Raw genomic sequence first — 71,695 nt, 5'->3', positions numbered from 1 at the left:
CATATGAATCTCAATCATGTAAGGCAGCTCATGAGATTATTGTATTGAAGTACATAGGAGAGAGATTAACCACATAGCTACCGGTACAGCCCCGAGCCTCGATGGAGAACTACTCCCTCCTCATGGGAGCAGCAGCGGTGATGAAGATGGCGGTGGAGATGGCAGCGGTGTTGATGGAGAAGCCTTCCGGGGGCACTTCCCCGCTCCGGCAGGTGCCGGAACAGAGACTCCTGTCCCCCAGATCTTGGCTTCGCGATGGCGGCGGCTCTGGAAGGTTTTCCGTATCGTGGTTTTTCGCATCAGGGTTTTCGCGACGGAGGCTTTAAATAGGCGGAAGGGCAGCCTCGGAGGGGGCCTGGGTCTTGATTTCGTCCGATTCCGAGAATATTTCTTTACTAGGATTTCTGGAACCAAAAACAGCGAGAACAAAGAATCGGCACTTCGGCATCTTGTTAATAGGTTAGTTCCAGAAAATGCACGAATATGACATAAAGTGTGCATAAAACATGTAGGTATCATCAATAATATGGCATGGAACATAAGAAATTATCGATACGTCGGAGACGTATCAAGGGGCCATAGGGCGGAGTGCACACGGGACGGTGGTACGCGATTTACCCAGCTTCGGAACACCTGCACGATGACAGGGCCTACTGCTGCTTGTCTGGAATTATCTAGGCGCTTTCGCGTTGTTACAATGAGTTGTAGTTGTGCCTCTAGGGCTCCCAGGATCCGGCTTATAAAGGCGCACGGATCTAGGGTTTACATGGAGAGTCCTAGCCGGATTACAGGTTTGCCTAATTACGATACTATGTCTTGCCGTGCACGTCAAGGATCCGCCTTCCTCTATACGTCGTCCCGGATCCGGGTTCCTACTGGGCTTTCATGGATCCGGGTTCCTCCTAAGGTCGGTCGGATCCGGCTCCCCTGCTCCTGGGCCGGACATCTTCCGTCAGGATCAACAGCAACTGGGCCGCCCGATGGGCCACATGCCTCATCACCATCTGTGGGCCACCCGGGCTTGCCGGATCTAGGCACTGTCGATGGCACACCCATGAAGTATACCCACAACACACCCCCTATACTTGTGGGTCATCAAGGCCGCGTTCTCTTTTGCGGTCCTAGGCCGCCGCGCACCCCGGCATGGACCCCCAATACATGGGGATCTCCGCAACATTGTGCTCGTGGATGATCAACACAGCCTCCGTGAGAAAGTTGTCATCGGACTCCTCGTCTGATGATGTGTCGATGAAGTTCTTGAAGAAGAACTCGGCGTTGTTGTCCACCATGATCTACAAATGAAATGGGAATTTTTTTAGTTCGCCCATTTCATCGAACACCTCCCAGGCGGAGGTAATCCAATGCGTCCGTAGGGACCTGCAGGCAATGGCCGTCCCGGCCGACTTGCGGCCTAGAAGCACGGTGCACGAGAGCTCACCTCTGGAGGCAACGATGAAGCTGCTGATGGCGGGAGGTCCACGACGGCGAGAGGACAACATTAGCGACGGCGTTCTCCGACTCTGCTACGAGGCCGCGAAAGCACATCGCGAAAGCGCGGGGCCGCGTCATGTGCTTCCGCACCGCTTGTCGTCGTCTCGACGTCGGTGGCTGGCGTCGACAGCGCTCCCAAATCGCCGGTCCTGGGGTGGCGACGGAGCGGGGGGAGATGTGTCCAAGGGGGCTATGTTTTGGGAGGTAGATAGGCGGGCCAGGGAAGGACAAGGGGAGGACGGAGCAGCCAGCCCCCGGTGTCTGCGGCTACGCAAACGAGGCCCAGATTTGGGCCAGCTTTACGTCGTCCCGGATGCTGTGGCCATACGTTTTAGAGGTGGGTCCACACGCCGAGCCGGGTATTTGTCCGTTTTGACCCATCCCCACGGCCCAGCGTTGGAGATGCCCTTAGAGAAGACTTTGGCTCGTGGAAGAACAAGATATCTCACATGCTGCCAAGTATCCCAGGAAAACCCCTGGAAGCGTTGATTGACAACAGGCAGGCTGTGTCATCTCCATTAGGTTGCCGCAGATAATGTTCTCTGAACACACCGATCACTGCTCCGCAGAACCTGTACATCGCTTCCAAGCAGCTCGACTCGCTAATGCGCATGTACTCATCTACGAAATCATCGACAACACCATATGCGAGCATCCTAATCGTTGTCGTGCATTTTTTATACGAAGAGAGGCCTACCTTGCCAATTGCATCCACTTTGGCGCAGAAATAGTTGTCGTAGACCTTGACGCCATCCATTATCCGGGTGAACAACGGTCTGGACATCCGAAAACGACGGAGAACATGACCGGCGTGAATAATGCCTTGCGGTAGAAGTAGTCGTTGAAGAGCAGGTCATGGCCGCGTTCTCTTTTGCGGTCCAAGGCCACCGCGCGCCTCGGCATGGACCCCCGGTACATGGGGATCTGCGCGATATTGTGCTCGTTGATGATCAACGCAGCCTCCGTGAGAAAGTCGTCGTCGGACTCTGCGTCCGACGATGTGTCGATGAGGTTCTTGAAGAAGAACTCGTCGTCGCTATCCACCATGATCTACAGATGAAATGGGACAAATTTTAGTTCGCCCATTTCATCGAACACCTCGTAGGTGGAGGCAATCCAATGCGTCTATAAGGACCTGCAGGCAATGACCGCCCCAAATGACTTGCGGCCTAGAAGCACGGTGCACGAGAGCTCATCTCTGGCGACAACGGTGAAGCTACTGACGGCGGGAGGTCTCACGACGGCGAGAGGACAACAGCGTCGGCGACGGTGTCCTCTGACTCTGCTACGAGGCCGCGAAAGCACAGCGCGAAAGCACGGAGCCGCGTCCTATGCTTCCGCACCGCTTGTCGGCGTCTCGACGTCGGTGGCCAGCGTCGACAGCGCTCCCAAATCGCCGGTCCTGGGCTGGCGGCGGAGCGAGGGGAGATGTGTGCGAGGGGGCTGTGTTTTGGGAGGCAGACAGGCGGGCCAGGGAGGGCAAGGGGAGGACGCGAGCAACCAGCCCCCGGTGTCCGCGGCCACGCAAACGAGGCCTAGATTTGGACCGGCTTTGGATCGTTCCGAACGCCGTGGCTATTCGTTTTAGAGATAGATCGGCGCGCTAGGCTGGGTTTTTGTCCGTTTTGACCTATCCCCGCAGCCCAGCGTTGGAGATGCCCTTAGAGTAGACTTTTTTTTTGAAACTCCCTTAGAGTAGACTTTGGTTCGGGGAAGGATAAGATATCTGACATGTGTCCATATGCGAATTCCCTCCCTGGCGTTTGACCGCTCGAACAGTCAGTCTGGCGTGACAGCGCTCGCGCGGCAGCGCGAATCTATTCCCTTTCCTTGTTGTTGCTATTTTGTCTTTTTCTGATTAATGGCATAGGTGTGGGCACATGCAAGCTGTCCCACCTACTAATCACGCGCATGCAGCCCATGCCCACCTAATCACGCGCATGCAGACTCACTTTCATAGTTGGCTCACGACCATCTGCCCTGGCCCACACGCATGCATGTGCGCAGTTGACCGAGAAGGGCATGCAAGTGTTGCACAGTAGTTTCTGTTTAGTTTTATCAATTCCCTTTTCTCATTTCCCTTTTGACAATTCTCTTTTAGCAATTTACTTTTGGTTGTTATTTATTATGCTAATTCATGTTTTTTAGTAACTTTTATAATTCCCTTTTTCGGGCTAGTGGTTTTTAGAGGGGAAATAACGGGTGGGAGATTCACTTGCAACTCAAATGAACTACCACTTGCTAGTCAAATTAAGTACCATTTTAAGTTGTAAACTAAAAAGAATTGCTAAAATATTTTGAATGAACTTAAATTTTTAGAGTTGATAGTTATTTATATTACCATTGATAAATAATAGGTTACCGGGTTGATAGCTTGTAAACTAAAAAAGAGTCACTAAAATATTTTAAATGAAATACTTTTTAGGGTTGGTAGTTATTTATTATTACCGTTGATAAATAACGGGGCACCGGGTTGATAGCTTTTGTAAACTAAATAAATGGTTGCTAAAATATTCTAAGTGAAATTAACATTTTTTGGGTTGATAGTTATTTATAATTACCGTTAATTAATAATGGGGTACTGGGTTGATAGCTTGTAAACAAAAAAAAAGTCGCTAAAATATTCTAAATGAAATACTTTTTTGGGTTGGTAGTTATTTATTTTTGATAAATAATATGGTACCGGGTTGATAGCTTGTAAATTAAAAAAAAAGTCTCTAAAGCTTTTTAGGGTTGATAGTTATTTATATTTACCGTTGATAAATAACTGGACACCGGGTTGATAGTTATTTAGTTTTATTGTTGATAAATAACGGGGCACCGGCTTGACAACTTGTAAACAAAAAAAGAGTCGCTAAAATATTCTAAATTAAATTAACTTTATTAGGGTTGATAGTTATTTATATTTACCATCGATAAATTACGGGTCACCGAGTTGATAGCTTGTAGTGTAAAAAAGATTCGCTAAAATATTCTAAATTAAATTAGAATATTTAACCGTTGATAAATAAGCTTTTAAGGGTTGCTAGTTATTTATATTTACCGTTGATAAATAACGAGGCACCGAGTTAATAGCTTGTAAACTAAAAAAATGGTCGCTCAAATATTCTAAGTGAAATTAGCTTTTTCGCGTTGGTAAGTTTTGAAATTTACGATTGATAAGTGACGTATTTTAGGGTTGATAATTTTTAACCCGAAAAAAAAGTTATCGAAACATATTAACATGGGTGCTAGTTTTGAAGATCTCGTCGGGACGAGTTCATTATGAAAACGTATCTTAAATTGGAGTTATCATTTGGGAGATAAAACATTTTGAATTTTAGAATTAAGAAAGATTCTCAGTGATATCATTATTTTTGTCTCGTAGCGAATGCATGCAACATTTTCCATAAATAGAAAATTTCGATAAACAATTGTTAGAAAAGGAAATATCGGCTAATAAAATGTGAGCTAAAAAAGTCCATCAAAATGTTTCAAATTAAATTAAATTTTGGGGTTGATAATTTTATACATTTATCGTTGATCACTCGAGTACGGAGGGTTGATTATTTAAATAGAGAGGGTTGATAACTTTTAGGCAAAAAAAAGTTTTGTCGACACATATTAACATGGGTGCTTGTTTTGAAGATCTCGTCGAGACGAATTTATTGGTGAAAGCGAATCTTAATTTAGAGTTGTTGTTTAAAAGTTAAAACGTTTTGAATTTTAGAATTAAGAAAGATTCTCGCTGACATCATTCTTTTTGTCGTGTAGCAAATGGATGCAATATTTTCCATAAATAGCAAATTTTGTCAAACAACTACTAGAAAAGGAAATTCCGGCTAATAACATGTGAGCTAAAAAATCCGTCAATAAAATTAACTTTGGGGTTGATAATATTATACATTTACCGTTGATCACTCATGTACGGAAGGTTGATTATTCAAATATAGAGGGTTGATAACTTTTAGCCAAAAAAAAAGTTTGTCGAAACATATTAACATGGGTGCTAGTTTTGAACATCTCGTCGAGACGGATTTATTGCTGAAAGCGAATCTTAAATCAAAGCGTTCATTTGAAAGATAAATCATTATAAACAATGGTTTCTGCTACATATATTCGATGGGTGACCCTAAATTTGCATGCGGTGTTTAGCCACGCTAATTAGGAATGCACGTGACGCGAGGAGAGAGAAGAAAAGGTGGTCCATCCCATGCATGTCTTCTATTTATTGCCATGGTAATTTGCATGGATTGATTATTAACATTAATTACACGAAAGGGGAGACATGCACTGTCTGAAAGCTACCTGTCGGAAAGTGACCGCTCAGATATTCGACCGCCAGCTAGGGTCGCCCGTCCATATGTGCTCTAGTTGGTCCGCCATCAAAGAATCGGGAAATTGATCACGTCGCTAGCGAGGAAAAATAGGGACGTAGATTCTATTCGTGTTATGGCACGTCCCTCACGATGAAAAATCAGCGCACAATCACCCCCGAACAAAAAGAAATCGGCATGCCTAGCGGGGGTTCTCAACAAGTACCTACTAACCTACCGCTGATCTTGTCTGGCGGTACGTCTCTCAACATCGGAGCCATCTACGGTCCGATCTGATCCAATCTAACACAGGATCCACCACACAAAAAATGGCAAGTTACAAAAACAAATCACCACACGAACCAATAATTCGGGGATTGGATGCTTAATTTGATGGGATAATCAATTATTGTTCTTTTATAGTAACTAATTCTACCGTGTACCAAGGGTGTACTACCAAAAACCAAGGTGTACTAACAAAAATCGGGGAGTACATATGTGAAATTAACCGGCCATACAATCAGCCAACGAACCCCTATATATATGCGCCTACCTGCACAACCCAGTGCCTCCCATCCCTTGAGTCCATCCCAGCGCCAGCACGTGAGTTTCTCCGTCCCTGCATGCGCCTCACCTCGACCTTAGCCTTGTTCGCGACCTTCTGCTCCGTGGTGAATAGTGCCATCCCTTGAGTAGCAGGTATTTTTTATGTGACACAGAAATCCATCTCTAGTTTCATTACGATCTGTTCAAATTTTAGTCAGCAATATAAGTTCTTAGTATAATATCTGTGAATTAGAAATTTCATTAGGATCCTTAGGATCCTAAAGGGCAATAGAACATATTATTGTGTACCATTGTTCAATATATGTTGGATGCATCAGTCTTCACAATGCTTCAGATGGCGACCACTTCTATATTTATTTCCTAGAAATTCTTGTGATGACACCTCATTATGTATTCTTTCGATATATATTTCCCCTTTGAGATCACTTGTTAGTATTATATGGTAATGATATCTAATGGATGTACATCTATAGTTCCTTCTTAGAAATTGAGAGATATTAGTATGTTATTCCATATCGCTTGATCCTACATATTTTTCCTGTGACACTTGCTTGAGACCACCTCTTCGTAACTGGTCATTATATCTTTGGTATACACTTTTGTGTTTCTTCCTCTAGAAGTTTAGTAATGGAACGCCACTCCATATCTTTTGAATTAATATATTGTATTAATGGGCAACGCTAGGACCACACCATTGTCGGTTATTATATCTTTTCAGATGCACCGTTCTGTGCCTTCACTACAAGATTATACATGCCACGTCATTCCATATCACTTTTGCATTATAAATTGCACCATTGGCTCATGTTAGGATGTGGAATTCAGGAATGGATGCGCGGTCTGCCTGTGCCTGTATTCTGGTGATGCTTGTGTTGTTTGGAAGCACTACTTCTGCAGGTGTGTTCTCTCTTTTGTTTTTTAGGAGTAGATTTCCAATGGCATGACATATTTCAAAGAATGATCCAATAAATATCTACATAATATTTCAAATCGATATTATTATCTTCAGATTTCCCAAATATGATGATGATGCACATTTTTTGTACTCTGTCATTGAGATATTTGACTGTTTGAAACTTGTATGAAATTGTGTAACAAGTCGATTCATCACAATCAATTTCTCACTATATATTATGGTTTGACTTTTATGATGTTTGTTGTATGCAGAGGATTGTCACATGGAGCGCTTTAAGCTCATTTACTGCACTGATCTTACATGCAAGAATAATTGCTCGTTGAATTGGGGTGACAAGGTCCGCGAATCAAGCTGTGAAGGGATATTCAACGGCCATTGCAGCTGCAAGATTTGTTCCGTTCAGTAGAACTTCAATTGATATTTAAAATGCTAAGTGCACTTGAAGTTATCAATAAATAATTCATCATAGTATGACCTGGAATGACTTAGTTAAGCACGTGATTGTATTTTTGGCAGAGCGATGTAGGAGGCATAATCCATTTTGTCTCATGGACTAACTGCTTAATGGCGAGTAACATACAATCATGAAAAAAAAATTGAACTTGAAATATTGTGGTAGTTGTTATCAGTTATGGCACCATTTCGCAGGGGCAAGACGTGGAGTAAGGGCATGTACAATGGTGATATCTTAGCAATGACACGTAGGATAAATGCTGATGTGGAGGAAAGAGAGTAAAAAAAAAGACTTTGTCTTCTCTTAGCTAAGAGATGATCTCTTAGCACAATCTATCTCACCACACATTTAGAATGTCTAGTTACTAAAGATAAAACTAAAAAATAACTCATTGCATCATGTTTTACTGTCATATCTAGATTACATGGCATAATTAAGATAAGACAGTCTTATCGACCATTGTACATTAGTGCGTGAAAAGTTAAAGCTTGAGAAGTGGAGTACTCCAACGTGAATATAGGGAGTACTATACATCATAGTCCGATGGGAATCAAATCGGACTAATTGGTTGCCATCATTTTATATTCCATGGCACGGTTGAGCAGATTGCTTTTTTTCATGTTCAAAGAGAAAAAAAACTCATTAACCACGCACGGTACCCACCTGCACCCGGAATTATAGCTCCCAATTAGGGTACATACAATGGTTGATAAGACTGTCTTATCTTAATCCTGCCATATAATCTAGATATGACAATAAAACATGATGTATAATGGGTTATTTTTTAGTCTTATCTTTTGTAACGAGATATTCTAAATTTATGGCGAGAGAGATTGTGCTAAGAGTTCTTAGCTAAGAGAATGCAAAGTCTTTTTTATCTTTCTCTTTCCTCCACCTCAGCATTTATCCTACGTGGCACTATTAAGATATCACCATTGTACATGCCCTTATGTTTTCTTTTCTCTCTCCGGATCATCTGTCCCAAAACGCATCGGCAGCGCTTCCCAAATCGTCGTCGTTGTCTTGCCCCTGCCGCTAACCCGACGGAGCAGTGCATCCACGGTTCACTGACGTTCAGGTCCAGGCCATCGATCTGAATCCGAGGAGACTATGACGCACCTACTCATTGGATGCTTATTCTCCAGAACGGTCTGGTTCGAGGTCCTCTCGTGGATCCAATCCACCTCTGGGCCTCCTTCGAAGGGGAACTTCGCGGATTGGTGGTCGCAGGTGGTGCGGACCGCTCCTCGCCAGTTGCGTAAAGGTACATCGTCGATAATCATGCTCACGGCGTGGTGGATCTGGAAGCACCGGAATGCTGCGATTTTTGACAACGCACAGCCTTCGGTGTCTTCCCTGCTCAGCGACATCAAGACCGAAGTGCAACAGTGGGCGAACACGGGAGCCAGAGGTGTCCGCCGGATCCTCCCCTAGAATAGGTCTCCTTTGTTGGATCGAGTTGTAGTGCGGGGTGTTCGTCCTTTCGTGGACATGTACATCTTTACTATTATATTGGAGTTGGGGATGGTGTGTCACTTTGACATCAAACATTGGAGCAATCGCAGCCGTCAATCATTCATCAAATCACCCTCAAAAACTCCCACCAAACCGATACGAAGGAAAAATCTTTACTATTATATTGGAGTTGGGGATGGTGTGTCACTTTGACATCAAACATTGGAGCAGTCGCAGCCGTCAATCATTCATCAAATCACCCTCAAAAACTCCCACCAAACCGATACGAAGGAAAAAAGTTCATAATTTATTGCCGACCAATTAGATCGCTTTAAAACAAGGAAACAATCACACATCCCATTGGCATTGTAAAGATCAAATCCGTATAAAACATTCATGTCCAACATTCGCCACAAATCAAGGAAATAAATCACGTCTTACTTTTGGAAAGATTAGGTATCATACACCAATGACGTTCAATACAAACCACCAATCAAGGAAACCATTAATCAAGGTGATCTAAAGAATCATGGCCATCCGATCTTAATTCAAAAACTTCGCTAAAAATCAATCCATGTGACGCACCGATCCACTTTACCATCGTCATTGTATCAATCATCCCCTCCTTTCCTTTGTTATCCCTATCAATCACTATCACCGTTAATTTTTTCCTTAAAAAATCACGGTATCAAGCGAACAAAACATTCCATCTTTCATTTTCCACGAAAAAATCAATCACGATCAATTTTCCTTGCCTTAAATTGGTGCTCCTCTTCCCAGAACATATCGAGCCCGGCGTGGTCTGAGGTCGCCTCCAATGACCTTTTCTAGCCCATCGAGGAGATCCATCGCAGTGCGACCCGTGCAAATTAGCTCAAGAGGGGAGATCTCTCCTTCTACCAGGCACATCCGTCACGCACCACCACTTCCCATCCTCACCATGTGTCCATGTCCGGCGATGCTACAACGATGACGCTAAGCGATGCGGCGATGCTAGCTGAAGTCTCCGGGTTCGTGGTCTGGCTGTTCCTATAGCGGCGGCTCGCGCGCATCGGCGCATGTACCTAGGAGACGCACCGTCCGACTCCACGATGAGCTTCGCCAGCGGCTGTTGCCGTGTGATCCATCTACACCCGCCGCTACAAGGTAGGGCATCATCACGACATTACCCACTTGTGTAACTGTTGCACCCCTCCGCTCCCCAACTTCAGTTTGATCAAACACCACTGCCATTACAGGTAAGTTCTTCATCACCAACCATCCCCCGATTTCACAATGGACTACAGCGATGTCACCACCACCGGCCACCGGGAGTGAGGTCCCTCTTCCTCTTTCTTTCAATCGTGGATCCTGCACTTGGAGTCGCTCCTTGGCATGTCTTCAAAAGGAACGGTGATGGTAAACAGCTCGCTGGTTAAAACTGTTGGCTATAGCACTAAAATTATATCCAATCATATGTTAGAGGTTCAACAATCTTTCATATTTTAAAGTACTTGTTCAGATCAAAGTTATCCATACGTATGAAAATAGATAGCAGCAAATTCAATTAATTGCCAGATTTCCGAATTATGGTGTGCTATAGTCGCGACATAAACAAATATTATCAGATTTGCCTATTTTTTAAGATACAACAATGGTGCGCACAGGGTATTCTAGATTCATTATTGGCTATAGATTTAATTGGAAGAAAGAGTGCATGAAGAAATTAAGGAATAATTGAGATTCACTTTTCATATTTGTAAGTATAGTGAGCCATTTTATGTTGAGTTCGCTATATATCTCTAGGCAATATGCTTGTTCAGACTTACATTACAAGTCATATAGTTATGGATACACTTCCTATAATGAGAAAGATAATAAGCTTTCTTCTCTGGAATTAGTCGACGGCACAATATAGAGAAAGATAATAAGCTTGCATAAATATTACATCGGATGTGCATTGAAGTTATTTTCGAGGATTTTAGAGGATAAGTACTTGTGAGGAATTGTGAAGTACTTAGCAATAGTCGTGAATTAAGCTTTAGGTCTTGAGTTTAATATCCATGAGCGGTTATACGACCAACAGAAATGCAGATTTTGTTCTTCCATTCAAAAATAATTTTTCAGGTGATAACTGTATAATTATTCTTCCATGTTAATATGTTGCATTTTATCTATAAATATCTTCTTTTGGTTCATCGACATGCGCATCATTTCCTGATTTATGCTTCATTCTCTATTGGTTTAGATTAATTAAGAATGGGAACACAACCTTAGCCTTTGCCATGCAAATCCCGGGAAGAATAGTCCGCAAGAGCAGAGTTGAAAGGACGTGCTATTGGCAAAATTACAATACAGTAACAAGTAAACTTGTAGGTTATTTTATCATGAGTTCTGAACTTTTGAGTTGCGGTGTGTAGATGTTGTTTCATCTGGTGCTCTTACCATTGAAAAATAGCAATTGTCTTACTCATGGAGTCATGGTGCGGCAATTTTTTGACACAGCTTGTGTATCATATAGCATGCACTCAATCCCACATCATATATTGTGTCTTCTTTGTCATTAGCAAAGTTTTGCTCCCTCCATTATCATCAATCTATCTCATGTGCTGCCTCGCTTGTTCCCTTAATCCCTTCGGTATTTGCAAAGTATTGTGCTCTGTTGTTGCTACTCAATTTTTTCTTATAATGTGGTGTATAGTCGAGGAAAATAGTATCTTGTAGAAATAAAAATCTTCAGTGGCTTCATTAACTACAATTATATTATAGAACTTTACATTATGATTAACGTATTTTTATTCCAACTACATAGAAAGTGGGATTATCTTGATTAATAAATTTTAGTGGTGTCCAAATGTAAGCTATTTCAGTTCTACCTCTTCCTTGACTTTCCAACCCTATTTTATTAAGATAATAGGTAGCCTTAAGTATTTTTCAGGTTATTTACTACGGAAATGAGTTCAAGATCATTTTTCACATATCCTTGAAAGAGGGCTAATAACCTTGATGATTGTGTGGCTTTACATGTTATATTATACCAGATTTCATTCTAGAAAGGGTAAGTGGAACTGCAACTAATCTATATATTTTTTGATGCAATAAAAAAATGGTACCTCCTAACTAACACGCTGAGTTTTTACTATGCTCATTACATGCAACTTTGAGTAAATATCTTTTTACAATGTGTACTGTTATTTTCCAACTCTTCAAATAAAATTAACCTTTTGTTTTTTTGACTTCTCACAATGTTATCTGCACGTTTTAAAAATTATATCAAGTCATAAATTTACCATATTCTTAATTTATACATGTACACTGAAAATATCAGCAAGTCTTTGATTTTGATACTATGGTATCCAGGATTTATGAGCAGAACCGGGAAATATTTTTCTTATGAGTTAATGAACATTTAGTTAAAATAGAACTCAATTTTTTTATTAGACCTGGTATACCATCTATATATCCATAAGTTCTAGAGTTTCATTTAGTACTTAATTTGATAGTTGCAAGACAATCTTTGCAAATACCAGATTTCACTCTGGAAAGGGTAAGTGGAACTGCAGCAAATCAATATTTTTTTTCCTGTAATGAAAATTTGATGCTTCCAAACTAGACACACAAAGTATTTATTATGGTCATTTATGTAACTTTAAGTGAACTAGATGATACCCCGCGCGTTGCTGCGGCATTTTGCTCAAAATCTTTTGAGTAGGAAATCATGAAAAATAAGTGCATAATTCTCAAGTGCATAAATCCCCCACGATTGCTCACAATATCACTCTTTGTGTTACCCAACATTGTAATAGATGTTGGTAGATAGAAAATGGATCATCATTTAAAAGTTTTGAATCAGATGTGAAGACCGACTCACTCGTATGAATATTCAATTTGATAGAATTACCACCCTATTATTGTCATATTTTTCTAACCAAATGTGTAAAAAAAATCACATGGATTGGTAAACTAACTGGTGAAAATGTAGGCACAAACATACAACGGGGTGTTGAGAACCCAGAACCAACTGAAAACTTGGTGACAAATTTTTGAAAAAGATATTATAGTTTAATATATTCTGTCATGTGTATATATTGAATGTTTGTACAAAGCACTTTATTGCTGAGTGAGTAATACAATCTTCGATAGTAAACGAATGCATCGCAAGCACATTCATCTTGTCATATTGAAATATGCAGCGTTTGGACAAAGCTCCGCACATTCATCTCGAGCGACATATTTTTTTAGAGTTTTAATCGCATAATGATACCTTGGTGTTCTGTTTGTTGCCTGTAAAACAGAAAATTATAAAAGAGGTAAGATTAGTAGAAGCATCAGCTAATACAGAAATAACATTTGCTATGTAGAGATAAGAGACACAGCAAGTGTATATTTGACAAAAATGAACTGAAACCCATCTTCAATGGAGATAATGAGGTGAACAATTGTTAGCGGTAGTGCTTGTGAAAGCATATAGCGGCCTGTTTTCTTTACTATTATATTGGAGTTGGGGATGGTGTGTCACTTTGACATCAAACATTGGAGCAGTCGCAGCCGTCAATCATTCATCAAATCACCCTCAAAAACTCCCACCAAACCGATACGAAGGAAAAAAGTTCATAATTTATTGCCGACCAATTAGATCGCTTTAAAACAAGGAAACAATCACACATCCCATTGGCATTGTAAAGATCAAATCCGTATAAAACATTCATGTCCAACATTCGCCACAAATCAAGGAAATAAATCACGTCTTACTTTTGGAAAGATTAGGTATCATACACCAATGACGTTCAATACAAACCACCAATCAAGGAAACCATTAATCAAGGTGATCTAAAGAATCATGGCCATCCGATCTTAATTCAAAAACTTCGCTAAAAATCAATCCATGTGACGCACCGATCCACTTTACCATCGTCATTGTATCAATCATCCCCTCCTTTCCTTTGTTATCCCTATCAATCACTATCACCGTTAATTTTTTCCTTAAAAAATCACGGTATCAAGCGAACAAAACATTCCATCTTTCATTTTCCACGAAAAAATCAATCACGATCAATTTTCCTTGCCTTAAATTGGTGCTCCTCTTCCCAGAACATATCGAGCCCGGCGTGGTCTGAGGTCGCCTCCAATGACCTTTTCTAGCCCATCGAGGAGATCCATCGCAGTGCGACCCGTGCAAATTAGCTCAAGAGGGGAGATCTCTCCTTCTACCAGGCACATCCGTCACGCACCACCACTTCCCATCCTCACCATGTGTCCATGTCCGGCGATGCTACAACGATGACGCTAAGCGATGCGGCGATGCTAGCTGAAGTCTCCGGGTTCGTGGTCTGGCTGTTCCTATAGCGGCGGCTCGCGCGCATCGGCGCATGTACCTAGGAGACGCACCGTCCGACTCCACGATGAGCTTCGCCAGCGGCTGTTGCCGTGTGATCCATCTACACCCGCCGCTACAAGGTAGGGCATCATCACGACATTACCCACTTGTGTAACTGTTGCACCCCTCCGCTCCCCAACTTCAGTTTGATCAAACACCACTGCCATTACAGGTAAGTTCTTCATCACCAACCATCCCCCGATTTCACAATGGACTACAGCGATGTCACCACCACCGGCCACCGGGAGTGAGGTCCCTCTTCCTCTTTCTTTCAATCGTGGATCCTGCACTTGGAGTCGCTCCTTGGCATGTCTTCAAAAGGAACGGTGATGGTAAACAGCTCGCTGGTTAAAACTGTTGGCTATAGCACTAAAATTATATCCAATCATATGTTAGAGGTTCAACAATCTTTCATATTTTAAAGTACTTGTTCAGATCAAAGTTATCCATACGTATGAAAATAGATAGCAGCAAATTCAATTAATTGCCAGATTTCCGAATTATGGTGTGCTATAGTCGCGACATAAACAAATATTATCAGATTTGCCTATTTTTTAAGATACAACAATGGTGCGCACAGGGTATTCTAGATTCATTATTGGCTATAGATTTAATTGGAAGAAAGAGTGCATGAAGAAATTAAGGAATAATTGAGATTCACTTTTCATATTTGTAAGTATAGTGAGCCATTTTATGTTGAGTTCGCTATATATCTCTAGGCAATATGCTTGTTCAGACTTACATTACAAGTCATATAGTTATGGATACACTTCCTATAATGAGAAAGATAATAAGCTTTCTTCTCTGGAATTAGTCGACGGCACAATATAGAGAAAGATAATAAGCTTGCATAAATATTACATCGGATGTGCATTGAAGTTATTTTCGAGGATTTTAGAGGATAAGTACTTGTGAGGAATTGTGAAGTACTTAGCAATAGTCGTGAATTAAGCTTTAGGTCTTGAGTTTAATATCCATGAGCGGTTATACGACCAACAGAAATGCAGATTTTGTTCTTCCATTCAAAAATAATTTTTCAGGTGATAACTGTATAATTATTCTTCCATGTTAATATGTTGCATTTTATCTATAAATATCTTCTTTTGGTTCATCGACATGCGCATCATTTCCTGATTTATGCTTCATTCTCTATTGGTTTAGATTAATTAAGAATGGGAACACAACCTTAGCCTTTGCCATGCAAATCCCGGGAAGAATAGTCCGCAAGAGCAGAGTTGAAAGGACGTGCTATTGGCAAAATTACAATACAGTAACAAGTAAACTTGTAGGTTATTTTATCATGAGTTCTGAACTTTTGAGTTGCGGTGTGTAGATGTTGTTTCATCTGGTGCTCTTACCATTGAAAAATAGCAATTGTCTTACTCATGGAGTCATGGTGCGGCAATTTTTTGACACAGCTTGTGTATCATATAGCATGCACTCAATCCCACATCATATATTGTGTCTTCTTTGTCATTAGCAAAGTTTTGCTCCCTCCATTATCATCAATCTATCTCATGTGCTGCCTCGCTTGTTCCCTTAATCCCTTCGGTATTTGCAAAGTATTGTGCTCTGTTGTTGCTACTCAATTTTTTCTTATAATGTGGTGTATAGTCGAGGAAAATAGTATCTTGTAGAAATAAAAATCTTCAGTGGCTTCATTAACTACAATTATATTATAGAACTTTACATTATGATTAACGTATTTTTATTCCAACTACATAGAAAGTGGGATTATCTTGATTAATAAATTTTAGTGGTGTCCAAATGTAAGCTATTTCAGTTCTACCTCTTCCTTGACTTTCCAACCCTATTTTATTAAGATAATAGGTAGCCTTAAGTATTTTTCAGGTTATTTACTACGGAAATGAGTTCAAGATCATTTTTCACATATCCTTGAAAGAGGGCTAATAACCTTGATGATTGTGTGGCTTTACATGTTATATTATACCAGATTTCATTCTAGAAAGGGTAAGTGGAACTGCAACTAATCTATATATTTTTTGATGCAATAAAAAAATGGTACCTCCTAACTAACACGCTGAGTTTTTACTATGCTCATTACATGCAACTTTGAGTAAATATCTTTTTACAATGTGTACTGTTATTTTCCAACTCTTCAAATAAAATTAACCTTTTGTTTTTTTGACTTCTCACAATGTTATCTGCACGTTTTAAAAATTATATCAAGTCATAAATTTACCATATTCTTAATTTATACATGTACACTGAAAATATCAGCAAGTCTTTGATTTTGATACTATGGTATCCAGGATTTATGAGCAGAACCGGGAAATATTTTTCTTATGAGTTAATGAACATTTAGTTAAAATAGAACTCAATTTTTTTATTAGACCTGGTATACCATCTATATATCCATAAGTTCTAGAGTTTCATTTAGTACTTAATTTGATAGTTGCAAGACAATCTTTGCAAATACCAGATTTCACTCTGGAAAGGGTAAGTGGAACTGCAGCAAATCAATATTTTTTTTCCTGTAATGAAAATTTGATGCTTCCAAACTAGACACACAAAGTATTTATTATGGTCATTTATGTAACTTTAAGTGAACTAGATGATACCCCGCGCGTTGCTGCGGCATTTTGCTCAAAATCTTTTGAGTAGGAAATCATGAAAAATAAGTGCATAATTCTCAAGTGCATAAATCCCCCACGATTGCTCACAATATCACTCTTTGTGTTACCCAACATTGTAATAGATGTTGGTAGATAGAAAATGGATCATCATTTAAAAGTTTTGAATCAGATGTGAAGACCGACTCACTCGTATGAATATTCAATTTGATAGAATTACCACCCTATTATTGTCATATTTTTCTAACCAAATGTGTAAAAAAAATCACATGGATTGGTAAACTAACTGGTGAAAATGTAGGCACAAACATACAACGGGGTGTTGAGAACCCAGAACCAACTGAAAACTTGGTGACAAATTTTTGAAAAAGATATTATAGTTTAATATATTCTGTCATGTGTATATATTGAATGTTTGTACAAAGCACTTTATTGCTGAGTGAGTAATACAATCTTCGATAGTAAACGAATGCATCGCAAGCACATTCATCTTGTCATATTGAAATATGCAGCGTTTGGACAAAGCTCCGCACATTCATCTCGAGCGACATATTTTTTTAGAGTTTTAATCGCATAATGATACCTTGGTGTTCTGTTTGTTGCCTGTAAAACAGAAAATTATAAAAGAGGTAAGATTAGTAGAAGCATCAGCTAATACAGAAATAACATTTGCTATGTAGAGATAAGAGACACAGCAAGTGTATATTTGACAAAAATGAACTGAAACCCATCTTCAATGGAGATAATGAGGTGAACAATTGTTAGCGGTAGTGCTTGTGAAAGCATATAGCGGCCTGTTTTATCCATGTCTTGTGAAACAACATCTTGCTCTGCTCAATCCATAAATTCCTATGGACGTCAAGAAAGCAATCCATAACTTCCTTAGCACTATATTCCAAGTCGAACAAAGCATGCATAGACGTACTCTCATCGCCTGTCCTTCATATAATCTTGAAAAGCAGCTGCATCACAGATTGATCATACAGTACAAATAATTTAAGGGGGAGTGGAAAACAGAGACCCGAGAGGAACTTTACTTCGAAAACATCTACGGAGCTACCTGTGATTGAGCTATTGATGGCGGAGACTCTAGGCGAGCTTGGCCGGATTGATCATTGCAAAAGCTAGATGCGAATGGAACTCAAGCAAAAGTGTGGCCTTCTTTTTTGCCCCAACATCAGCCAAAAACGTGCAGAGGGCCAGCGGCCAAAACTGCTCGACGGCGACGATTGGTGGCGGAGTTGGACGAAGGAGTGGCCTGTACGTGGTGATCCTGAATGTGAAGTTGAGTGGAAGAGACTTCTATTGCTAACGACGGTGGTGATACTTAAAGGTCGCATTTTGTACGTCTCGGTGGATCCATCGATATTCTGCCTGAGATCACGGAGGAGTTGAATAGATGTGGGACCGGGCGTTTCTTGGAGCCAATCAATTGTGCCTCCATCGGTTTCTCGTATGGAAATTTCGGGAAGGTCGCAGAGCTAGTGGTCATCGTTCATCAAGGCCTAGGTAGGGGCGGCAGCCATCATTAGTAATTACCGATAGGGAGGCAGATAAATAGTGATTAATCACAATGACAGCAGGAGAGAAGGGAGGGGAGCGGATAGGACATGGTTATGGTGGTGGGGAGCTTATATGGCAGTTATGCTGATGTGGACATGATGTGGCGCATTAGGATTGCTCAAGGTTGATTGATGAGGTGGATAGGCTGCATGTGAAGAGAAATGGGATCACCTATTAAGAATAGAAAGATATCTTTTGGCACCGTGTACTACTATTTTAGAATGCTTCAAAATAAAATTGATGTTTTGTTTGACTTCACGTAAGGCTATCTGCACATTTGTAAAGTATGTGAAGTCAGAAATTCGCCATGTTCTTAATTTATACATGTACAGTGCATCTAAAGATATCAGCGAGTCATTGATTTTGAGACTGGTATCCAGGCTTTATGAGCAGAAATGGCGAATGTTTTCCTATGAATATATGACCGTTTAGTTAAGAAAACTCAGATTTTCCTTTATTAAACCTGGCATGACAGCTATATGATGCATAAATTCCGCGGTTTCATGTAGTACTTAACTTGGTAGTTACAAGACAATCTTTGCAAATATCATCCCTTAGCTATTTGTGTGCACTCTCATGGTTTTTGATTGTTAAAAGATGTTTTTGGATATCTACCTAAATGACCTTGTATGATATTTTTTCTTCTACAGGTTTAAACTGGGGAGTCTACCCAGTGGTTGCCGTCTTGATTGTATTGTATCTCATCCTTCCCACCAAGAAGCTAAACTGCCCCTGATCGTGGATTTATGTTTACCGGCGCTTTTGACTCATTGGTGAGCCTTGCTGGAGGCTGAGCAGAGCTAGAAATTAGAAAGAAAGCTCACCATAGCTTACATAGCTAGGTGTTTTTATTTGTCAAATGTTATCCGCCTTCGGGGTTTGTTGATGAATGGTGGCTGATTGAAAGGAGGTAGATCAACGAAGGAGAAATAGTGCACTTGGTGGCCAAGGGGAGGGAGAAAAGGAAATACATTCGCATTTATATCGTGCTTGATATTTAAAAAAACTAAAATTGTGAATTTCATCAAAAAGTGGTAGAAAATCATTTCCATGCAATCAAATTTCCACACACAAACATGTAAAACTTTCTCGGCCTCATTTTTTTTCGCGGCCTCATTTAATGTAACTTCATATATAGTCGACACCATTTCTTCTATGTCTTCAGCCCGCTTATACCACCTAGTGCACTTTGTTGTGTAGGGGGCTTTCCTAATATGCATCCCTACAAAGCAAATTGATAACATTTTAGTATTGAAACCTTAAACTGAAAACAAGTTCTAGATACATCTTTTATACACTGAACTTCAAAGCATGCAATTTCACTTTCAGTATTGAATGAAATTACTTGTAACCATGTTGGCTTGATGCATTTGTCTCTGATATAAACCAAACGCATTCATCCGTGCCAACGCACAGGCATTCAACTAGTATAACCTTCTTTCTATCTATCAATGCATCGAAACGCAAATCTTTTGCGTTTTCGCGAAAAAAAGACCATCGATCCGACAAGAGATGAGCAGCGCGTCGTCGCCGGGTTCTCCTGCACCAATCTGACAAGAGCAATGGCGAGCTAAGGGTTATCGCGTCCGTTCTGGATAGTATCTGGCTCTCCGTTTCTCGTCCTGCCTTCGGTAAGCATCCCGACATGATCATAAAAAAGAAATCCATCGCTCGCTAACTTTTATTGGACGTGAGAGGTGGTAATCGGCGTCCAACACACGTGTTAAAAACAAACGCATGGTAAAAAAAAAGTCAGCACGCGGGGTAAAGAGGCATCCAACACGGCATATTTGGGGCTTTCGCTCAAGTGCACGACAAATTGAGTCGTCGCGCACGAAAGCACCCCGCAAAGCTGATTCTCCGCGCAGGTTTCCGCTGCCATCGATTCCTCCGCCACCTTCTACTCCAGCGACCCCGCCATGCCGTGTCGCCGCCGTTGACACGGAAAACAGAGGCCGCGCCACTTCCCATCAGCCATCGCGTGTCCAACCGGCTGAATTGGCGCCCCCGCAACGGCAAATCGGCCATGTCGTCGCCCAATTTCAAATAGGCACCGCCGTCTCCTTGCTACTTGCCGCTCCCCTCCCCCTCCCCCACGCGCAAGGTGCTCGCATCGCCGCCTCCGTAGCGGTGCCCGCAGTGTGGCGTGCTCACCCAGCCCTTCTATTGCATTGTCATTCATATGTTCGTTGATTGTAGTTCAATTTGCATTTTACTCTAATTCCATATGGGGAAAAAATGCTCGGAGGCTCGTTGTCACGTCTTCGATTCGTGGCCGTCTAATTATCCTCTAGCGTTGTTGATGTGTCGGCGTAGATGCAGGTCAAGCGCGTAAATTCACAGGGGCAACAGGGCCTCTCCCACCCTCTCGTTCTCCTCTACATAACTGAGAGTCACCTTCATGGAGATCCTGACTTGCTCCTCTCTTATCTCCGACGACGTTGTCGGTCGGCGATGAGGTGGGTGTGTGGTGCATGATGTACATAGTAGCAGTACTAGTAGTTTTAGTCTTAGATCTAGGTTGGTTTTACCCACGTGGAGTTTTGGTGCTATGCCATTCTTGAGCTAGATCCTAGCGCCAGCGAGCGGTGCTGGGATGTGGAGGATTCAGATCCTTTGTCGGCGCCCTTGGTGCATGAAGGCAGGAGATGAATGTGGCTGGAACTCTTCTCTTGGTAAGGTCACATCTAGGGGTCGTGCGGATTCTCTCAGATTTCTAGTGCGGATTCTCTCGGATTTCTAGCTCCGACTCCATTTTGTTTCCATCGAGGGGATGGTGGAATAAGTAGTTGGACCATAGCTCATGGAAGATCTGCGTGATGGGGAAGTTTAGTGGTTGTACCCTTCTAGAGCACATCCTCGACGATGCTTCGTAGACGGCCTCGAGCCATCCTGCCCTCTACTCTTATGGCCAAAAGTTGGCGGCCACTCCGAGCTCTAGAGTATTCAGCTGATCTTCGGATTGTTTGCCGGTGTCGACTCATTAGCAACCTCCTGGCCGGCGTGCCAAAATGAAGGCCCTTTTGATCCATCAGCGATGCGCTCTTAGGTGATTTCGTCACTGGCGATGGAGTTGTTGGTCGCGACTTGAAGCATCAACGCGAGTAGTGCAGTGACGGACCTGATTGCTTTTCTAAAATTTGTACTAAGGTCTTGGATATAAAAGTGGAGAGCTTGTTTGTAACATTAGATTTCCTAGAGGTCCTCCCACTAGATACACTGGAAGATTCGACGGGTACGAATGCGTTCTCTCCACGGAACCAAAATTCTCATGTTCTCTCGATATGATTTGCCCTAATTAGTATTGTATTGACAGTACTGTATTGTTACGATCCTATCCTCGCCATCGGTACTGAACAATGAACATCACCTGTTAGGTGAAGCCATCTCTATATGTTCTTGGTTGTGAGCCTTGCCTATGTAGCACTAGTTTGGCCATGAGGATGTCTCCCCTTTCTTTCTCTCAACATTTTTTTATGCGTTGGAGTCATATTACTTTCTCCGGTTGGCAATTATTTTGAACTAGTTGATACCCCGTGCGTTGCGTCGGGAATAAAAGATGATTTTCCTATATACAAAAGGAGCATATAATCTCATGGAAATCTTACTCTCCTGCTGAATAGATTTTTTGTTTGCTGCTGCAACCGTTAGAATATATGGTTATATACATTGATGCAAAAAACAAATCGGAAATACTTCCACTATATTTGCTTAAATGCAGCCACACTTTATACCCTGAAAAAACTATGGAACCTAGGAATTAAGCATGTCATGGTCAAGAGAAATTGATGTCAACATAGCAATAGATTAATTGTTTCAAATAAAGGTATCAAGAATCGTTATCTGTGTACCAAAGAAAAAACTGAATTGAATATTTAAAAAGAATGTGATGGTCAAGAGAAATTGATGTCAACATAGCAATTGGTTCAAATAAAGGTATCAAGAATCGTTATCTGTGTACCCAAGCTTATTTTATAATTTCAGAGTAACCATGTGAACTTCATATTATGTGTAGGAGTCCAAAAAGTGCAATTTTTACAAAGTGAACTGATGAAACGATGAAGCCTTAAATCCATTGTTTGATATTTTCTTGAAAAGAGGAACATAAATAATGTAGACTGTAAACCTAATGGGATTTTTCTTGGAAAATGAGTGTGAGTGACATACCAGCTAAAAATGAAATTGTGAAGTATTTGTGCATAGGGATGGAACCGTAGCATCCATCAAAAGTCTTACATGCAAAAGGAACAATTATAGTAGCATCGATCAGTACACTAATCATCAAAGCATGGTACTGTAATATTTTGTAGCATAGGAGAGCAAACGTAAAGTAAGTGCGATGGCAAGAAGTTGCAATAAAAAAAAGTATTTGAGTGGCTAAAGAGATACCATAGTAGGCGGTAATAAGGAGAAAAACTGCGATCCAGTCAAATCATAACTTCAGAAAAAAATCTGCGGCCGGTGTGAGATGTGGCGATGGTCCACATGGGACTGATTCTGCCCCTAATGGAGCATAGGTGCCTAAGTGCCCTGTGCCATCAATTTCACCATCAAATTTGATTAGTTATCAGTGCTCAAATGGAACACTGTAACTGAGAGGAAGATCAAGAAGGCGTTGATGTGTTTGTAACAATGGGTAGCCACACTGCTTGTGCAGTGATACCTAGAGCCCGAGGGCGCGTTTGGTTGTCTGGACTGAAATCGTGCATGCCTGGCGCAGCGAGATGGGCGCCCCTGCGCGTTACGAACGGCCGCCGGCCACTTTTGGCCATCGTTTGGTAGCATGTGCTGCACCGGCTCGAACAGAGTTGCAAATTGTTTGGATGCCTGGAGACAGCGTTCCATCTCTGTTCTGCCATAGCACATGTGTTTGGTTGCCATTTTGGGTACCCTGACAACAGCTTCTCCTCACCACATTCAAATATGGTGACCTTACCATCATATAACGGCACACAAACAGTTCAAACACGATCATAAGCATAACAGACACTTATACACAACGAACAGAGTACTTCACATGTCTTAATCTAGCGTTAGAGTGGTAAGACGCTTGCCTCCCCAGGTCCAAAAGCAGTGTTCAAAAGCCTCCTAGATGCCAACACAACAGTGAGATATGCACAAAAGTAGTGTTTATCAGCCTCCTAGAGGCCAGCACAACTAACATATCAGACATAAACATAGGCAGAGATGGAGCAGCAGCACCTTAACGGCGAGGATCAGCAAAAGGGCCCTCGCGGTGCCTCTTGCCGCCAAAGACGCTGGAGCAGGACGTCTCCTTCCTGAAGACGGCGACCTTGAAGCCGTCGTCCTGAGGGGTGAAGACGAGCGTGTCGTCGACGTGCAGCAAAATCTGGCGCAGAACTCGCTCCAAGACTTGATGAACCCGACGCGCTACCATGTCCACTGCAGCTGCACCTTCCACTCACAACGGTCGCCCAAGTACAAGCAGACCTTCACCGGGGGACCATTGTTCTTGAGCTTGTACTTCCTGATCAGGGGCCGTGTAATATCCCAGGATTTGGGGTTACAAAAATATAGGAAACAAATGTGTGCATTGCATTCATGCATAGAAAATCTGGGGAATTTTCGCGCTTTAAAGTAAAAACATGTCACAGTAACTGAAGTTTCACTTGACCTTGATGGAATTGAAGTAGATCATCAATCCAAGTGCTATAAACCTCAATGTGACCTTTGCTAAAACCTTGTTTTGGGCAGAGATGATTTGATCTAAGGGGTTAGATCAAATGGAACTATAATCAACACAACAACAGTTTAACCAATGATCAATTGCTTGATCTTCTAAAAGATCATCACATGGTATTCCTTGCTATAACATATGAACATCTATTTAATTGTAAACCAAGTAACAATAATATGGAGAAACTATTATTGCCTTATCTTTTCCATGTCTTAAACTAATCCATGTTCTTACCATGAACCTCATGGTATTCATTCTACTTTATTCTTGGAATCATGACAAGGATCTCAACTCTTGAAATGTTCCCTAGTTTCCATTTGCTACAATCTTCTCTATTCAAATTATTATACATCAAACCCTAGAGGAGAGAGAGTTCTATATTTATTAGAGAAGCAATGTCAAACTTTGAGTTAAACCTTGGATATACATCTATATGCCCAAATCATCTTCTTTAAACCTAGGATATTATTCAAGATAATCCCTAGAGAGAGAACCCATTTATGTTAAACATAGATATTGATGATCACATCATTCTCTATGGAGCCTAACCTTAGGTTAGTATTAAAGTCATTCTCAAAGGCGAGAGACCATTCATACCAATCCTAGCTTTACCTATTTAAGAATAAATCACAACCTTTGAACTAAAGAATTAGGATAAACCATTTCATCTCGGAGTGGTGAGATAACCAAATATCAAATGGAATAATACCATATCCATGAATTGATAAAGTAAGGAGGAGACTAATCCAACCAAGATAGCCAAGTGGAGTCTTAGCCTAGATACCTAAGAAAATATTAGGAGTACACCATAAACCCTAGAATAACTATTCCTATATGAGAGAGCTCAAGCTATGGTGTTACACTCAAGTTAGTTGAGGCAACACTTGGATTTGAGGGAGAGAACTATTCATAGAACCAGATGATTATATCATCATTCCTTGGAAGAACTCTAAGTGAATATCTCAGGCATTCTCCTGGGATATAAACTATTGAGGCAACCATAGTAGGCCCATCCAAGAAAGTAAAAATAGAAGTATTATACCCTAGCTGATCAAGACAATACTTGACATTAGAAGTGAGAAACCTAGTTCATGAGAGATACCTTAGGAAGCCAAAACCTTGATATATATATATAAATTGAGTAATTATCATAAACCCTAAGAACTTGAGGTAGAAAATATTAAGAACAAGTTAATCATGTCTAATCCATGACCATGCTTTGGAGATATATATTTACCAATAAAACCTTAGTTGGTTAAGCAGATATAATCCAGCACATAAAATCATAGAGGAACTACCAGCAATTCTAAAACCATTTCCAATATATTAATTGAAGAAACAACTGAATAGTAACAAACTCTGTATAGTTCAGCCCCTATATCAATTTAAATGATCCTTGATTAAACCATCCTATGAGTGGTGAGGAGAGCAACCCTAGCCAAAGTAATATGGTGTTAAATCACATGTAGCACCTATAGTCTAAAAAAAATTATAATAAACGTGTGGTATTATTTTGTACTACACAAATCTAGGCTTCCCTTGTTTTGGATGGATCTGATGAAATTAAGCGTTAATCACATGTATGGGCGTAGTAATAAGGAAAACAAGCCTAAGCAGCTCCAAGTCCAATCATGTTTAGGATTAGGGATTAAGCTCTACAAGTCCACGCCGATTCGGTTTTAGTCTGAGACCCATATCAGTATAAGAGCAATATAAACGGGGTGCAACGTCCATACCTCAGATCACGACGCGCCAGCCCTAGAAAGAAAGCTCGCTCGCCATCGGCCAGAGCATTTAGGATCCACGATCAGCGACAACTCAACTCAACCCTAGACATCGATCCATCATCTCCAAGACGATGACGACGTCGATGTCGTCTCACGGCGATCTCTCGCTCGAGGCAGGCGCAGGCTGCGCCTTCTGCCCGACGGAGCGCGAGCTCACGGACCTGTACCTCCACCGCAAGATCAACAACGTGGCACTCCCCGGAGACACCGGCAGCTTCATCCACGTCGCCGACGTCTACTCCGCCGAGCCGGAGAAGCTGGTGGAGCGGCTCCACGAGGCGCCCGGCACCGGCAAAGGTGACGTCCACAAGATGCCGGTCTGGTACTTCTTCTCTCCCGTGCGCTACGTCCGGGCCCGCAAGAGGAACGCGCGCGGCGAGCCGGGGAGGAAGTCGCGCACCATCAAAGGTGCCGCCGGCACCGGCAAGCACTGGCACTCGGAGAAAGGCGAGAGGCCGGTGAAAGGCGGAAGCGAGTACGGCGGCTACGAGCAGTACTTTTCTTACAAGGTCAAGAACCCGTTGTCGGGCAAAGAAGAGAGAGGCGGGTGGATCATGTGGGAGTACGGCATCTCGCCGGAGCACGGAGGCGGCGACCTCGTGCTATGCAAGATCTACCCATCCTTTCACGCGGTGGCGCCGAAAGCTGGCGAGCCAGTGTCGGATCCCGACGTCATCCCCAAGAAGAGAAAGGCGCCGGCCGGCGACTACCCCGAGGATCCTACGGCGAGCGCGCGGAGGCGACTCACGGACGAACACCCAATGCTCGTGGACAGCCTTGAGTCCGACCTGACGTGGGTGGACGAAAGTGTTTTAGACCAAGACGCTATGACAGAGTGGTACGGTGCCGCCAATCTCACCGACCATCAATCAACGTATCAAGCTGCCCCACCATGCCAGAACGTGGAGGAAGATTGCTGGGGCTCGTATCACAACGACGACTGGGTGATGCCTGAGGGCGATCTGCCATGCGCACCAGGTGCTCAGCTAGAGCCAGAGGAAGACGACGCCGGGTTCTTGCAGCAGACCTACACCGAAGACTTGGTACCACGCCAGAACTACAACGATGAGTGCCAAATGTACGCGAGCTTGGGCGAGGTGGAGCAGCCACTGCTTGTGGAGAGGCAGAACTACGACGATATGACGCCGCCGGTGGACGAGGATGAAACTGCTCGTCCCGAAGACCTTATGGCAGATTTCCAGATGAATTTTCCCCAACTGTTCCTAACAGAAGAGCCTGAGATGATGTATGGCTCCGCCGGTTTCGCCGATGAAGCCGCCCCACTGAGCAACTTCTTCGAGAACGTCGAACAAGATTTCTGGAGCGAGTATCAGAACGACGCCATGATGCCAGTGGGCGACCTGGCCGTGCCAGCAGCTCAGCCGGAGGACGACGCCGCCGCCACAAGACTCGTGCAGACCGTCACCGCCGCAGGCGAGGCCCCACGCCAGAACTCCAATGACGACGGCCAAATGTACGCGAGCTTGGGCGAGGAGCAGCCAGAGCATGACACGACGGCGTCCGGCGAGGCCATCTACGGCTTGCCTTGTCCGGCGGAGATGACCCGGAGGTGCAACGACGACCTGATGATGCCGTGGCAGTCACCTTCATCCACCCCAATGATGTTTGGCCTGTATTAGTTCTGCTGATCTGCGCCCATGTGGCCGTGTTAGAGATTTTAGCTAGCTAGCTTGCCACATTGTACTGTCTCTGTTATGTAAAGAATCATTGTTCTAAATTAGTTGCAAGTCATGTCTATGTTCCGGATGTGACATTGAACATCTTGTGAGTTGTTCCATAATTCAGACATAAAACTTAGCCTGTATTACGTTAGCGTGTGCATTTATGCAACTGATCTGAACATCACAAACTTATATTATCTGGAATTCTTTTCCGTTCGTTAGAATGCTGTGAACATCTTTCTGAAAGAACCCGAGAAGATCGAAAAACAGAGAAACAAGGGGAAAACAGAGTATTTACTTACAGTGCAATAGTTTATCCTTTTACCAAAGATGGAATGTTTCTAAACTGAAAAAAAAAATAGATGAAAATATGTGTTTGGATACAATGTTTATGTACTTTCTAAAGAAAGAAAAATTCTCCGAGCATTGCAGAAGAGTGGTACACTAGTACTAATTAGGAGTGCTGGTTTGGGAGAGTAGATACTTGTCTTCAAACACATCTTTCAGCACACGCAAGTAAAAGAACCTGCGGTTCTGGAGCATTGTAGCTGCAAGTTCTAAAGGGCGCTCATTCCCCCCCTCCTTCTCTCTCAACCGTGAACAGTAGTTGAGAGTCTCTCTCTTCTCTCCGGGCCGATCCCGACCCCTCTCCGGCGGCTCTGCCGGCCGGAGATGGCGACGGAAAGGCGCCGGCGTAGGTGTAGATAGTTGTAGTGGTCCCGTAGTGGCGTCTGCGAGTAGGTCACCAGTTCTCTCTCACCAGATCTGGTGCGTCCTGCTGTTAGGCGGTGCGGCGGCGTGGCTCCGGTGGCGAGGGCGACGGCTGCGGCGCTGCTTCGACGCGGGCATCTCGGCGAATAAGGTGGGTTGGAGCTCGGGCTTCTCGAGGTGCTGGCGCGGCATCAGAGAGCAGATCTGGGTGGCTTGCCGCTCGCGTCCATGGTGGGCGTACAGCGGAGCTGCTGCGGCGAGCTCGGTCAATAAGCGCTGCTTCCAGCAGCTGCAACTTCTTCTTCTTCTTGGTGTCCTCCTGGCCGGCCATGGTGGCGAGGGGAAGGGCGCCGAAGGCGACGACGAGGTGGTGGCGGCTGGCAGCTCCCTTGCTGCTAATTTGAGCTTTCACACGGTGGCCAAAAGCTGGCCATCGATCTTGTTTGACCAAGATCCTGGAGTTCTTCAGCGGAGGACCGATGCTGGTGGCCATCGCCGCCTTGCCTCTGCATCTTATGGTCGAAGGGCGACCCTCCTCAGCCTCTCCTTCCCAGAGACCAAGCAGTCCGAGGGGAAGGCCTTCAGCTCCAGCCACGACGCCGGACCAAGTGGTTCGTCCCCGGCGCTGGTGTCTCTTTTGTGGTGGAGCGGCGCATCGACGAAGTTCTGTCGCGGAGCGGAGGCAGAAGGACCTGATTGCTTTTTCTACAATCTTTCTAGGATCCTTTCTGTTAATTTCCAGTCCTTATCCAGAATTCCCCTGTCTTGTAGGGGTTTTTCTGCAAATTGTACTCTCCGCCTTGATAATACTAGCAGCTTCTAGGGTCTTCTGACCCTTTCCTTGTTCAAAAAAAAAAAACACATCTTTCACCAAATGACCTGCATCTATTTAGTTATTGTGAACTGGAATCCTTCCAAACATTTGTCACACAGAGAACCTGACAAGGTCATCTATGGCTTGCGTTGTACAACCTTCTCACCTGAGATGATCTGACCGTCTTCACCTTCATCTATGTCACAACTGTTGCGCATGTAGCTTCAATCTGACCATGTTAGAGATATGAGCTTGTTTGTAACATTAATCTGTGAAATATATTGTTTTCGCATCTATGTTCTGGCTGAGAGAACAAGGCGAAATCAGAATAGCCTGCGTTCACGACATTGGAAGTCTATGACCGTACTGTACAAAACTTACTGTAGCAAATAATGTTCATGTTGCAGAAGATATGACCATGTTAGAGATATGAGCTCGTTCGTAACATATTGTACTACTGTGCTGTAAGAATCTGCTTAAGATTACCCTGCTGAGAGAAACAGGGGAAAACAGAGTAGCTTCCTGATGCATGACACTAAGTCTTAAGTCTATAACTGTAGGACAGAGGAAAATTCATCGAAGCAGCTAATGTTGATGTACCAATTACTGGAACATTGATTTGGGAAAACAGAACTCGTCTTCAAAGTAGCCTGCATCTTAGAACTAACTACTGTGCATGAGACCATGAGATGAATTCTTTGCAAATATTTCTCAAAGAGAGAACCAGCAACACTAGAACAACCTCACTATGAAATAACTCTCCTCTCATTGCCGCCAGCGATTGCTGGCTGCAGTAACGATTCAATGGCATCCTCGAATATGCCGCCTCTCACATCCAGGATGTAGTTGCTACGAAACCCTTGCAAACATGTCTCAAACACAAACAGAGAACTGCCAAAAAAGTAGGAAACGGATTCTTACAGAGCAGGAGAGGGGGGAAAACATTGTTGCTCTCTTGAAACTGATAAATCCTATTTTTTCAGAAGATTATTTTTTTCGCAAAGAATCAACAACTTGCAAAGACAAGAGTCTAAATCGTATCAGTACTAAGCAGGTTTGCATCATAGCATTCCAGTTGTGACATTGTTATCTTGAGACAAAATCTTGACCAGCATTCACTTCTTTGACGCGTCGAAGCCTCAACTTTTGGTGCCTTGCATCAGAGTTCAAAATGGACCCTAAACTACATACCATGAAAAGGGGGAGCTAACACTTATGTCTTGCAACTGTAGAGAAGAAAGAGATCCTACTGAAGGCGCCGATGACTGATGAAACATCCCCCTGACCATCAGCTTAGCAAAGCGGCACTAGAAGCACATAGCAACAGATTGACATGTTAGTACATCTGTGATATATGCATAAAGCTAAACTTCTTTAGGAGGCATGTAATACTAACAGAATGAACTGAGTGACAAAAAATGTAAGACATATGAGTTTTGCTTAAATCGCAAAATTTAACACGTGCACAAGAACATGCAAAGTGGTTCCTACAACCATCCAAGACTGATGCAAATATGATTGTTGGCTTGTCGCATCGCAGCAAAGAGCAAACAATGGCACTCTTTCTAGAGCATGAAACGAAGAAATACTGAAGACAAAGCTAGCAAACAACGAATGAGTATCTCTCTGCAGGGAACCACTAATGATCCAATGGATGAGTGGATACAAGTAGATAAAATCAGCTAATTGTGTATGCTAATGCCAAAAAAAAATGAACATATCAAATAAAGAATGAAAGCAACTTTTACATACCTATTTGGATACAGATCAACAAAAAACATTGACTATTGGGGGAAACAAATATGGAGTAGAAACATCTTGCTACTATGTTGCCTATTTCAGAACTTTATCCTACCTGGAATTACATTTCCTATTGTTCCCCTAATCAATGACTATGTCAATATTGTTATTAAAAAATGTCTACATCAATATTTATCCTAGTAGGAAGAACACATCGAGGCATGACGATCAATTTATTATACTCTGGTTCTTGGGAGAACACCAGTTTATGCATGCACAAGACTGCACAAGAACTCATACAACGCTAGAAGAATGAACTGGAGGAAAAATATATAAGACATGTGTTTTGCTTAAAAAGATGAGTTTACACATGCACAAGAACAGGAAAAATGGTATCTACAATCCCGCAAGACTAATGCAAATATGACAGTTGCATCACAGCAAAGGGCACACAATGGCGGTTCTTCGGAACATTGCATGATATGAAGGTATATTAAAAGCACAGCAAGCAAACAGTGGAGGAATATCTCTTTGCAGGCAGCCATTGATGATCCAATGCATGAGTAGACACATTTAGATAAAAGCAACTACTTGTGAGCTAATGCTAAAAGGTAAGGCAATCGTATACAGAATGAAAACAACTATCATTTCGCTACATGTATACAAATATAAATAAATAGATGAGTTTTCAACATTGAGATAACATGAACGTGGAGAGCAACATCTTGCTATAATGTCCCATGCATATCTTGGCATTTACAGAATTTTTATCAAGCTGGCACTACATTTCACAGATGGTGAATAATTTGCTACTAAGTCTCTTTGGAGAAGGTTCAGCATAGATCTGACATTATATCGCTTAATGCCTCTGCCCAAAGCCCCAAGGTTTATAATACTATTCGGCTACTCGTACAAAACAGAAACAGGAAGAGATGCACACAAATGCATAAACGATCCAACTGAATCATATTTTCATAAAGGCCTACAGTGGCACCAAGCCCACGTGGCAACTGAATCATTATAAGATCATCATGATAGATCAGTGCATTTAAAAGAAAATAGTTAGTATTCTGATGAAATGCTAGACATTAATTATCCAGGAAGTTCTAAGTAGTAAAAAGTACCTTATGCAACACTATTTGGACAGCTAATTGTGAGAGAGAAAAGAAGAACGAGTTTGCTGTTTCATAGGCCCATATTTATTTAGACTGGTATTGCCATTCCAAGTGTACTGGTAGTAAAAGATTCATTAAAAAGGTAAGTAGCAGATATATGGCACCAGACATACATTTGAAATATGGTCAACCCATAACACAAGATTTTTGTGAGCAATTGGTAGCATTTCTTTTCTGATTTCACAACATCATCTACTACGTATATTATTACAAAGTTGAGTAAGAACTATTGGCAAAACAGCATTGATTAGCGGTCTTCTATTGTAACGATGATGAGAATTCAGATAAGTCCAAACAGCTAATAGTGTAAGTCCCAAATGAGACAACTAGTTTGCATATGCATCCATAAGCACTGCAAGGGCACAAACTGTGGGGTCAGCTGATCCCACGGCCTGTTTTAGAAACTATTCCGTACAGGAAAAAATACAAGAGAAACCTAAAGAAGTGAAGGAGGATGCAAAGTTCAGAAAATCATGCATGTCACCACACAGTAGTTCAGCCCTGGCACAACCACTGGTCCGAGGAAAGTGACAATGATATACGATACCTTCTTCAGAATCACCTTTCTCTGAAGGTGGAGCATCATCCTCAATATTGCTGCTAGAGGTGCTGGTTGTAGATGTACTCTTCACCAATTCTTCATTTAGTGCACTGTTGGGAACATCACCGAAAGGATCGGTCACCTCTTGAGCATCAGATGGCAAGACATCTCCATGTTTGTATTCCATGTTAGCAGACTCTAGAGCAACTTCTCCATTACCAGGAACCCTAGGTAAGAAGGCATGCATATTCAGTCAGTAATCGTTAAGGTTATCTCATAAGGCATGAAAGTTACTGTAATATGTGACAGAATATCGTGATGAAAATTATTTCGTCAACCAATTTGATGATACAAGGTGCTAACTATGCCATATATGTGGGCTGCCTTTACTAACAACAGGCTAATATTTTACCCCAAAAAAAAAAAAAAAAAAAACAGGCTAATATTTGTAAAGCTTATAAAGGGGTACAGTTCTGAAGTATTATAGGAATAAACTACATGCCAATGAAAATTTACAAGTAGCAACTACTGGAGAAGAATATAACATTTCTCAAATAGGATAAACCTATTTGGTGCTAATAGCAATACTGGCCTCATAATATTAGACGCTACTCCTCTAACTCAGAAGTATTGCTACCGAGTAACACAGCTTGGATAAATGGATTCACAAATTCCTCAAATCACAAACTACCAGAGCAGTCAAAGCATGGTAACCACATTGCGGTAGCACATCTTAAACCCTACTAAAATAGACTACCAAACTACAGAAGTCAAAAGGCTCAGAGCAACTAAGGACATGAAAACAACAGTAGATGATGTACACTGAACTAGTGGATTTCAGATAACCTGATCTGAGTGTCGTGGCTGACACATTCGGAGGTGTTGACCAAGCCTCCCTCCTTAATAGCATTGGACCCCTTGTCGAGCAGCTGCTGCGCCTGATCCACTGTTTTCTCCTCCTCTTCGCTACCCGACTCCTCACTAGGGCCCGACGACGACGGATCCTGGTGGTTGCCTCCGTGCACAGGAATGTAGAAGCCGACAACTGGAATCAAATTACAGAAGCCGCGCTTAACGCACACCTTCCTCACCTTCTGTGACTGCAGCCCGGCTATGAAGATGCCAGTGACCGTGTTAAAGAAGACGGCATTTGCTCCCTCAGCAAAGCTCATCAGTTGCACTTTACCATCTTTATCCAGGATATTTCCAGTTGGGAGCGATCTGCCCAGGTTGATGACCCGACTCAGCACCCACTTTGCATCAGTGCCTTGACTCGTGTTCCTCGTCCACAGTTTGAGGTTGGGATGCAGATATTGGCAAACTCCCAGTCCCACTCCACCGGCCTCCGCGGGCATGATGTTGAATATCCCCACGTCCGTCGACAGGAAGTCTGGTGGGCGAAGCAGGGTCAGGTTGTGCCTTGCCAAGTCATACCCCAGGATCAACACATCGTCAGACATGAAGTAGAGCTTAGAGCTCCCAACGAGCACACTGGAATAGCGTGTGAAATCCATGGAGAACATGCGCTGCCTCGAAGCCGGCTGGCCCCAGGTGCCGGTCTCCGACGAGTACACGTACGCTGACGTGGCATACCCGTCGTCGGCGGCGACGGAGAAGACGAAGACCAGGCGGAAGGGGCCCCCGCGGCAGTCGCGGTGGTCGCACCCATCCACTGCGCAGAGCACGGCGGCGGTCGGGGCCATCTTCTGGGTCCCCTGGTCGGTCTCGAACGCCTCGGGCACCCGTAGGAGCTGGCTGGAACCGGTGATTGGTTCCCAGATTCGGAGCTCCCAAGGAGCCGGGGCCTTGGAGAGGAAGAGGGCGCGGCCGTGGCGGAAGTCGAGGGCCCGCCAGAAGCGGCAGTCCGGGACGGCGGCGAGGGCGAAGGGCGAGTCGGTGGTGCGGATGAAGCGGGGAACGCCGTCGCCGTCGTCCCAGTTGTGGAGGAAGCCGAGCACGGGGGGCGTGCCGTGGAGCTGGTGGAGGCGGGTGCGGAAGGCGGGGTCGGAGATGGCGGCGGCCCAGGTCTTGCAGACGAGGGAGGCGCGGACGAGGCACGCTGGTTCGCGGGGCGGGAAGCGGGGGAGGATCTGCTCCCTGACGAGCTCGAGCGGCGGGATGTGGCAGGGCCGCTTCGCTGCCGCTGCCATGGCGGTGGTGCTTGCTTCGGTGGGTCTGCCTGGGTTCTGAAGACCCTGGACTGGATGGAATGGGAGGAAAACGTGCTATGCTATTTCAGACTACTCCGTAATTCGTTTTGGTGCCCAACATTCTAGAAATTCGAATCCATGTGAGTATGTGACTGAGTAAAGCACACTGCGACGGCATATTTGGTCATTCGGGGCGCGTTTGGTTACCTCGACCGGATTTTTGCATCACTAACGCGGACAACGGTACAGATTTAGACTGTTTTTTTTTTTTTTGAGAGCAACCACGCGGTACATATTTCATTAATCGAAAATCAAGTTACATGAAGCAACACATGTGGAAACTAAAAGACAAACCGGGATAAAATGATTATCCTAAATTTGCAGATAAAATCCTAAAAGATCGAGAAATACAAAACGATCCCTAGGGTTTCCTGCAACCACCGTAGCCAGCGGCCGCCGTCCAATTCCAACACCGCCGAGACGAACGCAAGAAGAAACGCCGAGCCTCCACCATTGCAAGATCCAAAAGAGCACCATCGCCAACGAGGCTTTGTGAGTCGATGAACAGGCCCGCTGCAAGCAACAAGGCACATGTCGTTGTGGCACGTCGACCGGGGGACGTCCCCGTGCTGTCTTGGACCAAGATACGCCGCCTCCCATCGACGAAGTCGGAGAAGAACGGCATATCCACCACCTCCGGACCAACATATTCGCTCCAGAAGAACCACCTCGCCCTGCAGATTTAGACTGTTGTTTGGTCACATGGTTCGATCTTTTTTTTTTTGCATCGGATAAGAAAGCGAGACCTCATTGTTTGGTTTCCTATATGCTTTTTCTAGCCTCACCTATATAGCAACATGCTGATCTTACCTCACTCATCACAAGCATTGGCACGTCGCCGATCACGAAGCAAGTGATCACCATGGCACCGTCACGTCGGTCAGAAGCATCACCACGTCGCTGACCACGAAAACAAAGACCAACATGACACCGCCGACCACAATCACCACCACAACACCGACCACAAAGACGAACAACACCATGACACTGCTGTTCACGCCCGTCACAAGCATCACCATGTCGTCGACCACGAAGACGAAGACCACCATGACACTGACGGTCATGCCGGTCACAAGCATCACCACGTCGCTGACCACGAAGACAAACACCACCATGACACCGTTGTTCACGCTCGTTACAAGCATAACCATGTCGCCGACGACGAAGATGAATACCACCATAACATCGTCGGTCACGCCGGTCAAGAGCATCACAACGTCACCGACTACGAAGACAAACATCACCAAGCCGCCACCACCATAGATTATCACCTCTCACTTCTCACACATCATCACCACACCACCGTCCATGAAGATGGCAAGCGAGAAGTTGAGCAAGAGTAGTTCAAACTATACTCACACATACGTACACAATACAGTATACTAGCGAGTCATTTATCTATCTGTGTATGTACAGCGAAACAAAAATCTGCCAACATGAAAGTCATGGGGAATGGTGAGGTGAACCTACTCCTCAAAGGTTCATACACTAAATTAACGATTTACGACTGACAAAACTCGAAACCGATTCTAGAAATTCATTCATATCATCGACACCATCGACACGCATCTTTTTTGTGTACAGCTTATTTTGATTCGAAATATATTTGTGTTGATTTGAAAAGATAGTGTGTGAAGTAATGTAAGGGAAAGCGAGACTAAGCAAAAACAGGTGCGACCCTTGCATCCATCAAGACAAGGAGTGGCGAGAATAGGATAAGCCCGCTAAAAACTGCCGAACCATGAGTGAGCCTAATTAACCAAACGAATTGAAAACTGCTGGACCGATGCTAGCCAAAACAAGACCAAGCGAGCAAACGTGTCCTGGCCAATCGAGACCCTTGCTCGATCGCATACGGGCTCAGTTTTCTCCAAGTTGTGCAACTAGCTACACGTTTGCCAATGCTTTTGACACGACCAATCAATCTCACATCATTTCCCCCCGTCCCCTCTCTCAGCTCGCTACAGTAGCCAAAGGCTCATCCACAAGATCTGGCCCGATCCCGAGCCCCTCCGGCGGCGATGCCGGCCGGAGGTGGCGGAGGTGAGGCACCAGAGTTAGTTTCCTAGGTTAGGAGTAGGTTCCCGGCGGTTTGCCGGTTGGATTTGGAGTAGGAGCTCTGGTTCGCGGCCAGATCCAGAGCGGGCCGAGTTCTGGCGGTGTCCCTCTCTGCTCCGGCGTCCGGAGTCCAGGGAGCCCCTCCTCGACCGATCTCAGCAATAAGGCCAGTGTCTTCTCCTTCGAGCTCCTCTTGACGCCTCTTCTTCCGCCCCTGGCCGGCCTTGGTGGTGAGGGGGAGTGGTCGAAGTTGGCGTCAACGGCTTGATCTGGAGATGGCAAGAGCTGACTACCTCTCTGGTGCTCTGGCGCGGCACCAGGTGGCCCGTCGCCGGAGACCTCCTTCCAGATCCATGGTGGATCTTGACTGGAGTTCGTCGGCGGCTACGCTCTTCGATAAGGTGCCTAGGAGTCGTCAGCTGGAGAGAAGATGGCCTTCTTGCCTCCTTGGCCGGCCATGGTGGCGGGGGAGGTGGGCACGGGGGTGGGCTGCTTGATTCCTTTCGGTCTGACCGGCCGTGGAGGCGAGGAGGCAGGAGGTGTCATGCAATTGTGCTTCTCCCTCTTGTTGTTGGTGCAGTACTAGTCGCGGACGGCTCTCTCTCTCGCTTGCTCAAGCCCCATGGTGGTGGCTTGCTTGCGGGAGTTGCTTGACGGCGACTTTGTTGAGGAGCTCCTCTCCGATGCTATTTGGCGTCGGACTGAATGACACTAGGGTTGTTGCTCCGCCGCTGCTCAGCTCCGGCCAACGGTGTTCCCCTGTGCTTCGTTTCCAAGTGGTGTGTCCCCGGAGATGATGCCGCAGTCCATCGGTCGAGCCCGATCTGGAGGAGGAAGACGGAGGACCTGATCGCATTTCTGGTTTTTATCTAGGGTCCTCTTTGCATATTTTTGACCCCTATGTAATTTATGTATCTTTTAGGGTCTTCTTGTACTCCAGTTTTTAATAGCAGCTTTGTTGGGTTTCCACCCGAATGAATTTCAAAAAAAAATCAATCTCACATTTATTCTCACTGCAAAGATACTATAACTCGATGTAGCTTGACTAGATTCTCCAGCAGCTACGGAGTACTCACACGTTTGGCACGCTCGGTGGAACACAACACATATATACTGTATGATGGGAAACGCGACTAGCCATATGGGCACGCACGTGCACGACGCCGAGGAGCGAGGGAAGCTCCTTGTACTACTTGCGTCCCATGTCCAGGTACGTGATCGATGTATGTAGAGGCATACGGCGTACTCCCTCCATCCACAAATAAGTGGACATCTAGCTCTAAACTTTGTCCACAAAAGAGTGTATTTCTATTCTCAATGCATTTTAATTGCTTCTCTCTCATCGCATGGAAATCAAACCCAATAATATTGAGCATATGTTCTTCTTGTTTTCTACAAGCAGTTAGCTCATTGGAGGTGAACTAATTAAAGAAGGGAGATGCATCTTCCCAATGCAGTTTTTACTTCACTTCATAATGTATTTTGAAAACCCTGCACGTACACTTATTTGTGGACGGAGGGGGAGGGAGTAGACGGAGTCCCAGGTTCCGGCACGCGCCCCGCTCGTTGCACCCCTTGACCCTGGCTTCTTTAACCCACTATCACCAAACTCGTGGGCAGCGTATCGTTAACTTGACAATACGTCTCGCATTAACTTTAATAGGCAGCAAGCCGGCTTGCAGACTTTACCCTTTAGAGCAACTTCAATAGTATAGCCGACTATTGGCTATAAGCAAGATGTCATGTCATCTATAACCAATATGTAGCCAACAAATACAATAGTTGGGTATAAGAATGTACTAGTTTATCAATGGATGATCCACCTTTCATTCATACAACTTGCCTAGGAGCACGTGCTAGAGCTAGCTCTTGCATAAGAGCTCGCTTACATTCTCTCCCCTCTTCTCTCTCCTCCAACTAGACACAAATATGTTATTTTAATCCATGTAGTCAGCTGACTAAGCCTATTGTACTTGCTCTTATCCACGTCCCCTTAACAACAGTTTTCACTTTTCACTGATGTCTCCCGCATAGGTGCCACGCGTCGAGCTGTTTGATCAGCGTGTGGCATGCTACATGCAGCGCACCCTATGATGACCTCCTTATACAAGGAGGCCCACTTAGGAAAAGGGTTGATGAAAAAAAAATCCAACAAGACGAAGAAAGGGGAGTTGATCGATAGGGATAGGAGAGATATAGAGGGGGCACCAGGGCGTCCCTATCCCCTCACCAGGGCGGCAATAAATCCATGCAATTGCGGAGCTAGGTCAATGGCCAGATTACATGGATGGGGGCTTGGCGGCAACACTCCACCAGTAATGAAGGAGAATCGGTTCTTTTTCTATTTTAATTTGTTTTACAATATTCATAAAATTGGGCTTATATGTGGGCCTAGTCCACATAAGCAAATTAGCCCTAACAAGTGGGTCCTCTGTCAGGGGTTAGATTCTCGGTTGTAAATTTGTAGGCTGCAAAGACTTGTGATAACAATCTGATGGGCTAACAACCTCAAGGCATGCATAAATTTATACATGTTTATGCCCCGGGTAGATGATCCGGTAAAACCTTATGTCATATGCTGCTTTATTACATGAAGTGGGTGAGGTGCTCAAGATTACAAAGGGGTGTGTCGGATAGGAGTCTAACCGGCATATTGAGCTTATCCTTCATAACAGATCACCTCTAGTTGGAATGGAAAATGGTGGGTATACCCTAAGAGGCTAATTATGAAATAGCGATGAACTACTTCAATGGTGAACTTCTTGTAAGAGATCTTGGTGGTGGATCTTCAAGGTGTGTGTTGGTTGTCTCAGATTGGATTGGATGTTGTGGAAAATTTGATGCCCTTCTTCCTTCGGGGATTGCTCTTTAAAGAGGACCCATCCCTCATCGAGGAAGCGTGGCTAGAGGGAGAAAATTAAGTGTACTACTCACCCAAGGGTGTAGATCCACAGGTAGACGACGAAGTTGAGCCACGTGTGGTCTATGAGCTCCCTCTTGATCATGTGTAGAGCATCGGGGACCAAACTATAGTAGGTTCTCAAGAGCTTCAGGTTGTCGATCAGTGCAAGACCGGCAGCAGCGGTGGCGGCGGCGCGCTTCTTGGCGATGTACAACCTGGGGACATACACTCTATCATTGGCGAGCTTGGTGCGGAGAACGACGAAGAGCTCGAGGAGCACGAAGACCCCGGGCCGGTCCATACGGTGGGTAGATTAAACTTTTATTAGTCATTACAATTTTAGTATAATCATTAGAGATATCATTAAGGATTTTTCTTGAGTGTGGGGGGGGGGGGGGCATTGCCCCCTAACCTTAGGAAAGATCTGTTATTGCGAACAAGGGTCCATTCATTTTGTGTCGCCCTAGGGCCCCCAAAATCAGTGGACCGGCCCTGCGAAGACTATCACGATGAATGATGAAGACCGACACACCGAGCACCTCCAACATCGCCACGGTTCGTCTTTGTTGGAAGAAAAAATTAGACTGAAGTGGTGCATGTAAAATGCATCCATGAACTTTTTTTGTTTATTGCCACATATTTCAACATATTTGCATCATAAAAGTAGTTATTATCAATGTTCTAAATGATTTTAGGGATTTTCTAAACAATCGCTTCTCCACTGGTTCTAACTTTGTTTGGCGGAAAAACTTTCTGGTAGTATTTGTACTTTTCAGGAGCTATAGAACTCGAAAAAGAGCAGATCAATAGGCTGGAAAAGAGAAGGGGTGGCGTTGGACCCCACCCAGGCCACGCCACTACCCCTCTTTTCCATCTCGTTGGTCGGATGTCGCCATCATCTTCGTCTTGACCTAAAACCTTCTATAAAAGGGACCCGACACGATTTCGGAACATACGGAGGCGGAGATCAAAAACAAAAAAACAAAGAGTCAGAAGGCTGTCACTGCTGAAATTGCCTCCGGTGGACTCGACTACCTCCGGCGTGTATCGTCTGAAATTTTCATACCATTTGGATAAGTGGATTAGGAATAAATGGCTTTTCGAGTTGTACGACATAAAAAACTATTCATTTACAAACCATTGATTCAAATGGGATGAAACTTTCACATAATTCTCAATGATTCATTTCCGATTTACTGAATTTAAATTTTTTTATTTTCTGAGCATTTTTTATTTTTTAGTTCAAATTTGAGGCAATCTGGTACGTCCAATTAAGATTTGACGGTGGATGTTATAACCAAGTCACCGTGAGACTTGAGACTTGGTTACATCTACACCTGGGCAAAACTCGGGCCGGGCCGGGCTTCGGGCCAAGCCCGAAAAAGCCCGAACGTAATGCCAAGCCTGAGCCCGGCCCGGCCCGACCGTCGGGCCTATAAATTAAGCCCGAACCCGGCCCGAACAGACAAAAAGCCCGGCCTGGCCCGAGAAGCCTGGCCCGAACCTGCCTAAAGTGCGAAAACTGCAAGCCCGATCCCGAGCCGGGTCGTCCGGGCCGGGCTGCCCATGCCCAGCTGTAGTTACATCAAGTTACATCTGGGCATGGGCAGCCCGGCCCGGAGGACCCGGCCCGATCCGGCCCGAAAATCCCGGGCCGGGCCGGGTCGGGCTTGCACTTCGGGCCGGGCTCGGGCTTGACTTTTGAGCCCGAACGTCGGGCCGGGCCGGGCTCGGGCTTACAGTTTTCGCAATTTAGGCAAGGTTCGGGCCGGGCTTCTCGGGCCGGGTCGGGCTTTTGCCCGTTCGGGCCGGGTTCGGGCTTGATTTATAGGCCCGACGGTCGGGCCGGGCTCGGGCTTAGCATTTTACATTCGGGCTTTTTCGGGCTTGGCCCGAAACCCGGCCCGGCCCGAGTTTTGCCCAGGTGTAATCAAGTCACCGAAGCTGCGTCCGGTGTGTCACGGACCAAAAGGACACGACACGTCGAACGTAAAGGCAGCTGCGACGGCGTCTCGCGGTCTCGCCCATTCGCCCGCCTCACCTCAGTTCAGCTCGCAGCACGCACGCAGGCACGCGGCGACAGAGTACGACCATGGCGGCGCCGGAGATAAGCCACCGTTCGGTGGCGGCGAACGGCATCTCCATCCACGTCGCCGAGGCCGGGCCCCAGGGAGGCCGAGCGGTGCTGTTCGTGCACGGCTTCCCGGAGCTCTGGTACTCGTGGCGCCGCCAGATGGAGCACCTGGCGGCGCGGGGCTACCGCTGCGTGGCGCCCGACCTCCGCGGCTACGGCGGCACCACGGCCCCGCCCGACCCCTCCTCCTACACCGCCTTCCACATCGTCGGGGACCTCGTCGCGCTCCTCGACGACCTCCGCCTCCCCCAGGTAGGTAACTGAAAGATTAGCCAATTAATTCCTCGGATCGCTTGAGGAATAGCTCGATCCGCGGCGACTGACTGACGCGTTGTTTGCTCGCGCCGGGACGGTGAAGGTGTTCGTGGTGGGGCACGACTGGGGCGCCATCGTGGCGTGGAACCTCTGCCTGCTGCGGCCGGACCGGGTGCGCGCGCTCGTCAACCTCAGCGTCGCCTTCATGCCCAGGAACCCCTCCATCAAGCCAATCGACTACTTCCGCCGCGCCTATGGCGACGACTACTATGTCTGCAGATTCCAGGTCAGGAACTTGCTTCTGCCCTATCAGGCATCAGATCCTTGCGTGCATCAACTAATTGCCGAAACATGTTTAAATCGGAGCATATTTCTGAAAATTGGTTAGAGATTGCTGGTTGAAATGTGTGGTGCTTTGGTATCCCCATTCGGGATGGGATGGCGTTGGATTACTGTAATTTGACCAATTCGGATAAGAAATGGCTAGGAAGAGGGGAACACAGACTTGGCCGAATTCAACCCAAGGATGATTCCGAAAATATTAAATTCTAGAAGGATAGTTTCAAAGCGAAATTGGTTGTATTTTGGTTGGTGAATCTATATTTTCACTTTTCTTTGCACACTTTAAAAATTTATAGAAACGTATGTGAAATTGTTGTCCATCATTGTACATGTGATGGTTGGTGTGCCGATTTTTCCTGTCAAATGATCTTTCACAATTCTAATTTAGGGTGTCTCTAAAATTTGCTTTGCTTGCTCTAGTGTGCCTTCTCAGTTTTTCTCGCAAACTGCACTTCATCACTTGTAGGATGCCACAAAGATAAATATATTAACATGGCTCAGTGAATAGATTCTGTTTAGCAGTAGTTGCACTTCTGCGCCATCATTTATCTTCGGCTCATCTCATCATTTTTTCAAGTCCATTCTTCTCAATCAAGTTTCAGACAAGTGATTTCCAATGCATACCTTTACAAATGTCAAATTTGTTGGCAGGAACCTGGATTTGAAGCAGGTTTCGCTAGTTTCGACTTGAAGAGGTTCTTCAAAATGGCATTAACTGTTCAAACCACAGGTTCTTCTGCCATGTCCCTTGAAAAAATGCAGGCCAGCAACAAGGAAATAGCACTGCCATCTTGGCTCTCTGAGGAGGATATCAGTTACCTAGCAAGCGTATATGCAAAGACTGGCTTTGCTGGTGGCCTTAATTACTACCGCTGTTTAGACCTGTAAGTCTGTATTCTATTTTAATGTTTTGCAAGGTGTCAAACCATCATCTGCACAGCCATTTGCATACTATGCATTTCTGGATGGACTATGTCTTTTCAACTGACAGGCTACTAGAGAGATGCAGCATAGAGCATCAGATTGTAATACTCCCTCCGATCCATATTAATTGATGCTAAAATGGTATCTACAACTAAAATGTGTCTAGATACATCTTTATTAGCGTCAAGTAATATGAATCGGAGGGAGTACAGTAATTACAAAAGTGGTGGAATTTTTTACCTTCGACTTTTATGCGTTTCAACTTCCAGAGCAGGGTTACAAGACTAAGAACACACATAGTCCTTTATGTTCGTCAATTCATTTCATTTTATCTCATAAGAAGATTTGCTTGACTGACAATACTCCCCACCATCTTACTCATTCTTTGTTGAGCATAAGTGCCCACAACCAACAAGTACTATAAGTTACTTAGTTAGCAAGACGCCATAACAATCTTATAAATTTACTCGAGACTAGAAACATTTGCCATGATTCTGAAATCCTTTTCTGAATATCTATTCTCATAAATATTGACACCTGGGATTGGTTGTAGATTATTGGTACTAGTAGGTTAACGTTGGATTGTTGCGGCACTTGCCATGCTCACCATCATACCTCTGAAAATATAGGAGGATGGCATCATTGCGTGCAAAACAGTACACCATATATATGAATCATACTTTTAACCTCTGAAAATGCATGCACAGGAACTGGGAACTGATGGCACCATGGACAGGAGCAAAAGTGCAAGTGCCAACCAAGTTTATTGTTGGGGATGGCGACCTGGCATACCATCACCCAGGAGTCAAAAGCTACATACACAAGGGTGGGCTCAAGAGAGATGTGCCTCTGCTCGAGGAGGTGGTGGTCATCAAGGGTGCTGGGCACTTCATCCAGCAGGAGAGGGCGCAGGAGATCAATGATCATATCTACGATTACATCAAGAAGTTCAACACGGACATCTCAACACCGAAATTATCGAAATTGTGAGATAGTTGGTTGATGTACATAGTTAATAATCAAGAAACTTATGTGAGTATGTTTCCCTGAGATACTGCAGCTTGAAAACTTGTAGCATGTGGATTCCTTCACTGAAAATAGAGATAGCACGAGTCGTGTAGTTTTATTCTTCCAGAGATTTTATCTGAGTCAGAATGACATTTTAAAAGTTTCTCACAAGTGCTGCAGTTTTTCATAGCCTGAAAAAAAGAACGAAGATCTAGCCAGCCAATCTTCACCTTTATTAACATAATGATGCTTGTTCAGTAACATACTGCAGAAAGGGGGAGCTTACTGCTCCATCGACAGGGGCACAAGAAAAACTAAGGTCATGGAAGAATAATTCACTATGACCATATATAATTTCAGGTGTACAGACATGATACACTGAGAAACTCTAGAACGGTGCTGTGATAATGACTGAGGACAGCGCTCCAATTTTACTTGTAGAGAGCAAGGTCAAAGATCAAACCCAACTGTTAATTTCCGTGGAACGTGCAGATCGTCTAGATATACAGTGTGTAGGTGAAGCCAAGAAATAAAGGACCAAGTTCCAGGAAGACATTCTTATCATACCATAGTTTCTTGATTGCTACAAAGAAATTACACTGCCTTCTTGGCTCTCTGGGGAGGATAACAGTTACCTAGCAAGCGTATATGCAAAGACTTGTTTTGCTGGTCGCGTTAATTACTACCGCTGTTTAGACCTGTAAGTCTGTATTTACTCCTGGTGGAAACATTTTACCTTTAACTTATCGAATTTGTGGGATGTTGATGTAGTAGTTGATAATCAGGAAACTTAAGTGTAAGTATGTGACCGTGAGCTTGTATGCAACTTGAAACTTTCAAGAATGTGAATTCATTCAATGGAAATAGAGATAACATGAGTGGTAGTTGTTGTACGCTCAACAGAGATATTATTTCCATCAGGAGCATTTACAAGCTCCATATAGGTGCTGCAGTATTGTCCTAGCCAAGGAAAAAACCAAGGTATAGCCACAAATATTCACCATTATGAATATAGTCCACCGACATGGGGCACACCAAGTTCACTGAAGCATAGTTACTAGGAGATGTGACCATACATAATTCCAGGCGTACAAAAAGTAAAAAATGATACACAGAGATTGCAGTTTGCTGGATACAGTGGTGGTAACTCAGGAATGGCGCTGCAAAACAGTTGATTTGCAGTTTAACTTGCAGACATCACTAGTGGACAATCTGATCCAATGTTATTTTCCCTGCGAAGTGCATATGGTACAAAGTTATTTTATGATAGACAAACTACAGCAATATAAAATATCTAGCTAAAGCCACGTAATAAAGGACCAACTCCTACGAACACATTCCTATCATACCATAGTTTCTACGTTGTTACATCAGGCAGAAAATGTCCGGCTGCGCCTCTGAACATCAAATTCGGCCTCAATGATGCCAGTTATACCAGCTTTGATCTTCTGTCCTATTCGGACAGGGCCTACACCCTCAGGTGTACCTGCAGATGATCTCTCATTAGTAACCCACACATATCCTCCAATACACTTGTACAATTGTGTAGACAGATGACATTACCGGTTAATATCACATCACCCTCCATCAATGTCATGATTGAACTGATATAACTGATTAGAAAAGGAACCTTGAATATCATATCACTTGTAGGCCCTTTCTGCTTAAGTTCATCATCCACCTGAATATAGTTGCTCAATTCTCGTTAAGAGAATGTCTAAGATTCTATTACCTCAAGTGACTTAAATATACTGCGGACATGTATAATTACCTTTAGCCACAGCTCTAGATCATCAGGATTAGGGATAGCTGATTTTGGAACCTATTAAATAAAGAAATCATCAATGACCAAAATGCAGTTCCATAAGTTTTCACTAAGGGCTCTTTTGATTCATAGGAATAGTGTAGGAATTGTATAGGATTTAGATCCTATAGGAATTTTTCCTACACTAGTTGTTTGATTCATAGGAATATATCCTATAGGAAATAATCCTATAGGAATCTTGTAGTGCAAATCCTATAGGAAATAAACATGAGGTCATACCTCATGAAAATTTCCTTTGACACAATCAAAGAGAGCTCATCTTCCTATAGGTTTCAACTAGGCATGACATAACAATCCTATGTTTTTCCTATCCCTATGATTTTCCTATCCTATGAATCAAAGGAGCCCTAAAGTTGTTCAGAAACGGTTTCGAGTGAACACGCAAAAACCAGCAGCAAATAGACTAGTTAAACTTTTTCCATTGATTGCAATCTGAGCAACAAAGGTTGTACAAAAGTATGAACTATGGTTTCCACGGTTGATCTCAAAAAAATTCAAACACTCTTACACTTTTCACTGACTAACTTCAATATGATACTTATGAACATTTGTCATAAACAGTTACGTACAAATGAGAGAAAAAAAGTCATGACACTGAGCCGCCTACTACACCAGACTTTAAGTAAGGAAAACACAGGCTTACCACTGCACTAATTGGAGTGAAGGTATCCTGTGCTTTAGCCAAAGTCCAAGGAAGACCTGCAGACTAAAAGTTCATTGGTTAAAGTTACCAAAGCATTCGAGATATAAATTCTTACACCAAAAGATGGTAGGTTTGCAAGGTCATGTTGATGAATTATTTACTACAACTTTTGCAGAAAATATACCACAAACCATCATCTCAAATTTGTTACAGGAAAGAAGATAGAAAGAAGTAACGCCAAAACTAGCCCGAACAAAAGCATATGGTTCGTGTTTTATGACTTTGTACACAAGATGCAACTTCTGAGATTACATTTTCAAGTTTGTTGCTGGTTTTATTTATGCAAGCTGAATGTTCCTATCTGCATTTTTACTAGCAATCAGTTGAGTTGATCAGTCAAAAGAAGAAACTCCTGAGACAACATCATGTTAATTTTTGCTGAATTTCTTTTCTTAAGTTTGAGATTGGATAATTTTTTCTATCTTTTGAGTTTCTACTGCTACAAGGAAATGGCAAATGGCCCGAACAAACTTGGCATGTAGAATAGGACCAAAGAGAACTAAGAGTGTTAGTGCACACTGAGCACCTTAGCGACCGATTGAAGGTCCCTTGCTGTCATGTCCAAAGCAAGCGCATACCCTGGCAAATTAGAGGTGCAAAAAGTTATGTCAAAGTTATCATGTCACTACTGAACCATCTCAAATAGCTATTTATCGAGTCCAATGTTTGATGCTCAGTACATTGGCAGTACATTAGCGGGAGTGAACCCCAACCTGCTCATTTTTCAGAAGTGAAAGAAAGATGACAGGCCCACCAAACAAGACTCATATAGTCACAAAAGGATGTCACGCCAAAGCACTGGCCGAGCATTCATATTTCAGACAGCATACATCTAGGACATGCAAATGTGATCTAGATTAGGAATTTAATGTGCTGATAAGATACTGGCATCCGCTTGACTATCACAATCAGCGAAACAGACATCAAAGTATTGAACAAGCACGCTGATCAAGAGGAACATATTTTTAAATTCCAAACTCCACATTTGCGTATTCCACTACTAGGCTTATCAAATCTGAAGGACTATCTTCATTTGGGATTGATAAAGGTCATTTGCCCATTTGCCCTCGCTCTCTATACTAAAATCCAAATCATTCCAATTAGCATCGAACTTCAAGCTCCAACATTAATTTGCAGTATGGCACATATATTATCCTACTTGATTTCAGTTAAACAAAACGATATCAATTGCTACTATCAAACTTTGTGATCACAGTAACATAGTACATCCCCTCGACGAACAAGGGAATGCACAACCCCCCACATCTCAGCCTACTCCATAGTTTCCTCAGATCAATTGCTGAACGAGACACGGTCCTTAAGAATGGCAGGTAATCGCCTAAGTGCTAAGGATGGCAGGTCATCCCCTAACCGTGGCGCATAGTTACCTCCAACGAAGTCCATGGCGGAGGCCTCGGGTACATCGCGCGCGCGGCGGGAGATGACGACGGCGAGCTCGACCTCGTGGTGCAGCGACTCGAGCGGCTCGGGCACCTCGACGGCGGCGGTGGCCACGCCCGCGTGGAGGAAGGACGAGGTCGGCTTCAGGAACAGCACCGGCTCCTGCAACCAACCGAAACACGTTACGCCGCGCCGCGCGCGTCAGAGACCACGGGGTAAGGAGAGTGGTGCCTCGGGATCGGAGGGTGTGAGGTGCGCGGACCTTGGGGACTGGGTTGCCGAGCTCCTTGGCGTGGGCCACGTAGTTGCGCCCGACCGCGACGATCTTCGTGCTCGCCAAGAGGAGCCTCTGCGCCGCCGCCGCCATGGCCGGGGGAGCTGCACTTGCTCGGAGCTCGGGATGGGACGCAACCTCGAGGTTGTTGACGGCCAGAAGCCAACAACTAGCGGAAGGCTCCGTGATAAACGAGATCACTACGCTAAAACTAAAAGCCCCGTAAGGTTCATACGATAGTACAAGGGCCTCCTGGGCCTTGGCCCTTCTACTTTTTTTACTCTCACCCAAAAATTTATTTTCACTCTAAATTTAGTCTAGTGGAGTGATAATCTTCCGAAATGAATTTTAATCAGATTTAAATCTCAAGTGTAAATGTAATTCTCAAGCTGTTTTAGGTGTTTTTGAGTCCGGTATATGCAGATTTTGGCGTCCGCTCTATTGTTGTCGGAGCAGGAAGCTAAATGCATTATTTGGACAATAAGAACAAGGTGAAGGAGGGCTGCATAATTTTGTTTTGGCTAGAACGCAGTCGCCTTATTTCTCTTAATTGAAACGAAGTCAACCTTTAGCCACTACTAAACTGCGTTTTTTCTTAAAACATAATGTCAGCCGAAGATTGCGGAGGCGAGGACATCGCCCGCGTGGTTGCGCTCGTCGACAAAGGACCACCACATCGAAGGGAGACGCCAACAGGAGAAGGCCACCACTCCCCCGCTTCTTCTCCCCTCGCCACCATGGCCGTCTGGAGAAGAAAATAGAGCGGAGTACCACCTCCCCTTGTAACACCCACCAAACCTACATCCCCAACTCATCGCAGCAGATGAAGAAGAAGCAGCACGCGTTTTCTCCCCTCGCCACCACGGCCTGCCAGGGAAAATAGCTTGCTGTTGCCGTTGAAGCCACCACTCCTCTCCCCCTCGCCACCTTGGCCGGCCATGAGAAGCAGGGCGACCACCGCCCACTGCATCAGAGAGAGGCATCTAAAGGACCCTTTATTCATGGAGATTCTGGAGGAGGAGAATCTCGCAGCCTGCTCCGACCATCGGAGCTCAGCACCCCCAGCCCACCACCAGATGTGCCAGGTCCTGGCCAGAGACCTAGGCTCTCTACTCCAACAAACCAACAAACAACCAAAAACCTACATCTAAACCTAGATCCTACTCCGACGCCTCTCCTCCGCCATCTCCGGCCGGCCAGGCCGGCGGAGATAGCTCAGGATCGGCCCGGTCTCTATTGGTGAACACACAAAAACGGGGAGGAGAAGGGTAGGAGGGAGAGAAAGAAGTGCGCTCCCCATTCCCAGAACAAAGCACAGGACACAAGGGTATGGAACTGGAACTAAACTCAGATGGCAAGAAAAACTAGCAACCGGACGACTAAGAGCATCTCCAGTCGCGTCCCTCAAAAAGGCCCAGAAAGCGCACTAGATTTAGCGTTTGGGGACACTGTTGCTTCATGCCGCGTTTGGGCATGTCGCTCCCCATCCCCATCCCCAAACATAAATTTTGTTTTTTTATTTAACCGAAAACAGTCAAATTCATTCAAAATTGTTATATATTACATGGATTTGAACGAAATTCGATGAAATTTAAAGCTAAAACTAAACTAGTAGTACTTACGGCGCCCAAAGAAGTCGTAGTACCGGTGAAAGTTGTACATGTTGTCATCGATGACGTCCTGCTTGCCGCGCTCATCGACGGGCTCGTCTTTCACCGCGACGTTGGCGTCGCCGTCGATAGGCTCGTCCTTCACCGCGCCGCTGGATCCAGCTTCGTCGTCGTGGGTGAGATCGAAGAGCGGCATTCCGACGTCGCGGATGGACATGGTGATCCCTTGTCGATATCACCCCTCCAGGCGTCTGTGTCTTTCAACGACGCTATGACCGCCATGTTGAACCCTGGGCAGTCCTCGGGGTCGTCGCTGTTGGCGATGAGACGCTGCCGATGGAGGTACTCCGCCACCTTCGCGGCCTCCTCGTCGCCCCCCTCCTCCTTCACCTTCGGCTTCGGGAACAGGAGGGGCGCGCTAGTTCTCGGATGGTGATTCCGCCGCCTTCCGCGACGGGTTTTAGATTTTCGTGTCAGTGACCCTGCCACTCGCGACGCGTTTCCACGCTCTGTTCGGTGCGCCCGAAACGTACTTTGTGGAACGGGGATAGCCTCGGGGCGCCGAACACCGTATTGGGTTGCGCCGGATAGAAATGGTCTTTAAGGCACACAACTAGAGCCGTCGCCCACATGCCTGCGCGGAAAGCTCGAACAAGCTGGATCACGATAGGCCCTCTGCTGCTAACAAGAATAAGTACGGAGAGATTTGATCTTCCTGGCGTACTCCCCGAGAAGGTTTGAATTCCTCAAGACGCTCCCCATTTCAAGAAGAAAGTTTGTGGTAAATTACGTGTCCTCAGAGACAGCTAGCATTGATCAAAATATCATTCACCCTAGTTAAATGTCGACGTGCCCCAAAAAACTTTTGGGGCCGCTTTTGAGAGAGGCTACTCTCTTCGATCTTTTTTAAGTAACTCATATTTAATATAAAGTTATACTAAATCTAAATCAATTAAAAGAAGAAAGCTGAGGGAGTAATGTTTAATGACCAAATGTGCTGCCGGAGTGTGCTTTACGCAGCACACAGATTCGAATTTCACGAAAACGAATTAGTACAAAAATAGCATAGCACGTTTTCCTCCCATTCCATCCAGTCCAGGGTCTTCCTCCCCATTCCAGAACCCAGACAGACCCACCGAAGCGAACACCACCACCATGGCAGCGGCAGCGGCAGCGGCAGCGGCGGCGAAGCGGCCCTGCCACATCCACATCCCGCCGCTGGAGCTCGTCAGGGAGCAGATCCTCCCCCGCCTCCCGCCCCGCGAACCTGCGTGCCTCCTCCGCGCCTCCCTCGTCTGCAAGACCTGGGCCGCCGCCATCTCCGACCCCGCCTTCCGCACCCGCCTCCACCAGCTCCACGGCACACCCCCCGTGCTCGGCTTCCTCCACAACTGGGACGACGGCGACGGCGTTCCCCGCTTCATCCGCACCACCGACTCGCCCTTCGCCCTCGCCGCCGCCCCGGACTGCCGCTCCTGGCGGGCCCTCGACTTCCGCCACGGCCGCGCCCTCTTCCTCTCCAAGGGCCGGGCTACTTGGGAGCTCCTCATCTGGGAACCAATCACCGGTTCCAGCCAGCTCCTACGGGTGCCCGAGGCGTTCGAGACCGACCACGGGACCCGGAAGATGGCCCCGACCGCCGCCGTGCTCTGCGCACTGGATGGGTGCGACCACCGCGACTGCCGCGGGGGCCCCTTCCGCCTGGTCTTCGTCTTCTCCGTCGCCGCCGACGACGGGTATGCCACGTCAGCGTACGTGTACTCGTCGGAGACCGGCACCTGGGGCGAGCCGGCTTCGATGCAGCGCATGTTCTCCATGAAATTCACACGCTACTCCAGTGCGCTCGTTGGGAGGTCTAAGCTCTACTTCATGTGTGACGATGTGTGGATCCTGGGGTATGACTTGGCGAAGCACAACCTGACCGAGATTGACCCACCAGACTTCATGTCGAGTGACGTGGGGATATTCAACATCATGCCGGCGGAGGACGGTGGACTGGGACTGGGAGTTTGCCAATATCTGCATCCCAACCTCAAACTGTGGACAAAGGACACTGATGCACCGTGGGTGCTGAGCCGGGTCATCAACCTGGGCAGATCGCTCCCAACTGGAAATATCCTGAATCCAGATGGTAAAGTGCAACTGATGAGCTTTGCTGAGGGAGCAAATGTCGTCTTCTTTAACACGATCACTGGCATCTTCATAGCCGGGCTGCAGTCGCAGAAGGTGAGGAAGGTGTGCGTTAAGCGTGGCTTCTGTAATTTGATTCCAGTTGTCGGCTTCTACATTCCTGTGCACCGAGGCGAGCACCAGGATCCGTCGTCGTCGGGCCCTAGTGAGGAGTCGGGTAGCGAAGAGGAGGAGAAAACAGTGGATCAGGCGCAGCAGCTGCTCGACAAGGGGTCCAATGCTATTAAGGAGGGAGGCTTGGTCAACACCTCCGAATGTGTCAGCCACGACACTGAGATCAGGTTAGAAAATGCCACTATCCGTAGGAAGCGTGCCAACATATGAATTGTAGGAACTTCCAAATGGTTCAGAGCTAATTTGGATCTTCTGTTGTTTCCATGTCCTTAGTTGCTCTGAACCTTTGACTTTCTGTAGTTTGGGAGGCGCGTTTAGTGGGGTTTAAGATGTTCTACCACAATGTGTACCATGCTATGATGAGTGCTCTGGTAGTTTCTTGTTTGAGGAATTAGTTAATCCATCTTCCCCAGTGTTACAGAGTAGCATCTTATCTTATGGTGTGAGTATTGCTATCACATTGAATAGGTTTATTATTCTTTTCGTGAAATGCTATATTTCTCTGCAGTATTGGCTAGTCGTAAATATCTCACTATCATGCAGTTTATTTGTACAGTACTTTCGAATTCTACTACTAAGTAAGCTTTGCAAGGACTAGCCAGATGTTAGAGAAGGCAGTCCACAGGACATAGGTCGCACCTTTTGTCATCAAATTGGTTGATGAACAATTGTTGTTACGCTGTTCTGTCGCATATTACAGTAACTTTCATGCTTTATGTTATAACCTTAGCAATTGTAGACTGAATATGTATGCCTTTCTGACCTAGGGTTCCACGCCAAGGAGAAGTTGCTTCGGACTGTGCTAGCATGGAAGACAAACATGGACATGGTGGCTTGCCATCTGAAGCTCAACAAGTGACTGATCCTATGGGTCAAATTCCCAACAGTGCACTAAATGAAGAATTGGTGAAGAGTACATCTACAGCCAGCAAAGATGATTCTGGGAACTCAAAGACCTCTGGCAGCAATGTTGAGGATGCTGCTCCAACTTCGGAGAAAGGTGATTCTGAAGAAAGGTATATTATATTGTTGTTTCTTTCCCCGCACCGGTGGCTGTGCCAGGGCTGAACTACTGTGTGGCGACATGCATTATTTTCTTAAGTGTGCATCAAATCTCTAGGTTTCTTTTGAAAGTTTACTGGTAGAACAGCTGACCTCACAGTTTGTGCCCTTCCACTCCTGCATGGCTGCATATGCAAACTAATAGTCTTGTTTGGGCTTAGAACGATTAGTTGTTTGGACTTATCTGAATCCTCATCATCGTTCCATAGGAGACCACTGAACTACTGTGTGGCGACATGCATTATTTTCTTAAGTGTGCATCAACCTCTAGGTTTCTTTTGAAATTTTACTTGTAGAACATCTGACCTCACAGTTTGTGCCCTTGCATGGCTGCATATGCAAACTAATAGCCTTGTTTGGGCTTAGAACTATTAGTTGTTTGGACTTATCTGAATTCTCATCATCGTTCCATAGGAGACCATTAGTCAATGTTGTTTTCCCAATAGTTCTTACTCAACTCTGTAATATTATTGGTAGTAGATGATGTTACAGAAATCAGAAAAGAAATGGTTTCATCATTATGGGTTGACCATATTCTAAATGTATGTTTGGTGCCATATATCAGCTATTTTCTTTTAAAATTTATCTTCTTTTCCTGTGCACTTGGAATAGCAATACCAGTCTAAATATATATGGTCCTACGAAGCACTGAACTCATTCATCTTTTTTCTCTTGCAATTAGTGGTCTAAATAGTGTTGCATAAGGTAGCTTTTACTACTTAGAACTTACTGGAGGATTGTTGTCTAGCATTTCATTAGAATACTGACTATCTGCTTTTAAATGTACTGATCTATTTTGATGGTCCTGTTATAACGATTAAGTTGCCAGACGGGCTTCACGCCGCGTAGGCCTTTAAAAAAATATGATTCAGTTTGATTGCTTATGCATTCGTGTGCAACTCTTCATGTTTCTGGATTTTTACGAGCAGTTGAATATAATAAATGCTGGATTGTAGGCAGAGGCATCAAAAGATATACAGCTCTGTGCTGAACTTTCTCAAAAGATACTAGTAATAGATTATTGTGTCTGTGAAATGTAATGCCAGATAGATAAAAATTATGGAATTGCCAAGATGCCTGGGACATTGTAACAAGATGTTCCTCTCCATGTTCATGCAATCTCAATGGTCAAAACTCATCTATTTGTTTGTATACACGTTGCTGGATAAAGTTGCCTTCATTGTGTATAATATTGGTTTTACTTTTTAGCATTAGCACACAGTTAGTTGCTTTTATGTACATGCATCTACTCATGTATTGGCAGCGTGCAAAGAGATATTCATCCACTGTTTGCTTGCTGTGCTTTTAGTATACCTTGGTATCATGCGATGTTCCGAAGAACCTCCATTGTTTGCTCTTTTTGTTTCTTCTACGAAGCACTGAACTCATTCTTCTTTTTCTCTCACGCAATTAGCTGTCTAAATTGTGTTGTATTAGGTATGTTTTACTATTTAGAGCTTCCTGGATAGTTTGTGTCTAGCATTTCATCAGAATACTAATTATTTTCTTTTAAATGCACTGATCTATTATGATGATCTTGTTGTAACGATTCAGTTGCGAGGTGGACTTTGGTTCCCGTAGGCCTTTACGGATATATGATTCAGTTGGATTGTTTAAGCATTTGTGTGAATCTCTCCCTGTTTCTGTTTTTCTATGAGTAGTCTAATAGTACAATAAATCTTTGGGTTTTAGGCAGAGGCATCGAATGGTAGAATTTCAGAAGCCACTAGCCGTAGGAAGCGTGCCAACCTATGAATTGTAGGAATTTCCAAATGGTTCAGAGCTAATTTGGATCTTCTGTTGTTTCCATGTCCTTAGTTGCTCTGAACCTTTGACTTTGTGTAGTTTGGGAGGCGCGTTTAGTGGGGTTTAAGATGTTGTACCACAATGTGGTTACCAAGCTATGATGAGTGCTCTGGTAGTTTCTTGTTTGAGGAATTAGTTAATCCATCTATCCCAGTGTTACTTGATAGCAATATTTCCGAGTTAGAGAGTAGCATCTTTTCTTATGGTGTGAGTATTGCTATCACATTGAATAGGTTTATCTTTTTATGGAAATGCTATATTTCTCTGCAGTAGTGGCTAGTCGTAAATATCTCACTGTCATGCAGTTTATTTGTACAGTACTTTCGAATTCTACTACTAAGTAAACTTTGCAAGGACTAGCCAGATGTTAGAAAAGGCAGTCCACAAGACATAGGTCGCACCCCGTGTCATGAAATTGGTTGATGAAATAATTTTTATGCTGTTCTGTCGCATATTACAGTAACTTTCATGCCTTATGCTATAATCTTAACAATTGTAGACTGAATATGTATGCCTTTCTGACCTAGGGTTCCACGTCATGGAGAAGTTGCTACGGACTGTGCTAGCATGGAAGACAAACATGGACATGACTTGCCATCTGAAGCTCAACAAGTGACAGATCCTATGGGTCAAGTTCCTAACAGCGTACTGAATGAGGAATTGGTGAAGAGTACATCTACATCCAGCAAAGATGATTCTGGGAACTCAAAGACCTCTGACAGCAACGTTGAGGATCCTACTCCAACTTTGGAGAATGGTGATTCTGAAGAAGGTATTGTATATTTTCGTTCCTTTCCCTGCACCGGTGCAGGGTTGAACTACTGTGTCGTGACATGCATTATTTTCTTAAGTGTGCATCAACCTCTAGGTTTCTTTTGAAATTTTACTTGCATGGAATAGTTTCTCAAACAGGTCTTGGGAACAGCTGACCCCACAGTTTGTGCCCTTGCGCTCCTGCATGGCTGCATATGCAAACTAATAGTCTTGTTTGGGACTTAGAACTATTAGTTGTTTGGACTTATCTGAATTCTCATCATCGTTCCATAGGAGACCATTAATCAATGTTGTTTTTCCAATAGTTCTTACTGAACTCCGTAATATTATTGGTAGTAGATGGTGTTACAGAAATCAGAAAAGAAATGCTTTCATTGCTCACAAAAAGCTTGTGTTGTGGGTTGACCATATTTCAAATGTATGTCTGGTACCATATATGGGCTACTTACCTTTTTAATGCATATTTTCCTATCAGTACACTTGGAATAGCAATACCGATCTAAATATATATGGGCCTATGATACACCAAACTCGGTTCTTCTTTTTTCTCTCACAGTTAGCTGTCCAAACAGTGTTGCATAAGGTAGTTTTTACTACTTAGAACTTCCTGGATAATTAATGTCTAGCATTTCATCAGAATACTAACTATTTTCTTTTTAAATGCACTGATCCATCGTGATGATCTTGTTATAATGATTGAGTTGCCACGTGGGCTTCGCGCCACCGTAGGCCTTTATGAAAATATGATTTAGTTGGATCGTTTATGAATTTGTGTGCATCTCTTCATGTTTCTGTCTTTTACGAGTAGCCAAATAGTATTATGAACCTTGGGGCTTTGGGCAGAGGCATTAAGTGATATAATGTCAGGACTATGCTGAACCTTCTCCAAAGAGAGTAGTAGCAAATTATTCACCTTCTTTGAAATGTAGTGCCAGCTAGATAAAAATTCTGGAAATGCCAAGATATCCGTGGGACATTATAGCACGTTCATGTTATCTCAATGTTGAAAACTGAACTATTTATTTTTATTTGTATACACGTAGCTAAATGAAAGCTGCTTTCATTCTGTAAAGATCAGATTACCTTTTAGCATTAGCAGACAATTAGTTGCTTTTATCTAAATGTATCTACTCATGCATTGGATCATCAATGGCTGCCTGCAAAGAGATATTCCTCCACTGTTTGCTTGCTGTGCTTTTAGTATACCTTCATATCATGCAATGTTCCGAAGAACCGCAATTGTGTGCTCTTTGCTGTGATGCAACTGTCATATTTGCATTAGTCTTGCGGGGTTGTAGAAACCATTTTTCCTGTTATTGTGCATGTGTAAACTCATCTTTTTAAGCAAAACACATATCTTTTATATTTTCCTCCATCAGTTCATTCTTCTAGTGTTCTATGAGTTCTTGTGCAGTCTTGTGCATGCGTAAACTGGTGTTCTCCCAAGAACCAGAGTATAATAAATTGATCGTCATGCCTCGATGTGTTCTTCCTACTAGGATAAATATTGATGTAGACATTTTTAACAACAGTACTGACATAGTCATTGATCAGGGGAACAATAGGAAATGTAATTCCAGGTAGGATAAAGTTCTGAAATAGGCAACATAGTAGCAAGATGTTTCTACTCCATATTCCTTTCCCTCAATAGTCAATGTTTTTTGTTGATCTGTATCCAAATAGCTATGTAAAAGTTGCTTTCATTCTTTATTTGATATGTTCATTTTTTTTGCATTAACATACACAATTAGATGCTTTTATCTACTTGTATCCACTCATTCATTGGATCATTAGTGGCTTCCTGCAGAGAGATACTCATCCGTTGTTTGCTAGCTTTGTCTTCAGTATTTCTTCGTTTCATGCTCTGGAAAGAGTGCCATTGTTTGCTCCTTGCTGCGATGCGAGCCAACAATCATATTTGCATCAGCCTTGGATGGTTGTAGAAACCAGTTTGCATGTTCTTGTGCACGTGTTAAATTTTGCTATTTAAGCAAAACTCATATGTTTAATATTTTTCGTCACCCAGTTCATTCTGTTAGTATTACATGCCTCCTAAAGAAGTTTAGCTTTATGCATATATCACAGATGTACTAACATCTCAATCTGTTGCTATGTGCTTCTAGTGCCGCTTTGCTAAGCTGATGGTCAGGGGGATGTTTTATCAGTCATCGGCGCCTTCAGTAGGATCTCTTTCTTCTCTACAGTTGCAAAGACATGAGTGTTAGCTCTCATTTTTCATGGTATGTAGTTTAGGGTCCATTTTGAACTCTGATGCAAGGCACCAAAAGTGGAGGCTTTGACACCTCAGAGAAGTGAATGCTGCTCAAGACTTGGTCTGAAGATATGCTATGATGCAAACCTGCTAACTGGGGATAGATCTGCTAACTCTGATGCAAGGCACCAAAAGTTGAGGCTTTGACATGTCAAAGAAGTGAATGCTGGTCAAGATTTTGTCTCAAGATAACAATGTCACAACTGGAAGTTGTTGATTCTTTGAGAAAAAAATAATCTTCTGGATTAGGATTTATCAGTTGCAAGAGAACAACAATGTTTTCCCCCCTCTCCTGCTATGTAAGAATCCGTTTCCTGCTTTTTTGGCAGTTCTCTGTTCGTGTTTGAGACATGTTTGCAAGGGTTTCGTAGCAACTACATCATGGATGTGAGAGGCGGCATATTCGAGGATGCCATTGAAGCGTTACTGCAGCCAGGAATCGCTGGCGGCAATGAGAAGAGAGTTATTTCATAGTAAGGTTGTTCTAGTGTTGCTGGTTCTCTCTTTGAGAAATATTTGCAAAAATTCATCTCATGGTCACTGAATCTCATGCACTGTAGCTAGTTCTGAGATGCAGGCTACTTTGAAGACTGAGTTCTGTTTTCCCAAATTAACGTTCCAGTAAATGGTACATCAACAGTAGTAGCTTCGATAAATTTTCATCTCTCCTACAGTTATAGACTTTTTTTTGAGCTGTACAGTTACAGACTTAGTGTCATGCATCAGGAAGCTACTCTGTTTTTCCCTGTTTCTCTCGGCAGGGTAATCTTTCGCAGATTCTTACAGCACAGTAGTAGTACAATATGTTACGAACAAGCTCATATCTAACATGGTCAGATCTGCTGCAACATGAACATTAGTTGCTACAGTACGGTCATAGACTTGCAGTGTCTGTGAACGCAGGCTATTCTGATTTCCCCTTGTTCTCTCAGCCGGAACATAGATGCGAAAACAATATCTTTCACAGATTATTGAAGAGTAATGCTTTTTTTTTTTTTTTTTTGAGGAAGCGCAGGAGAGCTGCGATTTCATTGATAGAGGAAAGAGTTACAAGGAACTCAAAAACCAGAAAGCAAGATTACAAAGAAAAGCCCCGGAAGGCAGCAAGGCGGGACACGACTACTCTCGCGCTCTAAGGTGCCGGCAGCCGGCCATCGCCCAACACGAGCGTTCGTCTATGATGTCGCGAAGAACTTTCGCCGGTCTACGCTCGCGAGCGCGGAAGATACGGTCATTACGCTCCCGGCAAATAGCCCAAATGACCATGAGTGCGATGGACTTGCAGGTCTTCACCTCCGTTGGCACGGCAGTCGCAAGGGAGGCCAGCCACGCCGGCAGTAGCCCCGGCGAGCGCCAGTTCTCAGGCCGGAGGTTGTGAATGCCGAACTGTGAAGCCACTTCAGTCCAGAGGCTGCGCGACCACGGGCACTCAACGAGGAGGTGATCGGCCGTCTCCAGGTTCCGCCAGCACAAGGGGCAGACAAGCTCAGATCTATAACATGGTCAGATTGAAGCTACATGCGCAACAAGTGTGGCATAGATGAAGGTGAAGACGGCCACGGCATCATCAGGCCGTCGCTCCAGCTCCAGATCATCTCAGGCGAGAAGGTTGGACAAGGCAAGCATAGATGACCATCACTGTAACTGATGTTTGGAAGGATTCCAGTTCACAATAACTAAATAGATGCAGGTCATTTGGTAAAAGATGTGTTTGAAGACAAGTATCTTCTCTCCCAAACCAGCACTCCTAATTAGTACCAGTGTACCACTCTTCTGCAATGCTCAGAGAAATTTTTATTTACAAAGTACATAAACATTGTATTGAAACACATTTTTTTCATCTTTGGTAATAGGATAAACTATTCCACTGTAAGTAATACTCTGTTTTTTCCCTTTGTTTCCCTGTTTTTTCGATTTTCTGGGGTTCTTTCAGAAAGATGTTCACAGCATTCTAAGGAACGGAAAAGAATTCCAGATAACATAAGTTTGTGATGTTCAAATCTATTGCATAAATACACACGCTAACGTAATACAGGCTAAGTTTTATGTCTGAGTTATATTCAATGTCACATCCGGAACATAGACATGACTTGCAACTAATTTAGAACAATGATTCTTTACATAACAGAGACAGTACAATGTGGCAAGCTAGCTAGCTAAAATCTCTAACACGGCCACATGGGCGCAGATCGAGCAAACATGTACGCAGAACTAATACAGGCCAAACATCATTGGGGTGGATGAAGTTGACTGCCACGGCATCATCAGGTCGTCCTTGCACCTCCGGGTCATCTCCGCCGGACAAGGCAAGCCGTAGATGGCCTCGCCGGGCGCCATCGTGTCATGCTCTGGCTGCTCCTCGCCCAAGCTCGCGTACATTTGGCCGTCGTCGTTGGAGTTCTGGCGTGGGACCTTGCCTGCGGCGGTGACGGTCTGCACGAGCCCTATGGCGGCGGCGTCGTCCTCCGGCTGAGCTGCTGGCACGGCCAGGTCGCCCACTGGCATCATGGCGTCGTTCTGATACTCGCTCCAGAAATCTTGTTCGACGTTCTCGAAGAAATTGCTCAGTGGGGCGGCTTGATCGGCGAAACCGGCGGCGCCATACATCATCTCAGGCTCTTCTGTTAGGAACAGTTGGGGAAAGTTCATCTGAAAATCTGCCATAAGGTCTTCGGGACGAGCAGTTTCATCCTCGTCCACCGGCGGCGTCATATCGTCGTAGTTCTTGCTCTCCACAAGCAGTGGCTGCTGCTCCTCGCCCAAGCTCGCGTAAATTTGGCACTCATCGTTGTAGTTCTGGCGTGGTACCAAGTCTTCGGTGTAGGTCTGCTGCAAGAACCCGGCGTCGTCTTCCTCTGGCTCTAGCTGAGCACCTGGTACGCATGGCAGATCGCCCTCTGGCATCACCCAGTCGTCGTTGTGATACGAGCCCCAGCAATCTTCCTCCATGTTCTGGCATGATGGGGCAGCTTGATACGTTGATTGATGGTCGATGAGATTGGCGGTACCGTACCACTCTGTCATAGCGTCTTGGTCTAAAACGCTTTCTTCCACCCACGTCAGGTCGGACTCAAAGCTATCCACGAGCACTGGGTGTTCGTCCGTGAGTCGCCTCCGCGCGCTCGCCGTAGGATCCTCGGGGTGGTCGCCGGCCGGCGACTTTCTCTTCTTGGGGATGACGTCGGGATCCGACACTGGCTCGCCAGCTTCCGGCGCCACCGCGTGAAAGGATGGGTAGATCTTGCATAGCACGAGGTCGCCGCCTCCGTGCTCCGGCGAGATGCCGTACTCCCACATGATCCACCCGCCTCTCTCTTCTTTGCCCGACAACGGGTTCTTGACCTTGTAAGAAAAGTACTGCTCGTAGCCGCCGTACTCGCTTCCGCCCTTCACCGGCCTCTCGCCTTTCTCTGAGTGCCAGTGCTTGCCGGTGCCGGCGACGCCTTTGATGGTGCGCGACTTCCTCCCCGGCTCGCCGCGCGCGTTCCTCTTGCGGCCCCGGACGTAGCGCACGGGAGAGAAGAAGTACCAGACCGGCATCTTGTGGACGTCACCTTTGCCGGTGCCGGGCGCCTCGTGGAGCCGCTCCACCAGCTTCTCCGGCTCGGCGGAGTAGACGTCGGCGACGTGGATGAAGCTGCCGGTGTCGCCGGGCAGTGCCACGTTGTTGATCTTGCGGTGGAGGTACAGGTCCGTGAGTTCGCGCTCCGTCGGGCAGAAGGCGCAGCCTGCGCTTGCCTCGAGCGAGAGATCGCCGTGAGACGACATCGACGTCGTCATCGTCTTGGAGAGGATGGATCGATGTCTAGGGTTGAGTTGAGTTGTCGCTGATCGTGGATCCCAAATGCTCTGGCCGATGGCGAGCGAGCTTTCTTTCTAGGGCTGGCGCGGCGTGATCTGAGTCTAGGTATGGACGTTGCACCCCATTTATATTGCTCTTATACTGATATGGAACCTAGTCTCAGACTAAAACCGAATCGGCTTGGACTTGTAGAGCTTAATCCTAAACATGATTGGACTTGGAGCTGCTTAGGCTTTGTTTTTTTCCTTATTACTACGCGTACATGTGATTAACGCTTAATTTCATCAGATCCATCCAAAACAAGGGAAGCCTAGATTTGTGTAGTACAAAACAATACCGCACGTTTATTATAAAAATTTTTAGACTGTGTTCCTAGTTCTCACCAATATTATCCCGCTGTCACAGTGAATTGGTGAATTAGATGGATGGCACTAATTTAAGTAAACTCACCGGCAAGGATGGCAATTTTAACCGCGGGCACAGGTATCCGCGGGTACCGTATCCGTATGGGCAGAGTATGGGCACATTTTTGTACCCATGGGTAAGACCCGTACCCGGTCCGTCAAGTCACGGGTAGGGCATGGGTATATCTCTGTACCCGCGGGTATACCCATACCCTGCCCGTTTATATCTGACATGTGGACCCGTAAAACTCTACTAATGCAGCACATAGTCAAAGCCTCGAAGATACTAAACGCATCAATTCTAATCCCCTCGTTTCCCTCAACTGTTATGGAGGCCGAGCGAAATCCCAGGCGCCGTCGCGCCGAGGTGCCCGCCCTTCCTTCCCTATTTCACCATCGCGATCTCCTCCGGTCCCCAATTTCCCCATCCTTGAGCAGCATCGAGCTGAGCTGCTGCCGCGGTGCCGCCGTGAAGAGTGGAGCCGTCGAGCCGGAGGTCTGGCCCTCCTCTGTTTGTTCTCCCCAGCCGGACAGAGGGGACACCGTGAAGAGTGGAGCCGCCGTGAAGAGTGGAGCATCGAGCTGAGCTGCTGCCGTCGTGAAGAGTGGAGCGCTCCGACTCCCCTCCTTGATCTTATGGAGGTCTGGCCCTCCTCTGTTTCTTCTCCCCAGCCTGCCGGAGGGGACACCTAGGGCTGGACCACCACTACTACGACCAGACTCCACCAGGAAGAAGATCTCCGGCGCACTGTTCTGGTGGTAAGTGATAACTAGCACTGTTCTGGTGCTACGGAAGGTTGCTATTTTTTAGTTGTCAAGTGATAATCACTCCATTTGCTATGGAATTGTGTGGTACATGTGACTCGGCAGACGTATCAAATACATGTGACTCGGCAGCGTATCAAGTGATAATCCCTTTGTATTCGTATCAAATACTTTTGTCTGAGTGAACCTATATTGTATTCCTATCAAGTATTTGAAGTGTCAATTTCTTATGTGGCTCATTTTTTTTGAGTTATTAATACGGGTGATTTCTAAGTTTTGATGATTTTCATATTCTCATCTTAGTCATATATCTGTTATTGAGTTGAAATTATTGATTTTTTGGTCAAATATCATGTCGATCAGTAGATGAATTTAAAGTTCTGAATAAATTGTGTTGCTACTTGATCTAACCGCCGGGTACCCTCTGGTTACGGGTAACCTGAGGGTATGGGTGTGGGTAAAGTTTTAGACCCGCGGGCACCGGTATGGGCAGAATTTTGTACCCATTGACTTGACGGGTATGGGTATGGTATTGCTCTACCCGGGCCATACCCAGCCCATTGCCATCCTTGCTCACCGGATGGACGTGGCGCCGGCAATTGTTTAGCCTAGCTAGCATTAGTATGTTTGACTTGTTTTCTTATACGTGGGTCCTACCTCGCTCCAACGTTTGGACTCATTTTCTTACATGTGTGTTCTACCTCGCTTCGACATTGTGACCGTTATACATACACGCGGGCCTGCCATCCCAACGAAAAGATGGTTCATGTCCTGGATTCGAGGTTTCAAGGCCCCATTTTTTCTTTGCCATTTTCCACTTTTGTTGCTCGCTACTCTACTCATCCCGCCTCCACAATTTCATCGCCCACTGTCGTGCACTCTCCAGGCCTTACCTTAGCCCGTTCGTGGATGTATATGTTCTTTCATGCTCTCCCTCCTGGTCCATGTCCTCTTCTTTGTCGTGCTCTAGAGGCTAGAAATAGAGTGCGGGTCCTGGTCATTGTTGGCACGCCTCTTCGACATTGGGAAGCTCATATGGTACTAAGATCTATAAAGAATAAGAGAGAAATAGATCAAGTGTAACATCCCTCTTTTAGCTAAACCTAATTAGGGTTTGTTGTGCATCATGAGCATCATATCAATTTCCAAAGAAAATTGCATTAAGGTAATATCTGAAAAAACCCTAATGTTTGTTTAAATCCTTCTCTTAAATAAAATGTTCAAAATGATCTAAATCTTCAAACTAAAATTTATGGCCCTTCTACAATATGTCAAGAAAGACATTCATATTTTGACAAGTTCAAAAAAGTGTGGATCCTCAAATGAATTTCAAACCATCCAAAAAGAAGTTGGCCGTCGTCGTTGGAGTTCTGGCGTGGGACCTCGCCTGCGGCGGTGACGGTCTGCACGAGCCCTGTGGCGGCGGCGTCGTCCTCCGGCTGAGCTGCTGGCACGGCCAGGTTGCCCACTGGCATCATGGCGTCGTTCTGATACTCGCTCCAGAAATCTTGTTCGACGTTCTCGAAGAAGTTGCTCAGTGGGGCGGCTTGATCGGCGAAACCGGCGGCGCCATACATCATCTCAGGCTCTTCTGTTAGGAACAGTTGGGGAAAATTCATCTGGAAATCTGCCATAAGGTCTTCGGGACGAGCAGTTTCATCCTCATCCACCGGCGGCGTCATATCGTCGTAGTTCTTGCTCTCCACAAGCAGTGGCTGCTCCTCCTCGCCCAAGCTCGCGTACATTTGGCACTCATCGTTGTAGTTCTGGCGTGGTACCAAGTCTTCGGTGTAGGTCTGCTGCAAGAACCCGGCGTCGTCTTCCTCTGGCTCTAGCTGAGCACCTGGTGCGCATGGCAGATCGCCCTCTGGCATCACCCAGTCGTCGTTGTGATACGAGCCCCAGCAATCTTCCTCCACGTTCTGGCATGATCTAAATCTTCAAACTAAAATTTGTGGCCCTTCTACAATATGTCAAGAAAGACTCGTTTTCTTACATGTGGGTCCTACGTCGCTTCGATGTTCGGACTCATTTTCTTACATGTGGGTTCTCACTATGACCAGCATACAGACATGATACACAGAAAAACTCTAGAACGGTTCATAGAGTTGCAGTTGCTCAAAGGCTACCAATTGCTCAAGCCTTTGTTATCTAGGAGTACTAGGCGTAGCAGGTCAGTGGAGAAGGTGTTCGTCAAAAGGAGCCTTTTGGCATCACATGCGAGACAGAATAAACCGACTTCTGAACAGAATAAAATTTGTCCATTCGTTCATCCGCATGGGCAAGGCCAGAGAAACAAGAAAAAGAAACAAAGCTCTCTGAACTAGCATACGCACGTACTCCTATTATACAAGCACGTACTCCTATTATACAAGAGGCAAACAAAACAAATCTCCATGGCCAAAAGAACAAGAACAATCTTGAGTAAAATCGATCTATTCCTCAACTCATGGAACCAAATAGAAAAAGAGGATCGGTCCATGAGTTACCTCACGAGGATGACCAGCGGACGGACCACCACACCGTCCATGCCGAGTACCTCTGCATGTTGCCGTCTTCCATGGCGGTCATCACCATCCCATATTTCCGTCTATGGCGCTCGACTAGCGGTGTGACTCCTCTCCATCCACTCCACTCCTCTCCTCTCCTCTCCTCTCCTCGACAAAGTCAAAGTCTAAGTCATAGTCACACGCGCAATCCACACGCGGTGTGTGGCGGGAGACTCACATATATAGAGCTAGGAGAGGTTGAAGGAGAGATGATGGTTTGCTTGATGTGGGGAAGAGATCTCGTCCTCAACCGTCCAGATTATGTGCGTCAAGAATAGAGAGGATGGATAGTCCAGATGATCAGTGCCATGGATTGCTCACGTGACATTTCATCTAGAGAAACAAAACGTTGCAGATGTAAATAGTACTATTAATGGCTCAATGGATTGCATGCGCGCATGGGTAAGCGATCCATTATTAATCACTGGAGGGCTATGAAGCCGGCTAGCCATTATAAATTCGGAATTTTCTGCTACAACTGAGAACTACGTAAATCCTATTAATGGCACAATGGCTTAGTGGCACAGGTCTACAATGTGCAGTGTAATCGAGCAGACTGTAGCGTGTGGAAAGCCAGCTAGCCATAAAAAGCTTAGTGGGTTTTTTTCTCTCCTACAGCCAAGAACTGCATGAAACAATCTACCCCTCAACTACGGCCACCAGCAAGTCTACACCGTGCCGTTGTTTTCCCCTCGCCTCCTGACACACAAGTGGGTCACAAGCGCCTTAGACGAGCCCCATGAGAGGTTCTTGGTGGCACAGGTCTCATCGCCTTGCCCAAGCATATACCTAGCTTCATGCGCCTATGGGAAGATGCAAATGGTAAGGATAAAAACCATGTACAGCCCACTCCGGGTGGAACCAACATATCAAGCTAATCATGCAAAGGTAAATATAAGATAAATTTGAGCTTGCCTTTTTTTTTGGAAATTTTCATCATACAACGAAATAATGGATAGCCAGTCAAAGTACACAAGCAGATACATGCAGACCAAAATGGCCGTGTGACTAGCTAGTGCACTCGTATTTGAAAGTCATACAGCAAGCCAGTTAGCTGACTCCTTCCCAGCATACCAGTAGCAGCATCGACTATCAAAACAAGGAGGTTTAAGGTTAATTAGCTAGAAAATTAGCATCACACAACAACATAATTATTGATATGAAATGATGAGAAAACTCGACCAGAATTCCAAGTCTACTGTTGAGCAAAATAATTACTGATATCAAATGATGACAAAAATAATTATCTGCCATTCATCTTCACTTCACAACTACTATGTAGCAGATTAGTTTCCAGCTAGCAAGCAACCTCTCCATGGGATGCTCCATCGGGAATGCTGACTTGGTACAACAAGCCAGCTAGTACAATACGTTAATTACAGGCTATGCTTCCTGGCCGCTACTGCGTCTGCTCGGACTCCGGGTGTCTCGATCTGAATTGGAGCTCACGGTGCGCGCTCCAGCACAATTGCCACAGCTGAGAAGGATATGACCATGGGGATTCGTTTTTCCGTCTCAGTGTTGCTTCCCTCACCATCTCAGACAGCTCCTGGCATCCAATTGTTGTTGCTCAGTTGATCCCATGCTCCCTGCCACCACAACCACACCACAACCATCTTGCTCCCGGTGCTCAGTACCAGCAGTGGGGTAGCTGTAATAGGAAGGCAAGACATCCACGAACTCGGTCCTTGTCGCTCTGACCACCTTGCTCGAGTCGAGCGATCGAGGAAGAGCCTTCAGCACATGTACCAAAACACCAATGTTGTCGCCTGAAAAATTAGAAACAGTGCCAACAAGATGTTCAATAAATGAGATACAAGTACAAGGGGTATTATCTTCATGAGATATTGTATTTAGAAAGAATAATCTATAAGAAATGCTGGAAGATACTCAAACATAACATAGCAGTGAACAAAGCAGAAATACTATCTCCATTCCAATGAATAAGGCTCCCTCGTTTTTCATGTTTTTCTTTCACCAAGAATTGCTCCAAATACTATATTGTTGGTACAAAATGAGCATCATTAGAAAGTCTTTTCAGTACTAATTATGTTCAATATAATCAAGATTTTATCGGTTAGTTTTTTTTGGTCAAAATTTGTCTTGGAATACCTGTGCTCCATATTCATCAATACGGAGGTAGCACCAATTGGGGCCAGAATTGACAGATTATACCCAAAAGGAGTCATACTTGAATAAAATACTTGTGCGAACATGTGAGAAATATTATCAATAACAATGTAAAACACTATCATATTCTACAACCGGTGTCCATTATACACAATTATAGTCACAGTGATCAAGCAACTCAAAGTAAGATTCTAAAACTCTAAGATGAGTTCCAAGGTAGAAAGCTAAGATCTTATAGAACAATCTGACATAGAACATCTAGAGCTCACAATGGCAGAACAAGAGGCATCAAATAAATACTAAGAACTATGCTTCCATGTCAAGAAAACAAATAGTAGCCTAAAGCAGATACGCTGTGATCATTTATTCCCATCTTACCGCAGACAAGAATGCCCAGATGGGTTGAGAAACAGATATGAAACTGTGCAAGTATCTTTTACAGGCATCACTATCTTTAGTAGGTTAATTTTGAATTTTACCAGACGACCAAATATTTCATTGGCACTGTAGAAACCACGTGTTCATTGGCAATATCCACCAAAAAAATCATTTTAGTGACAGCTGGAGTGACAACAACTAACAAATAATGTTAACAGTAAAACATGTAGGAAAACTTATTGTAAAGCTTTGTAAATAACAGGTGTAGCAAGAAACAATTAAATACTGGGGAACCATCAAACATGGAAAACAATCCTAAACAATGAACGCCTAGAGTTAGGACAACCATGTTGCTCATATTTCTAGTCCAAGAAACTATAAGTTCCATTTCCTGCATGATTAGGACACGAGATATGATGTTGGGAGGGTACATCTGTAGAAGAAATCTGGAAACCACCAGAAGCCAGTGGGGTCTAGGAAGCAAACCCAGAAAGTTGAACCATGATTGTGTCATCAAGTGGTGGTATGCACAGTACTAGAAAAAAAAGAGCATTCAGTGTGTATTAATCAATAAGAAGAAATAAAAACAAGACCAGTCCCATTATAATAGGTACAGTAGGATCAGAAGGCAGTTTGAAGTTTGGCCGCCTAACGAAAATTGGAGCCCAGCTACATTCTTGACTCTCTTTTGAGGGAGTTCATCAAGATCCCTGCCATCAAAGTAATTTTGTCTTCATCACTTATAAATATACAAAGAAGAGGCCACAACTCGCTGTTGGGTATCACAAAGTACATAGCAGAAAGGGGACAGGCGGAAGCCAACCTAAACCACAAAGAGGAAGAAGACAACACCGCTTCGCCATCAGCCACGAACCCAATGGCCGACCGAACCTAGAACAGTGGCCAGGAAAGCAGCAACACATCTTCTAGAGCTAGAACGAGTCACGCTGGATCCAGTAGCCATGAATCCGTCTTTGGGGGCTCCAGTTGCACGTCTCCACTGCTGCCCTGCAAAGGATGGACGAATATAACCATCGATTAATATAATAAGCCCCCGAAGTCAAACATAAGGAATAAACAACAAAACCGTTAAGTCAATCTAAAGAAGAATAGTAATTAACAACTAATATTTACACTATGCCATGCACATCTAGATAATTAACACAAAATTGAGGAGGACTGAGGCAGGAGGACTAGTTTGGTCATCCCTGACATACACGAGCACATTTGGTCATCCCGGACATACACGAGCACATTTCTTATAACTGATGGCAGAGAGATAAATAAGCTAATCTGTCCTCGCTTAGAAATATACAAAATGTAGCCTAAGCTTGCATGTAAACCAAAATGACTATACAGTACAAATATTCAGTTCTGGTAATTCTTATCAAGTGAAAGAAGGAACCATGAACCAACTAACATAAAGATCATAGATAGCTACTGATTCATCAAGGTTCAAAGCTAGGTTGCGATTTTTGCAAAGCAAGCTCACTGAAGAAACCTGACACTTTGGCATCATCTCAAACATACTGGCACACTACACATCAACCTCATACACAACTAAGATGAGTAATAAGCAAAGCTACATTCAGCTCCATGGTTCCAAACGGACCAGACAACAAGTACAGAAACCACCATAAACACCAATGCGGAGGAGATGCAACCGAAAAGCCCCAGGTGACTGGAAACTATGCACCGAATTTGTAAAAGGCGGCTTCAAAGTTCAAAACTTTTCAACTGAAACATTATACACAAAATTAAGCAGGAGATCTGTTTGTCCACTAGCAAAGGAAAAAACAGAGGAAAAAATGATTACTTTGCTAACAAAAAGACATCTTAAGCTTGTAATAATCTTAACATGCTATAATAAATGATATCTGCATTAACAATTGCTCGCCATACAAAAAGGCCAAAGCTTAATGTGCAGTGACCAAACAAGCAAGAGCCAGGTCAAGCCTGCATTCCGATCAACAGCCACATAAAATGATCTAGTTCTCAGCAAGAAATAAATCCGAGTTACACTCGCACGGTTGCTTCCTAAATTCTTACACTCGGCATGGTTGCCATTTGCGGCACATCTTTATAAAAATACTCTAGAATCGATACGAACGCGCCAAAAGTAGTAAAATAACCAGATTCAGGAACCAAGAACTACTGCATGAAAATCTTACTTGTGGCTTCGAACTAGAACCAAGAAAACTTGAATCCAGTGGACCAAGATCCCTAGCATCTCAAATATTCTGGTGGAGAGGGGGGAGGATAATCACTAACTTACCAGCTATGTGGAGTTACAGATAGTTGGCTGAGATGTGGTGGCACGACGCCGTCACCTGCCACAGGGTCGAGCAAGAGAGGCAATCTGCCTCCAGTTTGCACAACCGAGGCGACATGCATCTAGGTCGCTGACGGGATGGGACTATCGAGAGCTCATACACTCCTCATCGAGTGCTCCATCTCCAACAACAAGGCATCACTAACATCACACAACTATATTTCAGGAAAACAAAACTACAACTTTAGAAAACTTTACAATTGAAGTGGAGCATGCATCTCTGAGACCAAAGCGACCAAAGCATAGACAATAGTTCTAGGTGTTGTTTATACATTCTATATAGCAGATTCTATAGTGAGAAAAAGAAGCCAAACATCAAATTCTATCCATAATTTAGAAGGTATAAAATTCAGATCATCTCTGGATTTATCTTGCATAACTAAGTGGAATCATTTTCAGATGAGATCAAAGCCAACTACATATGAAATGCTACGTGTTCACATAATTTCATTTTAGCTGTTACAAAATGATTCATGACTATTAAGCCATGAGAAGAAATGGATGATAAAAAAACACATAAGGTCTATCATCCGATGACATGCCAAGTCCAAACAGTTTAACAAATAATACACGACATACCTTCCCATTTGTTCCAATAATGGAAACTCCGGCCTCCTCCCCCGAACTGTAGA

General features: G+C 44.5%; 4 protein-coding genes across 4 annotated transcripts; 2 read left to right on the top strand and 2 right to left on the bottom strand.

Moving 5' to 3' along the window:
* Positions 1 to 30,421: 30,421 nt before the first annotated feature.
* LOC124680733 lies at positions 30,422 to 34,989 on the bottom strand. Its single transcript, XM_047215785.1, has 3 exons — positions 33,686 to 34,989; positions 32,846 to 33,066; positions 30,422 to 30,690 (listed from the first exon to the last, which is right to left on the bottom strand). The coding sequence occupies exons 1-3, from the start codon at positions 34,987 to 34,989 to the stop codon at positions 30,677 to 30,679; spliced, it is 1,539 nt and encodes a 512-aa protein (XP_047071741.1). The 3' UTR covers positions 30,422 to 30,676.
* A 7,097-nt stretch (positions 34,990 to 42,086) lies between these two features.
* Positions 42,087 to 44,784, top strand: LOC124680737 (epoxide hydrolase A-like). The gene is made up of 4 exons (XM_047215788.1): positions 42,087 to 42,395; positions 42,502 to 42,684; positions 43,392 to 43,624; positions 44,372 to 44,784. Exons 1-4 carry the CDS (start codon positions 42,102 to 42,104, stop codon positions 44,652 to 44,654), a joined length of 993 nt encoding a protein of 330 aa, XP_047071744.1. The 5' UTR covers positions 42,087 to 42,101; the 3' UTR covers positions 44,655 to 44,784.
* A 1,011-nt stretch (positions 44,785 to 45,795) lies between these two features.
* On the bottom strand, positions 45,796 to 49,029 carry LOC124680734 (probable acylpyruvase FAHD2, mitochondrial). Its single transcript, XM_047215786.1, has 8 exons — positions 48,864 to 49,029; positions 48,589 to 48,763; positions 47,727 to 47,779; positions 47,141 to 47,203; positions 46,444 to 46,494; positions 46,236 to 46,353; positions 46,022 to 46,158; positions 45,796 to 45,904 (listed from the first exon to the last, which is right to left on the bottom strand). Exons 1-7 carry the CDS (start codon positions 48,966 to 48,968, stop codon positions 46,043 to 46,045), a joined length of 681 nt encoding a protein of 226 aa, XP_047071742.1. The 5' UTR covers positions 48,969 to 49,029; the 3' UTR covers positions 45,796 to 45,904; positions 46,022 to 46,042.
* Positions 49,030 to 50,765: 1,736 nt separating this feature from the next.
* On the top strand, positions 50,766 to 59,023 carry LOC124680732. Its single transcript, XM_047215784.1, has 5 exons — positions 50,766 to 50,917; positions 51,580 to 52,956; positions 53,557 to 53,805; positions 56,185 to 56,429; positions 58,555 to 59,023. Exons 1-5 carry the CDS (start codon positions 50,766 to 50,768, stop codon positions 58,566 to 58,568), a joined length of 2,037 nt encoding a protein of 678 aa, XP_047071740.1. The 3' UTR covers positions 58,569 to 59,023.
* Positions 59,024 to 71,695: the final 12,672 nt, after the last annotated feature.

Source organism: Lolium rigidum, unplaced genomic scaffold, assembly GCF_022539505.1.
Source record: "Lolium rigidum isolate FL_2022 unplaced genomic scaffold, APGP_CSIRO_Lrig_0.1 contig_27164_1, whole genome shotgun sequence".
NCBI classification, from domain to species: Eukaryota; Viridiplantae; Streptophyta; class Magnoliopsida; order Poales; family Poaceae; genus Lolium; species Lolium rigidum.
This window is presented reverse-complemented; position numbering and strand designations above follow the sequence as displayed.

Excerpts from the sequence above, each read along its gene's own strand:
- LOC124680737 (XM_047215788.1), top strand. The coding sequence starts at position 42,102 with ATGGCGGCGCCGGAGATAAGCCACCGTTCGGTGGCGGCGAACGGCATC. Across the intron at positions 42,685-43,391 it reads ACTATGTCTGCAGATTCCAG|GAACCTGGATTTGAAGCAGG; the intron begins GTCAGGAACTTG and ends ATTTGTTGGCAG. Across the intron at positions 43,625-44,371 it reads TACTACCGCTGTTTAGACCT|GAACTGGGAACTGATGGCAC; the intron begins GTAAGTCTGTAT and ends ATGCATGCACAG.
- LOC124680733 (XM_047215785.1), bottom strand. The coding sequence starts at position 34,989 with ATGGCAGCGGCAGCGAAGCGGCCCTGCCACATCCCGCCGCTCGAGCTC. Across the intron at positions 33,067-33,685 it reads AGCCACGACACTCAGATCAG|GGTTCCTGGTAATGGAGAAG; the intron begins GTTATCTGAAAT and ends CTTCTTACCTAG.
- LOC124680734 (XM_047215786.1), bottom strand. The coding sequence starts at position 48,968 with ATGGCGGCGGCGGCGCAGAGGCTCCTCTTGGCGAGCACGAAGATCGTC. Across the intron at positions 48,764-48,863 it reads TCGGCAACCCAGTCCCCAAG|GAGCCGGTGCTGTTCCTGAA; the intron begins GTCCGCGCACCT and ends GGTTGGTTGCAG. Across the intron at positions 46,354-46,443 it reads ATCTAGAGCTGTGGCTAAAG|GTGGATGATGAACTTAAGCA; the intron begins GTAATTATACAT and ends AACTATATTCAG.
- LOC124680732 (XM_047215784.1), top strand. The coding sequence starts at position 50,766 with ATGTTGAACCCTGGGCAGTCCTCGGGGTCGTCGCTGTTGGCGATGAGA. Across the intron at positions 52,957-53,556 it reads AGCCACGACACTGAGATCAG|GGTTCCACGCCAAGGAGAAG; the intron begins GTTAGAAAATGC and ends TTTCTGACCTAG. Across the intron at positions 53,806-56,184 it reads AAAGGTGATTCTGAAGAAAG|GGTTCCACGTCATGGAGAAG; the intron begins GTATATTATATT and ends TTTCTGACCTAG.